The sequence below is a fragment of the Molothrus aeneus genome, chromosome 18, assembly GCF_037042795.1.
Source record: "Molothrus aeneus isolate 106 chromosome 18, BPBGC_Maene_1.0, whole genome shotgun sequence".
NCBI classification, from domain to species: Eukaryota; Metazoa; Chordata; class Aves; order Passeriformes; family Icteridae; genus Molothrus; species Molothrus aeneus.
The window spans coordinates 14,161,266-14,228,701 of NC_089663.1; the positions used below are offsets into that span (position 1 = coordinate 14,161,266).

Consider the following 67,436-nt stretch of genomic DNA (forward strand, 5'->3'; position numbering starts at 1 on the left):
GAGGGAGGACACGCTGTAGAGGCCATAGGATCCCATTATCCCATTATGGGGACAAGCCAGACATTTGTCTCGCTGAGACAGTATGAGACAGTATGGGTGATGCTAAAACCACGCGGTCTTTGCCATAGCCCCTTCAAAACTCGGAGATGAACCTGGTACTTACAGAAATGTTGATGTTTAGAAAAAAAACGTGTCGGAATCCTGAGGGATTTCAGCCAGACACAGATATTAAAACGGGAGGGGACTGAGCCCGCTCCAGCCCGCGCAACGCAGAGGGAGCGGGCAGGGATCGCTACCGGGGCTCGGCGCTGCGCCGCGGCCAGACCGCGCTTGCGAGCACCCCCCAACACCGGCGGAGCCCTGACACCGCCTCCCTCATTAGCATCCCTTCCTCCTCCGCCTCCTCCGCCGGCCGGCCGCAGAGGGGTGCATGGCAGCGGCGCCGGAGCCGCGGCGACTCCCGGCAGCAGCAGCTGCAGCTACTGAGCCGCGCTGTGCTCCGTGCCAGCGGCCGCAGCAACTTTGCCGCTCCGAAGGCTGCGGAAGCGGGGCGATGTAACGGCGCAGCCGGCAGCGCGAAGCAGCGCGGAGCGGAGTCCCTCCAGCCTCTCTTCCCGGTGGGGCGGAGCGGAGCCCCCCTCCTCCATCCTCGGCGGAGCAGCGCGGAACAGAGTGGAGCTCCCCGCCTCTCTTCCTCCTTCCCTGCCTCCTTCCCTCCCCGGCGGCGGCCGCAGCCCGGGGCGGGAGCGCGGATGCGGCGCGGAACCCGGCGGAGCCCATCGCGGGGCCGGGCGCCGCGAAGAGCGGGGGGATGCTGAGCCCCGCCGCCCGGCACCGCGCCCGCCTCCGGGAGATGCTCCTCGTGCTCGCTCTGTGGCTGGCGTGGCAAGAAGCGCCCGCGGCGCCGACCCCCGCGGCGGAGGACATCACCCGGGGAGTTGTGAGTTACCCGCGGCCCCCCGCTCCTCTCCGCTCCCCCCTCCCCCGCCACCCGACTCGTCGGGTACTCCCCCACCTTCGGGCATCGCGGGCCCACGCGGCGCGGGGCGAGCTTCGGCGGCTGGAAATGCTCCCTGGCGCACCCCGCTGCCCAGTACCCCCTTTGCGCCACTGCCCTCCGTCCTGCTCTCGCTGGTCGGGCCCTTTACACCCGGTGTCCCCTCCAGCATTATCTACGTGGTGCCGCTCGTTGCAGCTGGTCCCCCCCCGCCGAGCAGACGGAAGGGTCTGTTCCCCCCCCCCTCCGCGCCCCGCACCCAGCGCCTCCCACCCCATACCCACTGCACCGAGCCCTCTGGAAGCCAGAGTCCCCCTCCCTAGCACCCAATGCATGGTGCCTCTCCTGCCTGGTGACCCAACCTTCCCCCAGCCGAGCATCGTGGGGCGATGGCCTCACCAGCTTTCACACATGGATGGTGATTTCTCAGGCGCTGGGAAAGGGCTGGTCTATCTCGAGGGCTCCCTGCCCGCCGTGGAGCCACACAAACTCCAGCAGCAAGCAGGGTAAAATGGCACGTTTTGAGTCAGAGCGATCCCCTAGGACTGAGACATGCCTTGGGGATGTTAAGGGGCTGCTCGGTGCCGGCAGCAGGTGGAGGGTTGGCTGCACAGCGTGGGCATCCTTGTGGTCCTGCTTCTCCCCTCACAGGTGCATGCTTAGTCCGCAAGGATATAACAGGTTTCAGCAGGCATGGAGAGCTTAGGTCACGTCTCTGCCAGGTCACAGTGCCAGCAGGTCTGTACAGCTTCACCCCTCTGAGAGTGAAGAAATTAAGGGTTTTCTCCTGAAGGAGGAGAAGTTTCTTGTAGCTTATACCAGTTGTAGCTCAGAGATGCCCTGCGACTATATCAAACCTGTGTGTCAGAAAGCCATCTGTGGCTGGGTGTGGGCGGGCAGTCCTGGAGCTGGACCCTCCAGTTTAGAGAAATTCCCTGAAATTTAGTACATTTCGAAATGCTGCCAGTGCACTGCTGTGAAGGCGGGAGGAAGGAAGGGTTTGCGGCGCGGTAGGGTTATCTAATGAGCAGGGCTCGCTTAGAGCAGTGCGCCAGGACGCTGCCTCCGCCTCCCAGGCTCCGGCTCCAAGCTTGTGCGTTGGCTCACAGGCTCCGGCTCAGACACCTGCCAGGGAAGACAAAGCCTATCGTTCCCCATCTGTTCCTAAGAGAATAGAAAATGTGGTGAATATAAAGTATACCTGCATCATTATGGTGCATTCACGTTCCTCTGTAACCAGATGTTAAAGCTGGAATTAATATTTCATACAAACAGCACACAGATTGATGTATTCTGCCCCAGTCAATTTAACTCAAACTTTGTCTTTGACCTGCTTTTACCCTCGCTACCGAATAAGCTGCACTCAGCTTTTACAGGGTAAATGTTAATACTCGAGGGGCTTATTAGTTACTGATGACAACTTTCAGGCATTAATGTAAATTTTTTAGCCCTGGAGTAGATTTGAGCACTCTCTCCAAACCCTGCTGAAGAGCTGGGGCTGCCTGGCAAAGCAGAAGGTGGTGGGGATGGTGGTACTTGAGCAGAAATTAACTACGGGAGAAGGGGGTTACATTAAACCAAGACTTGTTTAGGCTGAGAATCTGACATTTAGGATGTATGATTGATGTCAGGGTGCTGTCTCCCTCCTGTTGATGTCCTTGCTGGGGCAAAGAATCTCTCCAGCTTGAGACAGCGTTGAGTGAGGGGGTTGAGTGTAAATCAAAGGGGTTGAATGTAATTAGGTTTAAGCTTACGCCCTCTACTGAGCAGTAGGGAGCACAGAAGCCAGATATTTTCAGAGGTTTTGTTAGAAAACTACCACTCTCAGGGAAGTGAGAGCCTCAAGAATGATTTGACATCCACTTTATGAAGCAACTACGAAATTAAAGATCTATGGGGCTTTTCAATCAAATATTTGAAATCTAGGAAACATGACACCATGCCAATAGAAAGCTCTGCTAACCGTGGAAAATTATATCCAGCAATTCTCTGCAGTAAACAGAGCACAATGTCAACAGCGCTTTTATAGCCCAAATGCTCACCCCTTCTAACCCAGAGGTTTTCAGTGCTGAACTGGACTGTGCCTCTGATCTCTATCTTCTGCTCCGCTCCTGCTTGGAGTTTGTTTTAAATGAAACAATGGTGGTGGGCCAAATTAAAGTTCAGCAGAATGAAAGAGGGCTAAAATTCAAAGGCAATTCTTGTTAGCATGCTGCCCAAAGCAATATAACATGGAACGATTCTCCAGATTTCATTACTAGTGGAATATCCTGCCCAGTTTATAAATCTAACTTGATTATTAATGTTTTTGTTTTTCTCCATTAGCTGCCCTGACAAAGAGAACATAAAATAGCTGATGGAACAGAGCTTGACTTGAGTGATTCCATTGAATTTTAGTACACTGCTTTTGAGATTTATGACTTTGCATTTTGCACTGCTGCCTTTACAGTAAACCTCCAAGCCCTCCCCGCCACAACATTCACAGATTGCATCTTTTTATGGCTGTTGAGCTCGGACGTCTCAGGAGTGCAAGCAGCAAAAACTTCCTATACACTAGCAGTAACTTAGTAATGAGAGCTCTCATTTCACTGGGCTTTGTACCAGGTCTGGCGGGAGGTCTACCTTCAAGCTGCGCTTTTCAGAATAGCTGGCGTGTGGAGCCTGGACACTGAAGGTGTTGACGTGGAGGCTGGCTGCTTTGTAAGGGAGCCGGCTGTTCCTGCAGGCAGCTCCCGCCTACTGGGCTGCATTGCTGCTGTTGTGGGGACATGGCTATGCAGGGCAAAACCTGTGGCTTGGCTAGCTTGGCCCCAAGGGAGACGTTTTGCCTTAGGGAGTTGCTTTGCCTGGCACAGAGGTTGCCAGAGAGGAGTTGACAGTGTGATGGTGGTGGTGGTGTTGGTGGCATCACTGAGATCATCCTTTGTGGACATGGGCTCTGGTGTCAGTGGCTGAAGGATGCAGGAGTGCCAGGAAAGTTTTAGTTTGGTTACTAGAGCATGGGTGAAAAAAAAGAAGACTGTGAGCTGCTTTTTCTTGACTTTGTGGCCAGGGGTGAGAGGGAAGGTCTATGCATGCCCCCGAGGCGTTTCTCCAGCTGGGGATTGCTGGGCATTCCTGGGGGCTTTCGTATGCACAGCATCCTGCTCACAAAGCCTTGTCTGTGTTGTTCCCAGAGAAGTTGCTTCCAGGGTTTGGAGGCATTTGCATTTGTCGGTGGAGACCACGACCCTCGGTCCCTCTCTGCCTTATCCCAAGTGGCTCTTTGTTTAGGGCTGGGCCCTCCTTTTATGGCCGCTTCTCATTTGAATGACAAGGATGCATTTGTGGGCCGAACATGGTGGCACAGAGCCCTTCGAGGCTGTGCCCCCCTTCCCCCCCCGCTTCCTCCCGCTGGCTGTGGTGGGCCAGGGGAGAGACAGAGGTTCCTCTGTGTCCCCATGTCAGGGAGCAGCGGGACAGGAGGAACAGCAGTTTCCTATGAGTGTGTGCCCTGCATCTCCCAAGTGCCAAATTTCAGAGTAGAAGCCAGCCCAAACTCATTCTTGCTGTTTTTGGGGTGCTTTCCCAGCCCTGAGTAGGGTAGGACCATCCCGCTGCCCACATGCCGCATCCTGGTCCAGCTGCCCTCGTGCTCCCATCTGCCCAGTTAGCCAAGATCTCCCCTAAACTCCTGCATTTAAGTACCCAGTGGGGCATGTCCCTGAGACATGGCTTAGCTCCTGGTTCAAGGCTTGGGTAATCAGCCTTTCAAAGTAAAATCCTTGTACAAATGTAGGCTGTTCCCTGTATCAGGAGCAAGTACTGTACTTCTTCTGTTTCTGCTAATGGGGAAATTAAAAATTGATAATTTCAGTTGGAGCTTCATTCAGCCTTCTAAAATGGCAAGTCTTTAAGGACAGAATACTTAATAGAGTCCCTAAACAGCCTTGGAGAGGGGAGTTTTGCTTGGTCCCTCTGCCATTAAAGCACTTCACGCCTTCCCATATGGAGCAGTGCCCATCCCAGGTCCATGAATTCCCTTCAAGAAAGCTAAGCTACCATATTAAAAAAAAAAAAAAAAAAAAAAAAAGCTGGTTACATTTTAAAGTACCTCTTGAAGCCAAAGTACAATGCAAACTAAATTGACAAAAGACTGTCTGGAAGCTTTCAAACACCCGGGCTGCTGTGAAAGCATTTAATCTGGTATTAAAGCCCTTGTTGGTGTGAGCTGCTCTTTCTCTTTCAGATTTGAGACCTCCATGTACAGTAATGCAATTTCCTCCTGGGCTTGGCTGCTATTGTGGTCCCAGCCGTGGGAACTAGCCAGGGTAGTCAGGCTAAATTACCCACTTTAATGAAATTCGGGAAGTGTTCAGAGCCAGTGGATGAAACCCTGCTGTCACCAGGGACTTCCCTACAGTTGGTGCTGGGGATGGAGCAGTGAGCTCTTGCACTGGCCTTGCTCTTCATCCTTGGTGCTGTGTTGGGGGTAGAAGTTCCTGGCTAGCAGGCACCCCCTTCCCTGGGGACAGCATGTAGTGTGACTGTACCTCCATCTTCTCCTTTTGCCCCTAAAATCTCCTGTGGCGAAGGGAGATCGCTGCCTATGTGACTCAGCTGGATATTTAGTTATTCTTTCTCATTAAAGTAAACACGCAAAGAGGCAACACCAAATGCAATGCGTCCCCCTCCCTGCCCAGCATTGGCCAGGGCTCTCCTGTTTTGGTGTTGGGTGTGACTCATCAGTGGGACCAGTGTGTGTTGGCTCTGTGGAGGACAAGGGGTGACATGGGTGATGTATCCATGAGATTGGAGGACAGGGCTGTCTGTGACACTCTGTTTGTCCTGGCAGGTTCATAACTGCCAGTCACGTCTCGCTGTGACTCATCATCAGGGCTGTGCACTAATTTCTCATTATTTACTCATTGTCAAAAGTGCGGCAGGAATGGGGTTCTGTGGCTCCGGGAAGGGTCATGCTGTGGTTGAGGGAACCTTTATTTCTGGAATTTCTAGACCCTGTGGGAGCAGCTGTATACCCTGTGTGGGTCTCCTGTCCTGGCTGGCCCTGTGGAGGTGACAACTTGGAGGGAAAAGCCATCACATCTTGGCTGATGATGAACACGGGCCACCACATTGTCACTTTTTAAAGGGTCTCGCTCAGACTAGAGCATGACTTAAAAGCCTAGGATTTGCTTTCAAAATAACCTGTGATCTGACAGCAACAGTTCTCAAAATTCTTTCTTTTATCAAGATCACTTTAAATGGGTAGATTTGGGAGTTTTGGAATCTCCTGCTGCTGCACACGTGCCAGCTGCATCTTCTTTGTCCCAGATTTTTATGAGGATTGTCTCTGTTTTCTGGGTCAGAGAATTAAGAGATTTGATGTTATATTAAAAAAAAACCCGCACCAAACCACATATGCAAAGTTAAATCCAATGCAAAACAAAGCAGACAAAGGGGCGAAGGGAAGGAGCTGCTGGAGGACCAGAGAATTTTAGATCAGAATGAGAAACTGCATTTGACAACAGGTTTGTTCTGAGGGAACACCTGACATGGATAATTGCCGACATTCAGCGAGGAGCGTGGTCTTCAGATGGGATTCCAACTTTTTAATTAGCCATGATGATTTAATAGAAAAGAACCCAATTAAATCTGAGGAACTTCCTGCATCAGAAGACACCACGTGCACAGAAAATTGTTCTTCCAGGAAATCTGGAGATGACCTACAGTTCCTAGTGACAACAGTCCAAATACAGTGACTTGGGAAGTAGCAGTATATTCAGGATTTTTTTTTCATATTGTTTTTACAAGAGGGAGTTTCTGCCTGTTTCTGACAGTCAGTGGTCAGGCAGAGTTCTTCACACCGGCTCACATTCTATTTCATCCTGACAATATTGATCTTTTGAGTGTACAAAAGCAATTTTACCTGTGTCACGGGGCCCTTGCTCCAAGGTGATGGACATGTTTAGATTATTTTGTCATATAACAAACCCCAGCTGGCATCTCTGTGGTTCAGCTCCCAGCTGCCAAAGAGCATCCAACAGTGTTGGTGCTGCTGTTACATCCTGGGTTTGCTCTGAAATCCATGAGTGTTCTACACAGTCCGCTATACACATCCTTCTTTAAGAGTACAGGACAAAAGTCTTCCTCATCCAAAACAGAAGTGGGAGATAAGTGGACTGCTCTACCCAAAGGTTTGTCTTCTTTTGCAGAGGTTGCCTGTCATGCACTGTGGTGGGGGCACTTAACCTCCATGCAGCTTCCCCAGGGCTTGCATCCAAAACCACCTGGCTCTAGATTTTTTCACTTTCTACCAAATGCCTCTGTCTGGAGATGGCAGACTACCAAGAGATCAAAAAGAAACTTCAGGGGCTGCTTGCAGACTTGGGGAGATTTCTCTGTCCAAAGGCTGAGGAAGCAGATCTGAGGATGTTGTTGGGACCAAGGGAGCAGCTGAACCCTGCAGGGGTCCCAAGTGGGATAAAAAGATGGAAAAGATCAGTGTGTGAGGAAAGGGTTCCCATGGGATCTCTTTTGAGAGGAAAACCTGGAAACACTCTTCTGAGGAAGCATCCACTTGACTGACAGCTGTAGACTTTACAAAATACTGCAAGTTCTTGGCTACAGTGCTTGCTCTTGACTGTCTACATATCAGTTAACCCTTCATGAAGATTTGCTTTTCTCAGTGAGATGCTGTCATGCAAAAGTGCTACTGCTGATAGTGTGGTTGAAGTACATCTCAGGAGACAGATTCTCCTGCTTTCCTCAGAATGGAAGCTGTGACTTCACTGAGCTGCTGGGTGACTCTGCTGGGCTCCTCCACAACTATAATTACCAAAAACTTGGATGACTGCTGGGATTAAAGGTGTAACACAAGAAAATGCTCCTTCAGTCTTTCTGTAGCTACTGAGAAGTTTAGTGATGGGACCCCAACAGAAGCACAAGAAGCAAAATGATACCATGACTGCTAGAGACAATCTCACCATGACTCCAGACCTCATTACCTGCAGCGCTGGAGTTGATGTAATTGGTCTTTGGGAAAGGGTGTTAGGTCTCATTTATCACCGAGCAAGAAAAAGCCAGCAGTCTCTCATGTTTTTCCTGAGTCCACCACATGCTATCTCCTCTGGAGATAGCACATCTATTCCACATTAATCATGTTCTGGCTGGTGCTTGGTCAGGGATGTGTCTTTGACGAGGCTTGTGGTGGGGAGCATGGGAGCTCCCACCCACCCTTTGACTTGTTCCCACCTTGTTATTTGTGTTTACTTTGTCATTTCTGTCCGGCTGTCATGTTCACAGTGTCCCTCTGGTGCATCTGTCGCAGCAGGATAATCAGTGATGATGCACAAAAAGTATTTTTCTCCTTTGATAAACTCTCTGCATTAAGCTGGCTTTTATTTTTCTTGTTTGTTCTCCATTTTGATGCTGCTTGGCAAATTCCCCATTGCTCTGTACTGAGCCATGCTTTCTCTACCTTTGCATCCTTCACGTCAGAGATGCATTTTTGTTCAAAAGTGAGAGGATATTGGATTCACAAATGGGACATTCCTCACAGACACACCTGTGAAATGACAACATGTTTTATATGAAGGCACAGCTAAAGAGAGATAGGTAGTTTGGGACTCTTGCCACATTTCTTTTATACTGCAGCAATGTATCCTCCAGGTCTGATCAATGAGACTCCGAAATGAGCAATCTTGCCAGGCCTCAGCTGGCTCTCAAGTGTACAGCAATCCAGTCCTTCCTCTCGGGCAGGATGCATGTCACATTTCATGACAGAATGACAGGCCTGTCAGACAATCTGTTGCTGTTTTGGCATTTCTGATACATCTTGTGCTTTGGTACACACTCAATGTCCAGAAAGATCAAGATAATCTAGAGGAAATCAACTGTCATGCCACAGAGTCCTGTATGGGCAGTGAAGAGGCCATCACTGATTTGAGCAGTCTTCTACCGGCTCACCTGGGTTAAAAACTTTCTTTCTCTGCTGAAAGTCCACAGCATCAAGTGCCTGATCTGCCAGACCAAGTGGTTTCATCACTCCCTGAAAGGTGACCTCAGCTCTGAGCTCCAGGTTTCCAAGCCAAAAGCTTCCTTTGTGAAGGGTATCCGCTCCAGACCGGAGTTGGGTGGCTTTTGTGTGTTTCTCATTCAGATTTTTATTACTGGGGGAGGGAACAGGGGGTTACTTTCGCTGGTTTATCTCTTGCCAGCAAAGTCTTTCCATGCATCAGGGTTTACCAGGAGCCCAGCACACCCTTCAGACAAAGCTCTTTCCCCAGAGGAACAGCTCCCGAGGGTTCATGCTCCCTGCCTGGTCTGTGCACGGGAATGTGGAGGTTGGAGAAAAGAGGTGCCAGTGGGAGCCCCTCCGCAGCCCCCGAGGAACGCCTGTTCCCTTCCCTGCAGCCCCTTCGTATTGGCACAGCTATTCAAGAAACGCGCCTTTTGGAGGAAAAGGAGTTTATTTCTGAAATAGCAAGCGTCGTGATGAGTCACGGCACCAGAGTCGAAATCTCCTGGGAGATGTGCATCAGCCGCTTTCCTTCTGCAGACGGAACCCTGGGGGAGACCCCGGCCCCGGCTCCCGCCGCCACGGGGACCGGAGCGGGCGGCGCCGCTCGGAGGGGACATAGGAGCGTCTCGTCGGTGTCGTGCCGATGCCCTCTTGTGGAAACTAGGAAAATAGCCGAGAAAATATGCTGGTGCTGGGCTGGGAGCGGTGGTTAGAAGCCCATCCGTGGGAGCAGGGAGAAGTGCCCGGTGGTTGGTCCCCTGGAGCTGCAGCCCGAGAGCCTTTGTCACTGATGTCAGTGGTATTGACGCTGTGGGAGATGCTATTAACTGAGCCTGGGGATAGGGGCTCCCAGGTCCTAAATCCTGCATCTTGTGTACACCTTTGGTGGCAGAATTCCTGTACGGTGACAGCTGTCTGTGCTTTTAATGGGTGAAGTTCCCCAAGTGCCTCTGCACCTCCTTGCTGTTGTTCTGCAGTAATTCCCATGTCCCTCATAGCAAACACCTTTATTGACAGCGGTACAAACTTTCTTCTTGAACAAGCACTGAGCCTGCCAACTGCAGCAGCTCTGCTGTTTTCTTGAGAAAACGCCACGCTACTTTGGTCATCTTCTGAAAACATCAGTGGCTGAATGTGTCCAGGAGCTCACAGGGCCGACCTGCTGGCTCTTGCCTTCACAAACCCCAGCCCCAAGTCATATGCAGCAGCTCTGGCTGCAAAGGGCGGTGATGAATAGCGGCTCTGGAGCAAACCTGCAGGTGCCAAGTGGCTTCTGACTCTGCCACCCACCTTGCTCCCAAGCCTCTTTGTAAGAGCTGGCAGAAATGGTACTGTGCTGGGTAGGAAACGCCAGCCCAGCACTGTCAGTGTTTTCCATCCTCTGTTCTGGTTTTCCAGCCCTGTGGGGCACTGGTGAGCCATGTGCTGGTCTCCCATTGCTGCTGCAGAACAGCCCTGGCAATAGATCTGGCTCTGCTGCCCTGGAGCCCCAGTCCCACAGCTCCCCTGAGTTCAAGTTCTCCTTATCTTCTCCATGTTTCTCTTCTATTTAATTTATTAATATCCTTAAAAAGCTGCCTATTTTAAATGTCTAAAGAATTTTAACCGTTAAAGCCAACTTGTCTCTTGCATTTTCCACACTCACCAGCTCCTCTCCCTTCCATGTTTTCCTGGAAAGCAGAGTCAATAAAAGCCCATCTGTGTCGGGTATGTCACCAGTACCAGCCCAGGAAGGGGCTGTGCATCATCAGAAGTGAAAGGAAGCCAGAGTTCTGGGAACTTTGTGTGGAATTCATCCAGAGTCCTTGCGGAGACTTGCCGTCCCTCCAGCATTGTGCCTGTCTGTGTGATCACAGATATTCAATTTGCTTGTGTGTTTAGAGGAATCAGTTCTTTGGGCAAGGACATCTGCTGGTTTTTTGTAGCTCTGCGATCATCTCTCAGCCTGTAGGTTATCTGGACCAATACTGTGTCTGAACCCTGACAGTCCTGAATTAATTTCCTTTTGTGGAGGAACAATAATATATTTCTGATGTTGTGTTGAGGGAATTCATTGTTGAGAGCCAGACTTGTTCAGAGCCAGGCTTGAATGGGGCCAAGGAGCTGAGCTCACATTCTCAGAGAGGCTCTGATCTTATTCAGAGCCAGGAGATACAACTGCAAAAATTTAATTAACATTGCAAACCCCTTCAAAACAGAGTTTCTGGCAAAATTGCCAGCTCTGCTCTGCAGCAGGTAGGATGCTTGAACGGCTTCCATAGGGATCTGTTACAGACATAATATAAATGTTTCTTTACCTGGATGGTTGCAACAACAGCAACCAAAGAAAATCAATATGTCTTACTCTCCTTCCCCAGGGTAGTCTAGAACCCTAAAGAGCAAACTAATTGGCAGCCAGGTCCCCAGCACATCACCTTGAGATGTTCCAAAGAACTGGAAAGCTGCTGGAAGCAGCTGGGAGTGGGGTGACGTGTTGGCTTGGACAACCTGGGGAAGGGTGCAGGGTCTCACTGCCATCTGTGGGTGATGAAGCTGGGCTGGTGGGGAGCCCTGAGTATGGGCTGGTGCGGAGGAGGACAGCTCAGTTTGCAAATTTGCCACAGATTTTGTTGTTGGTTTTTTTTTTTTTTTTTTTCTATAAACAAAGTGACTGAGCCTTGAGAAATTTTAATAATAAAGGCAGTGGCAGCTGGAGTAAAATATGACCCAGCTGGTTCCCCTATGAGGATGAGGTCAGGGGGAATTGCTCTGTTGAGAAAATCCCAATACCTGAATTTTTCAAGGGCTTCAGGTCTCCATCCACATTGTTCTGGAGAAGGAACTCATTCCTGGGGCACTCCACTGTGGGAGCAACAGCACTTTCTGCTGTCATTGTATTATCACAGTCCAGACAGGACGTGCTCAAACCATCCTAAAAGGAGGTGACCAGAACTGACCCATCTTTGGCGACTGTGCAGAAACAGAGCTGCTGAGCTGAGGAGCCACTGCTGGTTCTCAGCTTACCTTTTTTTCATGTGGCATAAGGGCCTATTGGCCAGTGAAAAGGATGATTCTGCTCCTAATTAAGAAGCCTAAGGGAAATTAGTTGTTTCCATAATGTCAGAACAGCAGAGGGGAAACTGGTGGACTCCAGTCGCCCCAAGCCTGACTTGCTGGTAATGCAGCAGGGCAGGCAGTAACCTCAGCATAAGCAGCAACTGAGGCAACAGCAAACAAATCCTTTAAGGACTCTCCTGACATAAATAAACATGGAAAATAAATTGTGTCCCCGGCACTCTGCCATTAACTGATGGGAAACAAGGTGCATTAACAAAGTAGTTCAATAACCTGGAAGAGCTTCAGGAGAAAACAGCTTGCCAGTCCTAGGAGAAGGGGGAGTGCTGCCTGCAAATGTGCAAAGGAGGCTAGGACATGCGGTAGAGCATGAAGCTGTACAGTGCGAAAATACTTGCAAATTGAATGATGAGTGATGATGGTTTTCCTGTGAGAAAGAGCAGAAAGGAGAGGTGGTGTCTGTTGCTGATGGTGGATGTGAAAGGGTGAGGGCAAGGGTGCCAGGTTTGTATCCTGAACTTTGGAGCTCTAACCTGGGGAAGTCACCTGTGCTTTTACTTTGTCATATGAGCACTGATCATTTTGTGTAGGGGAATATGCCGTGAATTATGATATAAAGTCTCCTGGGAGAGTTGGTGATGTAAATGCCACCCCCATAGGTGCAGCAGTAAGTGCGTGGGCAGAGGGGCTGCAGGGGGATGCTCCTGCCATTCATGGGCAGCTGTCCTGGCTCTTTGTGACACAGAAAACCTTGAACTTCGGCCCCAGCCCACCCTGCTCTTTCCTGCTTCCCGCTACTCCAGCTATCTCCTGCTTCATCTTTTAATTAGACAGGACTGGGCATTACCCAGTATCCAGAGCTCCCTGAAAGCGTCTCTCTTACGGCAATCTCTGGATACATCAGAGCAGTTAGTGTTTCTTTTATTCACTGTTGCGTTTCTCTGGCATCTCTAGAAAATTCCTTTTGGTCATTAAGTGACCTGGCTACTAGGGCCCAGGTGGCTGCTGCTTTTCTCTCAGCTTTAGGAATTGCCTGCTTAATTTCCCTGGTAATATGCCAGCCCTGCGCTGGGGTGGGGGAAGGAGGGTGCCCAGCATGGCATGCACAGACATGCTGTGGCTGAGAGGCTCTTGCAGGGCTTCCCTGCCACTGTCCTCTTGTCTGCAGGGACAGCTCTGAGCAGAGGGGAGGACCAAAAACGGCCACAGTTTGTGGAGTGAGGGCTGGAGGACACTTCTCACTCATGCAGGGTCTCCTGGTGAGCCCACTGAAGGAGACGATGCAGCAGTGGCCTGATGCTGCTGCACACCTCTAGTTCACCTCCACCATGGCTGCCCTTCCTGGGTGTACCACCTCATCTTCACGATTAAGAAATAATGCAGAAGATTATCTTATCTTGAATGCATCTTGATTCAGTCATGCTAAATTTAAAGCTCATCTTTGTGGGGTGGCCCAATGCATAAGTTCATTTTTTGTCTCAGCATCCCTTGGTGACACTTAGGTTTGGATTAGCCTCCTTCATTTCTCACTCTAGCCTTTTTGACAGATTCAGATATCTGTGCCATTTCTGTGCCTGACTGCTCCAAAAAGACCCTTGATGATAACATTCCATTGCCAGGTGATGAGTGCACTTATTTGCATTCCTTTATTCTAAGGCAATTGCAGGGCAAAAGCCTCTCAAGAGAGCGCTTGGCTGCAGCATGGGTGAGCTCTAACACCCTGCTGAGCCATGCCCCCTATGCTGCAGCTGCTAATTTGGGACCTTGGGGAGCTACTGGCAGCATTGGAAAATAATTGGTGCCCTGGTTTAGATGAGATGGAGTGTTATTTGCAAAGTATTAAATTGCATTGAGTGAATGCATATTTAACTATTTGTGTAAACCCATGCACATGCATTGATTGTTCATGGAGTTTAAGAAAGTTCTTTACCTGCTCAGGTCTTTGGTTTCCCACCCGTTGCAACAGGCTTTGCAGTAGCCTTCCACCTTTAGCAAAATCTTATGATTTTATAGAGGAATGAGCACTGGGAGTTACTTCAGGATCCAGTTAGTTTTTTTCTGGCATGGCTCAATTTGTTGTCCATCAGCTTAGGCCAGGGCAGAGTCAGGGGGGCCTGGACCAGTGGCTAAGCCTGTGTTGAGAAAAGATGGCTGTTGCCACCCAGAGCAGGAAGGTGACCTCGACCCCAGTAGAACCAGCCCTGTCAGGTCTGCATGAAGCAGCTGGTGACGTTCCCGCTAGGTGAGCATAGAAGCAGCTAATGACTTCTTCCATTTGAGAAATGTTTCCTGACACTGCTGGGGAGGTCATTGTACTTCCCTCAGAACCATTTGTCTTCTTATCCCAGCCTGTTTGCATTCCTGCCACATCCAGCCTTCCCTGGATTTGCACAGCCACTGGCACCTGGCAGATGCTGCCTGTCCCTGGAGCAAGGAAATGCTCAATCCAGCTCTGTGTGTGCTGTATTTGTCACAGTTGAAAATCCTCTCTGAGTGCAGGTACCTGAGAGCAGGTGTCCCTAGGAGAGAGGTTACTGTCTGCACCCTCAAAAACAATGCATCCAGATCCAGGGAGCAGCTTCTTCAGTAGCACCAGCACAACATGGCCTTGCTCTGCTGATGTCCCTGATCCAACTCAGTGATCTACACTGGAAGGCACATTCAGTGTGTGATGCCCTATCTTTAGCAAAAGATGGAAGCCACAGCCAGCTCCTGGCAGTTTTGCCTGGGAACAGATAATTTTTCCTCATTCTCTGTTAAAACAGATTTCAACCATTAAAAAAAAAAGGGGAAATGAAGCAATATACAGTCTCCAAATGACTGAATACAGGACCTCACAAACAAGATCAAGTAAGTCAGAGGAATCCGTAATTTTGATGTTGAAGGAAATGCCATTTCCTGTGTTTATTTCTCCTGTAAAGAGTGAAATTGTTTCCAAGCAGAACAGGGCCACCTTTCCTGGAGAGTGGAACCTGTGGTGCCAGTACCTGGGCGAGAGGCAACAGGGAAAGGCAAAAGGTAGCCAAAACATCTGGTAAGAAAGGGTTTGATCCAGCCCCACTGCAAAAGAGGCAGAAGTCAGTGGGTCCAGAGCTCAAAGACATCACTCCCAATTTCCTTGGGCTTCATTACTGGAAGATCAGAGTGTGGCAATGACAGAAAGCCAAGTTGAAGCAGAACTTATGAGACAGAGAAGCTCTGATAGGGAGAGCATCAGTGCTTGAGAAACCATTGTGTTGCAAACTGTTTGCTTTATTATATTATTATTGTTATTATATAATTATTATAATAATAATAATTTTCTCTCCTTGCTATTCCTTGATATGGTTGGGCATTTTCCAAATCATTCCCATGTGGGTGGAGAGCTCGGGGGCTGTATTTCACATTTCATAATCTGTGTGACTTGATTAATTTGGCCGTATATTCAAACCTCATGAAATTGGCCGATTTTGCTGAGGTTTATAATAGCTTATATCCATCTCCTACCATCAGTTTTGCAAATAACCGCTTGTTGGCTTCTTAAAGTGTTACAGATAGAGAACAGGGTGTGTGCTGCCAAGGAGAAATCTTATTTAAAAGAGATAATATGTCTTCTGTGTGAGCTCAAATGAGGAAATGGATGTTTGTGAAGCTCTTTAAAGCATAGTTATGTCAAGAGCAAGAAGATCACTTTTGTTTTTCATTTGTATGCAAGGTGAAGAAAGGACGAGACTTTTTTATTCTCCTCCTCTGAACTCTTACAATCTTCCACCATAGAAGCTGGTGATAATTGCTGCAAAATGACCCAACTAGGTCAAGGTGTAATTTGAATCTTGAGTATCTTTCACTCTGTGAGCAATTTGAATGATTTGACATTAACACCTTGGCAACCCATCGCTGGAACAAATAGAAATCTGGCGAGCAGATGCTAGTGCACAGCAGCATTGATCCAGGCTGTGGAAAAGGCCAGCTGCTGCCTTCCTTCACACCCAAGGGCCTTTTCCATTGATTCACCTCTGTTTTGGGTAATTGGCTTTTGCACATCAGACTGAGAAGTGCTCTACAAGCTGCTCCTTTTCTTCCCCCACTTCTTCTTTCTGGGAGATTTTCTTAGGTTTGAAGAAAGAAAGGGTGAGTTTTGAGTTGCAGGGTCAAGATGAACTTGGAAGAGCAGGGTGAGGGTCCTCAGACAGCACTGGTATGTAGGAGTGGGACAGGCTTAGCAGCCTGGTGACCCTGCTTCTGGCACCAGCCACAGCCCTGGGGGTGAGATGGTGTGCTGTGTAGTGGGTTGAGATTTCCTGTCGTATGCAAGTAGTCCCTAGAGTCCCTGCTCACAACTACGGCTCTGCCAACCACTTCCCCAGGACAGAAGAAACGTCTGTTTAATTACTGCAGCTTTGATTTTGACAGCACAGATTTCCCTTGCTGCCTTCTAACCTTCACGGTTTCCTGCCAGCAAAGATAAAGTCCCTTTGCAGAGGCTGTTTGTTCCTGTTTGCTCCCACACCAGATAAAAGCAGGGAGAGGAGCAGAGGGCAATGCCTGCCACAGCCATGGGACCTTTTGCCTGAAAGTCCTGCGGATTCCAAAACCAGGAATTAACCCTGCAGCAACGCCTCCTAGTTGTGTATAAATGGGGCTGGAAAGATGGGGGGGCTGTGATTTGGGATATCCTTGGCAAAACCAGCCAGCCCTTTGTCTTTCGGGGGGCAGGAAGTTTTCAGCAGGTAAGGGCGGAGCCTGCCCACAGCACCTAGAGCAGGATCCTGCCTGCAGGATGTAGAATTGGGTCATCATGGAGCAGGCTGGCACAGACAGTGCCAGGGTGATCCAGAGCATTCCCCCTTACCGACATTAGCAAATGCTCTGATTTGTCTGTGGGAGGGATTTGGAGGAAACTCATCATACAGGTGGTCATTCAGATGAAGTTTTGCCTGCAGCTCATTTGACACCACTAGCAGCAAATGTTTTGTCACCATGTTGCAGTACCAGTTTAGACTGTTTTCTGCACTCTTTTTAATGCCAGCTGTGGTTTCATTAGCATTCCTGGCAAAACCCAATGGTACTTTGGAATGTGTCCCAATTTCCCATCTTACTTTAGAGCAGAAGGCTTGCCCATGCTCCTTGCACCACACACATGGAAAAGCAGCAAATCCAGAGTGATCCCACCCACAGCAGGTGGATCCACTTACCTCCCATTTGCAGTGCTACAAAGCTGTCTCAGCAACTCCTTTTACATCTGCCCCTTACCTGAGCCCAAGACAGAGCACTGGGGTCTAGGGGAAGGGTTTGTGGAAGCAGGGGCTCATTCCACTGAGTAATGCAAAAATTATCAGTTCAAGAAAGTCTTGTCTCAGTGACAGAGAAGCAAAAAAGGTTCTTTGTGATGGTAATTGGGCTGATCCAATTTGGTAGCTTGATTCAGCAATCAGTAAAATATGCACTCTCTTTGATAACAGCTAATTTAGTCACATGCATAAAACTTAAGCACCTGCTTATTCCCATTGACCTCACTGGGCTTTATACACAAATGCTCACTGTAGCAGGACCAAGAGAGAGGAAAAGAACGCAAGAAAGCACAGCGCAGACTTCGATCTCCAGGTATGTGTTGTTTTAACTGATACATTTTTAATACAGCTTCACTGGGAGGAATAAATGCAATGAGAAAGTAAAATGTAAAAGCCCAGCTGTGTGGATACCTGTGGTGAAAATCTGGCTTCTACTGGGGTAGAGGCTGTATGGATGAATTTGTTTTTAATTTCATTCTATTGGAAGGAAAAACAAGGAGGCAGATACATGAAAAATTAAGGTGTTGTGCTTCATATCTTGTGTAATTAGCAAAGCTGACAAACATAATTAGAAAAATTTGTCTGTTAAGCAAACACTGATTGTGGGTGAGGATGACTAGCAGTGTTTCCTCCAAGAACAGCTGGAGGTGAGGGTCTCGCTTCAGTTCTCCTAGGCTTATTTAGCTGGTACTAAACAGCTGCTCTCAGTGCTGGAGAACTTCTTTTGTTGGTGTCGTTTGATGTGCTGTAACAATTGCTTCATCCTAAATATGGTGTTGTGGTGCCAAAGGGCTTTGATAGGGGAATGTTCCTGCCCAGCCCAATCTTTGTAGCTGGTTATGGGTCTCCAGGGCACAGAGGACTCTGCAGCTGGAGGTTTCTTTCCTTTCACTCTGTGAAGCTCACAGGCTGGTGTTACAAGCTCAGTGGTAGGCTCTCCTTGCCTTGGTGCATGCCAAAGACTTCTCTTCTATTTTGATGATCACCAAGAGGTGTTTTTCTTGCACAAGCTCCTCAGCTGCAGCTTCTAAATGAGCCTGTATAGCTTGGAGGAGCTGTGTATTGCTACCCTCTGGGTGCAATACTGATGGTATGACATTAAAGTATCAGATGCTGAGAGTTTTGAGTGGCCTCATTCCAGGACTGCTGCTTTTAGAAGAATTGGTGCCTTGTTGTGCATTAAATTATTTATATTCTTTTCTGTTGGTGACTGGATTTGAGAATAAAAATGTATATGTGAGAAAAGGTTTTCAATAATGAAATAAGGTAACAAAAATATAAAACCATTATATGCATAATTAAAATTTTACCTAACTATCTTCTTTATGTAGCTGCTTCAGCAACTCAGCTAACTTATTAGGCTGAGTAATCAGCCCCTGAATCTTCCCCCTTTCTGAGTTTGGCTCCTGCTGTTGCTAAGGATGCCGCAGAGCTGCCCTGAGTAGGGCCCTGGCTGATCGCTTGGGGACAGTGGTCCCATCCCATCTTGCCCCTTTTCCCCAGTTTCTGGGCTTGGAGAGTGGGACATCATATGGCAAGGCAGAGAGAGTCTACAGTTTGGTCAAGAAGCTGTTTTTGTCATTTCACTTTGCTAGTGTGTTCCTGTTTCAGGTGTCAAGATGCTCAGAGCCTTCTGAGGGTACACTAAGCAGTTCAGACATCCCCTTATGAGAAGCAGTAAATCTTTTCTCCTTGTCTATTTCTTGGCATAATGTAAAGCTCAGACACTGAACTGCAGGAGGCTAGACTGGGAGTAATTTTCTTAGGATAGGGTGCTCTCCCTGCAGGCATGGGTAGTTGATGGGCAGTGGCTGTTGGAAGAGGCTGGACCAAAAACCTCCCAAAACACTACCCTGGAGCATCCTGTACCTGTAATGGAAAAAGCAATTTCCTGCTCCTGTGGGGCAGGTTTTCTGTGAGTGGTGAGGGAGGGATCATGGCCCCACAGGTGTAAAGAGCCCCAGGGAGCATCTGGCCACACTGGACCTGCTCAGTCCCTCCTAACAAACCAGGGGGACAGGGAGGGGCAGTGCCTGAGAATGCTGCTTTGATTTGCCCCGGGTGCCTTGGAGACTCGTGGCCAGAAAAGCCACAAAATGAGCTTGAATAACAGCATAGTCAGCCAGCTTTTTAATTAAAAAAATGTGGTTTCACCACTGGCTCCCAGCTGAAGCCAGCACTGTGGTAAGTGTGCAAATACAAAGAAATATAATTGCCTGCAAACTTTCTATTTTCCCTCGAAACCCAAAGTCCTGCCAGTGCCAGACCCTATGCAGGGCTGTGCATCCAGCTTCCAGTACTTAAGATACATAAAAGACTTGTGAACCTTCGCGTTCACAGAGAATAATTTAAGCTTTAACCTTCCCTTACAAGATGTGTAAAGTTCACCCCTACGTAACATTAAAATGCACTTACTCACTGGGGCTCTCAGGAGGGCTCTTGTCCCTGGATGCTCCTCGTTTACGCACTGCCTCATTCCCTGCAGCTTCACCTGCTCAAGTAGTGAGGAATTTTTTGCTTTACCTCTGCTATCCTCAGGTCCCTGGTGTTGTGATGGCTGATGCATGCCCAGATCTTGCCTGCATTGGCCAAGAAGATGCTCAGTCCTGTTTGCTGGGGCTGTGTGCAGGGAGCGAGTGGATGCTCCAGCAGCAAAAGGAGGCTGAAGCCACACACTTAAATTATTTTTCTTGCTGTTCAGATCACATATGTCTTGAATTTACCCTGCCTAAAGTTGTTTGAACTTTTCTTGTCTGAAGGCTTTGCTTGTTTTCCCCTAATAGTTTCAGTTTGCTATAGTGGAGGATTTATGGCTGGAAATGCTTTGCTTGGGATGCTCAAGTTGGCAGGGGTCAATCTCTAGTGTTCTGGGCACAGGTGAGAGGATGGGTGTGGTGTGTACAAAGGCAAGGGAGCAAGAAGCCACATGCCTATGTGACAGTATCTGATATCTGATCCTCAGGGGGAATTGTTGGGGCTTTGTGGGCAGCATCGCCCTGGAGCGCTTGGCTAGCCAAGTGGGATGTGAATGCTGCACGTGGGCTGTTGCTGCTGGGGGGATAACTGCACCAGTTCAGTTGCAGCTGAGTAGCTTGTGCAAGAAAAACATGCTGGATGGCACAGCACACCATGGGAAGACCCCAGGCTCTTGCAATATGCCTGCCCCTGCCTGCTGAAGGTTTGGGGTGCTGGAGGACAGCAGGAGGTGGTGGGCTTACATAGCCTTGGTAGCATCCATGGGGGTGAGGCTTATCCCAGCACCATTTCCTTCTTGGACCTGTCTTGGCTTTAGTAATCCCCGGAATGCAGGTCACTGCTGCAGTTTTCTATTCAGTCAGATCTGTATTGAGGTCTCTTTGTTCTTGGCTGACACTTGCCTTCTCTTACCAAGTAGTCTGTGATGTCTTTATGAGGGTGAGGCATGCTTTCTTCCTGCCTTCTCCCTGCACTTCCTAACCCACCTTGCAGGCTGCCTTTCCACATGCCAGGCTTTGAGGGTGATCTGGTGGTGCCTGCTCACCCCAGCACCCCACTGCATGGCCCCCCAGGCTGTCATATGTGTTGTTCATGCCCTGAGAGCTGGGAAGCTGCTTTAATGCTTCTTGTTGTACAAGATGATGGCATACAATGTGCTCACTTAGACATAGAGCAAACAAAAAGTCCATTACAGTGGGCCCTGCTGGGGTTACTATGGGCATCTGCCTGCTGCTGCCTTTGTGGTTGTAGCTTTTAGTCAGATGCAATTGTGTCAGAGCAATCTGAATAGATTTTCTTCTGTTCCTCTCTCTTCATCCATCCATACATCAAAGGATGCCTTTTGCAAACATGTTTGGACTTGCACAGTGCAAGCTGGCCATGGTTGAAGCTGGGTGTGACTGGGATAACGGAAAAGGAAAGTGACTCCTCAGACCTGGGTGGTCACGTGCTGCTGTAAATGGGGAGTAAGCTAAGTCATGCTGGAAGTGCAACTCTAAAGGCTAGGATGGAGACTGAGAGCTCCGAACAAGGACACGAACAGGCCAATGCAAACTCTGGTGTTCCTGGTCATACTGCAGGGAGACAGGTCTGGAGTCTCTCCTGGAGAAGACACTGTCCTAACAAAGGATCTGGTAAGTGGAGTTAGCAAGGATTTGTTTTGATGTATAGCAGTCTGTTCAGTTTGCTGCCAGATATGCTTTGTTTAGTGACTGAAACTGAAGGAGTAGGAGCTCATCTCTGTGACACTGGGCGAGAGTATAGATTAACTCCATTGTGCTCTCTGTGTGACACTCACTTTCCCTACATACCATGAGCCATGTGCTCTTCAGGTCTGGTGAGATGGCCAGGCTCACTAAGCAAAATCAGAACCTCTCATGTCATCCCTTAAGAGAACCTCCATGTGTATTCTCATTTTGGTAAAGCGCAATTTGTACTTCTTTTAAAAGAACGCATCATCCTCTTGTTCATCTTGGTCTCAATCCAACAGGAAGATAGGAGTGTTCAGAACTTCTCTGCACAGTCTTTTTGGGTGATGTCAATAGCCCTGTGTCAGATACTTGGGAGGCTTTGAGATTTTAAGTAAAAATCCAAACATCGGTGTGCTGACAGAGCCTCCCCGCTATGTGCAGGGCAGGTGTCCCCACTCCAGTGATGGAGAGGATTCAGGGAGCCTCCTGATTCTGGGATTCCCTTGGACATGGGCCACAGCAGCTGCTCTCCCCAGTGTATGGATGAGACAGGGTGGAGAAGCATGGGGAGAGGAAGGTCAAGGCACGTTCTGTTCTCTCAGCCCCTCTTCAGCAGATGTTTCCTGAGGAGCACTGTCCAGCTGGCTCTGCTCACAGCAGCTCCCAGGCAGCTTTGGACTCTGATGATCCTTGCACAAAATTCTCCAGGAAACCACGGGTAGTCCTGTCCTGTGCCCAGAAAACCCCGAATTCACAAAGTTTTGGCTTTCCCTTTTTGTAATACAGAGAGGATGTGATTTCATGGATGAGGCAGTCACTCACTGTGATTTATTGTGCGGTGTCAGGCAGAGAAACCTCTTCTCTTCCCTGGCTGCGTGTGGATTGCAGCTGGGCACATGCGGAGAGGAATTCTGGGCTTACAAAATGCTGTCAGAACTGGATCTGGTAACATTTAATATAGCCCTGTCACAGCAGATCTGAGGTTAGTCATACCTGCTCAGAGCACAACAGTGGGTGATGCTGGTATAGAAGGGGAGTTGCCAGGGAAAAAGATTTCCCAGATCTGTGCACATGCTGGCTGCTGGTTTCCAGCACAGAAGGAGCCAGCATCCAGAACTGCCTGTCCTGGGGTTTGTGTGAGCTGTGAACATCACAGATCATCATCTGCAGCCGCTTCAAGAGTGGCAACTAACAGGTCTTGTGGATTCCTGTTGCTCCATCTCTTAACACTGGAGTTGAGTTTTCCTCTACTCTGCTTAGCCACTGGATTTGTCAGTCGAGACCATACTCATGGTTCATCCTGTGTAAATGGAGGTGGAGCAAGTCTGTGAATTAATCCAACAGCTACCACATTGAAGGATGCAAAGCCAGACACAACCTGGGTACCAGCCACACACATAATCTAATGTGGGTTTGAAAGCACATCCAAACTGATGCCAGTATTTATGAGCCATATGTTGCAGTGGTAGTTACTTATTGTGCTTCTCAATAGAATGGAGCACAGGGGTTGTTTAGCTCCCCTCCAGTGATGTTACTGGCCTCTGTGCCCACCAGAGGACTAGAACTCATTGTGGTTTTATTTTCCACTACATTTTCCTTTGTGGTGAGTAGTGCTGAGGGTACTTGGGGAAAGCCGAGGTCCCAAGGTTGCTGTTCAGCACAGGATCTGACCATAGGCATCTGTCACCAAGACATGGCATTGCCAGGTAAGAGCCTCCTGTGCCTGCCACCAGCAGCCTCCAACCGCACCTGCTCAATGTAGCAGGGCTATTTTCATAAACCAGCCATGAGTTATGTGATTTAGAGCTATTTCTGTAGCAAGATAAAAGGATGCTAATTCTGTCGCTTACCTAACTTCCCATCACAGTTCAAGAGACCATTATACACCGTTATACACCGTTATACTTCTTCTTTTCCTTTCTAGATAACTCAATGTTGACATGTTGACCACAACAGGCAGCATAGTGCAAAACTAGGACTGATGTAGAAACAGAAAACTATTACTGTTGAAACCGCTTTTTGATGTTCATGTGGGATTTCAGTTAGATGCAGTTTTTGGGGTTTTATGTTTGTGGTTTTTTGGGGTTTTTTTTGCTTTGTTTATTGACTTCAAGTGGAAATTTTTAGGATGTGCTGGAAAGCATTCAGTGATTGAAGGACTCCCTAAAGCCTTAGTGTATTAAATCTCCACCAAGAAAAATACACATTTATGTTGAAAATGCAGAATAAGCTGTATCTTGTTTATATGTTGGTACTCTGAAAAGAAATCTAAGCCATCTGTAGTAAATACTGTGTTGTGCTGCACTGCTCTGTCCCCCTTCTGTGGGTAGGAATTGGTTTTTTGATCTTCATTTCAAAAGGTTTGATAAGGCTGTTTCTGTGGTCTGCAGAGAATTTCCTTCTGCTTCTGCAACATCTCCTGATTAAGTCTGTGTTTCTTGGAAGGCTCTGGGTATGCATCCAACCAAAGAGATGCTTGCACCTTGTGTAACAGCTCTTGCATGGTGGATGAGGCTTGTCTCCAAGTCACCACAGCCCTCTTCTCTCCCCACCTTGCCAGGCAAAGGACATCCTCCCCCCAACACCCAGGAGAGTCGTAACATGAGCAGAACTGTTCTAATGAGCATTAAGTTACATTCTAGATCTGACCACGTCTGACAGGACCCACAGGCAGCCACGTTAGCATCCAGTTGCTGGCTGTTCCACTAACGGAACATTTAAAGCAAGGGTTAGGGAGAGGAAGTTATTAGCAGCTGCATTAACTTCCACCCTGGATTCTGTACACAACAGTTGCTCAAATTAAAGAGAGCTGTTTGGATTCAAGCAACTCCTCTGATGGCAGCTAATGAAACTAGTCCCGCAGTTCAGCAGTGGTATCAGCCAAAATCCTGGTTGTAATCCAAACTGCAATTTTTTTCTCCTAATGAATTAATCAGCTGATTGTGTGCGTGCGATTAGAGAGGTGTGTGGCAACGTTTGGAAGGGAAGTGCTGGCTCTGTGGGTCCCGGAGGCCGTTCCATTGCAGGAACATGCTCCTTTGAGTATTGCAGGACCATATGTGTTGCTCTAATTAACGGGTGTTGTTCCCGGGGTCTTTTGATCTCAGGAAAATGGCTGTAAAAATTGTAATACTGTAAACCTTCGATAACTTGGAATAAAACCTCAAACAGCTCAAAGCAATTTCCTTTAATCTAGCTTGTGGTGTTGGGATTTTATTATTATTATTATTATTATTTAAAAGCTTCCACCCTATTTAATGGTAGCTGCAGAGATAAAGCAAAGTGTAATTTGAAAATTAGTTCCAGATGTTTGAGTTGTAGCTTTGTTTTACTAATCTGGGTCATTAATTTTGTTGACTAGTATGTTTGGATTTTCTTCCCTTGCACGTGTGAAGCATGGTTGCAGGGTACAACAGGACTTCTGGCAGGAAAAGTCCTCTTGTCTCTGGGCAACTCCACTGAAACAAGGTCTGTTTCTCTGTGGTTATCCAGCATTGAAGGCAGGAGATGAGCTGTGGAGAAGAGTGGTGGGGTGGTTTGTGCTCTTGCTGCAGCCCAGGGCATGGGGCACAGTCGGTAGGGAGCGGGGTGCCCCTGCCAGAAAGCCAAGGGCCAGGTTCAGGTCAGGGTAAGGGTTTAACCTCCCAGCCATAACAACACCCTTTTTAAATGAATAAAACCAACTTGTCACTTGATTAATGAAAAAAAGGTGCAGTTTGGTAAGGCTTTTCAAAGACTGTTAATAAAAGAGATCTTTTCAATGGAAGAAAACTTGCTTCTGCTCAAGCCTTGGACTGCCCCAAAGATTTGGAAATTGTGACATACTGGGGTCTTCTCAGTGCATGTTGCACATCCAGATGGTCTCTGGGGGTGTGTTAGTCACTGGCTGCAAAGAGGTGCCTAGAGAAATGTTGGTGGCCGTGACACAGACCAGGGAGAAGAGCCCGTGGGTATTGCTACCAACACCTTCAGGCAGAGCACTGAGGGAGCTGCTTGTACCCCTGCCAGCAGTGTTCTAAATTTAACCCCAGTTACCCCAGTTTCTTCGTTCAGCTTTGATGGGATGGGTATGGAGACAGTGTGGGCTGGTGGTGCAAAGTTCAGGGTCCGTTTCATGAATCTGCCAAGGAGTGAGGGACTGTGGTAAAGCTCTGCTCTTCTCTCGGCTTGGCAACAGGCTGGGTACACTGAGGATAACAATCTCCATCCCTGAGCGAAGGGAATGTTACAACCTCTACGGGATTAAGGCTGTTTTTTTCCAAGAGAAAAAAATGTCCTGATTGTTTAGGGCTAAGCTTTAGATAGATGGTCATTTTAATACTACAAGAGCAGGCAGAATTGTGGAGCCAGCTTGAGTATAATTTTCCTGCTTATCCTGATTTCTGTTTTGCTGTTTATCCTGTTTATCCTCTCCTTGTTATCCTGAACTGGTTTGTCTTCTTGTAAATGCCAACCTACCACCCTTAAAAAGAAATGATCAGGAAGAAAACTTGCTGATCAAGTCTTTCCTTTGCCTGTGGCAGATCATCTTATATAATATTAATATTTGTAAAAGCAGAGCTCATAAATCTTTCATAAAAGAGGGGCAATATCTATGTCTGTTTTAAAATGGAGCAGGTAAGTAGGTTCTAGAACAAAAGGATATTGATACAAAGGAAGTGGAGAGATGAAAGAAATTAAATTGCCATTTTAATCTGAAAATCGTCTCTGCGTAAGTAATACCAGAGGCCTCACTACTGCGGGAGCTAACGCTTTGCTCTGGCTGATCACTTGACCCTGGAAAGCTCCAGTCCCTGACTGCTACCTGGTATTCCATTCAAGTGGCTTTAGGAGGAAAAAAAAAGTCCAAAATTGAAGCAGAGCTTGTTTGCAGAGGGGAGGACTGCATTACCATTTTTTCTTAACTTTGTGCTTCTCCAAATGGGAAAAATAAAAGTGAAAATATTTGTAGTTTTGAATTCTGTTAAACTTTTTTTTTAAGTCAAGAAGCAGGCTTTTCCCCATTACAGATGGGAACCCAGATGAGAAAAAAAATACAGTTTATTTTTAGCCAGCCGAGTGAGTAATCTGTCTCCAAACACACATGTGGAACTGCTCCACGAAGGAATGACACTGTGGCATTGCTAACAGGGTCCCTTTGCAAAGGCAGACTCTCATCTGGAGCAGTTGGTTTAAGACTGAGTAAATCTTTTATTGCATACCGCCCATGGTAGGATGGTAAAATGAAACCAGGAGGAAATGGGAAAATTTTTTTTTTCATTTTTTTCACTTTTCCAAGTACCACTGTCCTGAGACAGTTGCAGTGGCTTTTCCCAATGCTGAGGACATGGTGCAAGTCCCACAATCTGGAATGGGGCAAGGGGGCCCTCCAGCCCCCAGAAGGGACATTGTTTTGTCCATAAACATCCCAGCTGTGGTTTGTAGACAACGTGTTGCTGTTGCTATGCGCTGTGTAGCACCAGGGCTCTTGCTGACAGCTGTGTTTAGCTGGCAGAGAGGAGGGGCAGATGGGTGGGTGGTTTTGGACCTTTCTCCTCAGCATGCAGTTCTTCCTTTTTTTGCCTTTTTTGTTTTTTTTTCCTTTTCCTGGACAGGAGCCAGTGCAGTGTGGAGCCTTTAATTCTGTATTGCTCAGTGGTGGAGCTGGATCGGAAGATTCATTCTGGACTTGGCTCCCAGACCATCTTTGCTGGTGGTGATTCGTACAAAAATTGAGCTGGGATGATGTGAGCCTCAGACCAAGGTACCTACCCTGGGGCATGGCATGAGTCATGTAGCTCAGCCCCACTTTTTCCCAGCTTCTCTCAGAGCCAGAAGATTGTTAGACGTTGGGTTAAGCTCCTCATTTTTTTGATGAAGCAATTTTTTTTTTACTTTTGAAATAGTTATTGAAGCTGAATCTTCTCGTGGGAGTAGGTCAATTCATTTAGCACAGAACACTTTTAAGGAAAAATTTTTGTAGTGCCAGCTCAGGCAAGAAATATGTTCAAAGAATTTTAGCTTTCAGCTGAAATCACTATTTCCTTTAAACATTTTAAGCTAACGAGAGTTGGCAAAAAAAGTGCTTTTTTTATTAAGAAGGAAATAAGAAGGGGATGTGTTGAAGTTATCTCAATGGAAAATGTTTTCATAATTCTTATTTATGGAAGTATGTAAATTTAGCCATTGTCATTATTAAGGACAAGAAAATATCTGAGAAGCTTTCATGGGGCACACAGATAATTAGGCAGACAATTTCTGCTGTTCTTTCTCATCTCCAAGCCAGCTTCAGTCTCCCGCATGAAATTTTCTGCCACAGCAAAAGTAGAATGTTAAATGTTAAAGTTCAATTTTATGAATCGGCTTTGCTTACAAGGAGAGAGGAAACCAGTCAAAACCCCTACATGGAAAAGAGCTGAATAAGAGCAAGATCACAGATGTCTATAAAACTAAGGAGGATCTGAGTAAAGCAGGATAAACTGGATGGTCTAGATGAAAAATCACATGAAGGGAAATTGGTGCTTGCAAGGTAGATCAGGTGAAGGATTTGTGATCTCTGACCACTCATTCCATCTTTTGTGTAGAAAGCCCCCAATTTGCTTTGGGGTGTCGGTTCGTGTTTGTGCTTTCTCTATCCCTTGGGGTTAGGAAGGAAAGAAGACCTGCACAACTTTTGTTGGATATTCCTCTGCTGTTGCTTTCCCCAGCCTTTTGCTGCCACCTCCATCCCCAGGAGCCCCCAAGGACAGTAGAGTTGCGCCTGTCTCTGGTGTGGCAGTGTCTCCATTGTCATTAGAGGATAAATGGCACTGTCTCCGTGGTCAGGGAACAAACCAAATTAAACTCCACCATCCTCAGCAATTGATGGGCCAGCTGCTGACCTCCATGTCACAGCCAATTTCTCACAAAGAATCAAAGATTAATTGTATCTCTAATTTCTGTCACAAATGGCTTGGCTATGCAAAGGGAAAAATAGTAGCAGGGGAGCAGAGGGGACGGCACTGCGCCTGGCCATCAGCCCGATGGCAGGGAGCGGCTGTGATGATGCTTACGCATTCCCAGCAAGGTGGTGGCTAATGGAGTTGCATTAATCAACAAGAAGTGGCCAGATAAGCTGTTTCCTGAGCACAGTATCCCACTGAAATAAGGCAACTGTGAAGGAGGATTGGGAGGGAAGTTAAATGCTAGTGAGAAAACCAGCACAGCAGGCCCTGCTCCCCAATGGAGAGTCACACCAAGCCTGAGGAGATCACTCATAGAGCTCAGTAAGTGTGAATCTGTTTAACTGGACTTTGCAGAGAGGGGCTGGGGGTTCTGTGGCATTTAGGGCGGCAGCTGCAGGTGACACCAAACTGAGATGCTCAGAATGTAGCGATAAGTAGCTACTGGCTTCTGGCCCTAATCTGGCTACCATCAATTTGTGATGTATTGGCTGCAGTGGAAGTCTGGATCAATATCAGTCTACAAGAGGCTCAACAGATCAATGTTTGATACAGATAAAGAAAATAGAGAGCAGGTGTTTATGGCATCCCCTGTGTGCAGTTTTACTATTCCTTGTTCATTCTTCTGCCAAGGGAAGGGAAGGAGAGAGAAGGAAGGTAAGAAAGGATTTAGAAAGGTAAGAAAGGATTTAGGAAGGTATTTCACTTTAAAAAGCAGTTATAAGAAGGAGATTTATAGCATTTTTTCTCATCAATTTTAGCCTGAAGAGAGAAAGAGAAAAATCTTCATAAAGATATATTGTCCTTTGAGAGACAAATTCTGACTGAACAGTGGGTTTGGGTTTAATGAGAGGCCTGTGGCAAGGGGATCACTGGCACATGGCTGTGCTTGCCTAGGCTTTGGGAAAGAGGGACGTCCAGGGGTTCCACAGGTCCCTGCTGCTTTCTGGTGGTTGAGAGACCCACACCCGTCTGTAAATACTTTAGGTCAGCTGGCAGGAAGATGATTAAACCAGGGAGTGTGGAAATGCTGGAGAGAAGGGCTGTTTTGTGTCAATGCTGAGGTAATCTGCCTCAGGTCTTGGATAACTGTGTGGCACAAAGTGGGCTTGGAGACTTCATGGCTAAGTTTATTTCCAAACAAAATCCTGGTGTGAAAGTCAAGTGTCTTCTGTTGCAAATGCAAGATGTGGCTGGGGGTGTGTATTCTGTCGTTATCTGTTAAGAGGTAGGGCACTTATCTTCTCTTAATTAGGCTGCCTGTTAAAACCAGGTGGGGCAGTTTTCTTTATCTCTTCCACTAAAGGACCACTGAGTCTCACTGCATGACTGATAAAATTATGAGTCTTGTAAAGACTCATAATGTAAAGAGCATAATGTAAAGAGCATTGTGAGATGCTCTCCCCAGGGGGATGGGCCAAGCAAGGCAAAACAATCCACCCCCACAGAATCATTTAAGTTGGCAAAGACCCTTGAGATCATCAAGTCCAACCATTAAGCTAAGGCCGTCAAACTATCAGGGTGCAGTGGAGGGAGAGGACCTTCAGATCGTCATTCCCTGTATTTCCTTCCTTTCCTTTTCTCATTTCCCCTTCGCCTTGTTTCACAGGACTGGCTGACAAAATTTGGGTATCTGCCTCCTCCGGACCCTGTCACGGGGCAGCTGCAGACGCAGGAGGAGCTCACCAAGGCCATCACTGCCATGCAGAGGTTCGGGGGGCTTGAGGCCACAGGAGTCCTAGGTCAGTGGCTCATGACCCCTCCTCTCCTTGGTGCAGAGCGAGACAGGGATGGCTTCTTGCAGGTCCATGAGGGAGAAGGGACTCTCCCTCTCCTGTGTTCTGGAGCAGCAGCAGGAAAAGCTCCACCGTGGGTGGAGCATATGGCCCAGTTTGGAGCTATAAGAGTAATTACATGGCTCAGGTGTTCTGTTGCCTTGTGTTTTCAAGAACCTGAGGCAAGCAATTATTTCAACAGACCCACAGACCCTTGGGGTTCTCAGTGTGATTAAAATAGCTCTTGGTGTGTTAAAAAAAAAAAAAAACAACAAAAAATTTTAAAAGACGAAGGGAAAAAAAGGGAGAAAGTTGTCCTGTTCAGAGCTTTACTTGCAGCATCAAATTGAATTGAACAAAAATCCTGATTAAGCCCCCCAATTTGTATGCGAAGATATTTTGGGTTCCTTGCTGCTGGGGCACAGACAGGGAAGGGAGAGGCATGATGTTGCATCACCTCAACTTTGTTTGCAGGAGGCTCTTTGGGGCTCTCCTGGGATCTCACTGAGCCACAGCAGCTCCAGGTACTCCTCAGTCATGCCCAGCCAACTGGGAGCCCATCACCTGCTCCAGCAGCTCCATTGGCCAGCAGAGGCAGGCAGTGGCATCTGTGGGGCAGCCGCATCTGCCTGGGAGGGAGAAGTCCAAGGGGAGGCTGAAGCAGCACGAGTTCACTAGCGTGGCTGGGGTCATTCCTCTCAAAGCCTTCATTGAGGGAAGGAGAAAGCCAGCATTATCCCGGCCTGCAGAAGGGCACCTCTCTGCTCTCCTCCCCTCTGTGATCCTCCCACCATGGGGCCAGCATGCTTCTACTGCTCGGGACATAATTAAGGAGTAGCAGCTAATTAGCAGGCGAGTCTCTATCCATCCCAACATCCCAGCATCCCTCTGCTGGTCTCCTGAAAGCACAGCTGCATCCCAACATGAGGACTTCCTTTCTCTGGTCTTAATTGAGCATGTGCAATAATTTCTCTTCCACTGCATCACAAGCTGCAGGAGACCCTGGAACAGGAGTGGCCATTCAAATTGCATTTTCAGAGAGGGTGTTTGAAACAGTCTGGGGGTGGGAGGGATGGCTGCCCTGCACAGGTCATAGTTGTGGGTTTGTTCATGAAAACAGAGTTTAAGAGGTAAAGTCAGCAGGGAAATGAGTGAATGAAACAACTTTTTTGCATTTCAGCTGGTGAGAATAGACACTTCACGCTTTCATTTATTAAAAAAATTTAATAAGAAAGAACCTGGACATTCTTCAAATAAGCTCCTAGCTGAACAGAGATGGAGTTTATTTATATGTGATTGTCTCTCCTTGGAAATTCATCAAGAGAGAACAAGACAGAATATTTGAAAAAATATGTTTAAAAGCATGATCAAAGCTGGCCACAGGTGGGCTTCCAGCAGGAATTGCTGTCCAGTGGTGGGAGCAGCAGTGAGACATAGGGGGCTCAGTGTTCTGTGGGTGTCACCACAACATGCTGGGGCTGGTGCCATGTCCCAGTGGGCTCCTGAGTATTCACTTTTGCTCTTCTGGTTCATTCTTAGCACTTCATTTCATATCTCTTTGTCCCCCTGGGATTTCTTAACCCACCATTCCCATGATTTCTTGTTTTTTCTCTAACCCTAGATGAAGCCACCCTGGAGCTGATGAAGACCCCTCGCTGTTCTCTGCCCGACCTCACCATTGAAGAGACCAGGAGGAAGCGATTTGCCCAGGCTGTCACCAAGTGGAGCAAAAGGAACTTGTCCTGGAGGTAGGAATTCATCTATCCCTGCTGAAATCTTGCAGCAAAAGACCCATTCCACCATCACCTTTGTTAAATACGGCTTTGAGATGAGTTTTAGGGTGATGGTTAAAACATGTCCCAGTGGCCTCCCAAGACCCCATAGACTACTTACTTTAATTCTTCTCCTGACAGTCTCAGCAGTGAACTTCTTGGACCCACTTGGCAGTGCCTGAGAATGATACAGATTTGGCTGGTGAATTAGCTGGGAGCTTTTTGCTGGGTTGCAATTGTTGTTAGAGCATCTTTTTTCTTGAGTTCATTAGTTCTGTGCTTTCTCAGGCAGCTGCCAAGCCTGGAGCTTCTTCTCTTGCCCCACCCAAGTCCAAGGGAAGGACAATTTTCTGGATAATAAAGTCACTCTTTTTTCTCCTAATCCTTGCCACAGGCGAATATTTTTCCCTCAGTGTCAGGATCCCTCTGCACCTCTGACACGCAGAAGCTCAGGTCCAGCTTTCAGAAATATGCTGCAGGTCAGGGTTGGCAAGCAAACTGATCCCTGTCCCATTAAGATTTGTGCTTTTTGGGACTCATTTTTCCTCCCTCAAATACCGTGTGCTGCAGTGATCTTTCCTCTAAGAACAGTGTGCAGCATGAGGTGCTTGTACCATTCTGAAAACACATGTGGATCTTATGAAAAGTTCTCCTTATCAATAATAAGTTTTTCTTTGATCCTGGCATAGCCTCTAGAGAGAGTCCTGTTCCCACTGCAGTAACAAATCTCAACTTGGCTGTTGCTGTCAACACATGTTGAAACTTAGCAGAGATTTGGTCTCTGTTCCAGCAGATTCCTTTGAGACTTAATTTTGAGAGAAGATAAACATAATTCAGCTTCAGTAAGAAACAACTTTGGTTCATAGATGGCTTCATGTCGTGAAGTGACCCATGTTATAAAAACTCAAGCTGTCTCCCTGTTGCCCAGGCTTGACTTTATGGGGAAAGAGGAAGAACTTCACTTTTCAGAAAGGAGAAAATCCTTTTGGGGTAAAAAGAAAACCTGCCCTGGTGTTCTGGGAGCTGCCAGAGCCAGTGCAAGGGCACGGCTTGTGCGCAGCCTGACCCCAGCAGCTCCTGACAAACCTGAATGACATCCCGTGGCTGGGCAGCACGGTCAGGGAATTGGCACTGCAGGTGCCATCAGGACTTTGGATGTGCTGACACAGTATCCCCAGTTCCAGGCTGGAGAGAAATGTGGACGTGAAATGTGGTCTGGCTGTTCTGGTGGATGCAGCCCTGGGATATTCCCTGCCTCCTACCCCCTTGGAAACTGATGCTGCAGCAAGGATTGCCATAAAAACGGGTTGAGGTCTGAGACAATATTATATGTAAGGCATAAAAAAATCCATCTCCTGACAATGTAATTTCTGCTTTTTATTCTTTGATCCTTTCAAAAATCTTGTCTTTTGTCCAAGAAAGGGCTGTATTTTACAATGGTAAGTTGTAGCCAGCAGAGCACTGCAGCATTACAGAAACTCCGATGTAGTATTTATATCCAACATTTGAGACTAAACTGGCTTTTTGGAAACTGCCTGAAAGTCGGCCAATAGAGACATAAAAGTTTTACTCGCTTACCTTTTACACATTGTTTGAAGATTTTAAAAGGGGAAAACACAACTAAATGCTACTCAGACATGAATTTAAAAGTTGAAGAAAAACCTGAACAATTGCAAGGCTGAAATAAACAGGCAAGCAGAGCTGTAGGAAAGGAGGGCCTCAAAACAGGCAAATGCACTGATTGAGAAGGCAGTTTTGGGCAAACAGAATTGTATAGGTATACAGGTCATTCAGATTTCTTCCTTTTACCTTTGAGTACAACCAGCCTGTGGGACTGGAGGGCCCAAGGAGCAAAACGATACAGGTTGCATCTTGCACATGTCACAGTACAGTCTTGTAGCACCCAATTACTGCATCAGAAATAGATGGTTTTCTGTGCCTCATCTCCATGTAGAGTTTCCAGGATATTACAGCATATACATTTTCTTTTCACAGGATTGTTTTTGTTATTATTTTATTTTCCCTGTGCTCTCCCCAGGTGCCAAGGCAGCTGCTGAGAGAGTGGTGTGCTGTGGATGCCCTCTGCCAGCATCAGCGCCAGAGCTGCCCACAGCCACTTCCCCTCATGTTTGCAGCCTTGTTTTTCACTTGTTGATTTTGCTTTATTACTTCTGGTTACACCCCACAGAAGGGGAGTTCATAGCTGGCACATCTCCATTTCTTCCCAGTGCTTGCTGTTTCCCCGCAGTCCTGGGAAGTGCAGCAGCAGGGCCATGCCCCGTCTCCGCATGCTTCGAGCTCCCTGGGGAAAGGGGAGCCGTGGAAGCTCAGCTTTTAATATTGCCCACTTTTTTCCTTTCAGTGCTGAACTGAGCTGGCTTTCATCTGTCCATAGTTAAGGACTACTCCCTTGTGCCATCTCATCAGAGCTGCAGTCTTTGACACTGATGCTCAGGCCATGGACTGCCGGAGTGGGAGCAGAGCCCACTGCCAGAGAAGCAGTGACACCAGTCAGTCAGTGCCCACCATTGCTGTGAGTGCCATGGCCTGAGCCCAGATGTGGATTTACTCAGGTGTGGAGGGGTGGCAGTCAAGAGGAAGGTGGCATAACTCTCAGTTCTGTGCTCCCATCCCCACAACGGTCCTGATCCTTCTGCTTTCTTCCTTTAGTCAGTGGCATCCTGCCATGGGGACCTCCCATCCAAAGCCCAGACTGCTTTGTCCCCCATGTCTGGGGCTGACAGGTGTCCAGGGGGGCACGCTGTCACCTGTCAGTGTCAGGCTTCTTTAGGTTTTTGTAATGTCCCTGTCACAGGCAACTGGGACCCCCATAGGAAAATCCCTGAGCAGCTGAGTCAGAGAGCAGGTAGGTGTGTAGAGGCACAGTGGCTTGGAGGTGACTGGTGTTCTGTGTGTGATAAAGGGCAGGAGAATGAAAAAACTGAACATTTTTGGGTGATAGTCTAACTGCTGGGAGAGGGTTGATGGAGGGTTCCAACGTCCGCTGTTTTCCTCCTGCAGACAATGGCAGTGTTCCAGCAGTGTTCCTGGATCAGGGCTCCTGTGCCATGGATGGCTCTGGGCAGCTGGAAAAGCACCTTTGCCAAGGCAGCAAGCATCTACCTTTTCAACTATCCCCTCTTCCTTCCCCTTCCAAGAAAAATCAGTGTGGGTTTATCAAGCACTCCTTAGCTTGTTGTGTTTGGTAGTTCTCTGCATTTATTTTATTTGTCCATGGTTTCAGGGCTGGGAAAGTGAAAGAGTGCTTTCATTAACAAGCTATTGATTTCTCATCCATCACTGATACTCTCCCACTTTTGTCTTTTGGAGGACAAAACAAATAAGGAAATCAGAAATCAAAATAGGTGTGGGTGCCCCTCAACGGCAAACAGAGGCAGATCAGTCCTCTCTAGTCTCTATTTATTAACCATTCTAGATACAAAGTCTGTTTGGGATGGGTCAAGCAAAGGAGGTGACTCAGAGGACACATGAAGGACTGGCAGCGCTGTGTGAGAGTCAGCATTCATTTGTCTGCATGGCAATGCTGCTGCCTGGCTGAGCACTAAACGCAGAAAGGAGATTTTCTCCTTGGTATCCAGTTGTGTCCCTCAACACCACATCCTGCTCGGCAGGTGCCAGTTTCAGTATTGTGGCTGATGCTCCCTCCTGCAGCCCCATCTGCCACAGGGATAGACACTCCTCAGGATGTCCCAGAGTGTGATTTGCAGCAGGATGTGACTGAGCCTACAGCTTAGAGAAGTGTTGGTGGGGTGGCTGAAGGGACTGAGCAGTCCGGTTGTCATCACCGTCCCTCTGGCTGGCAGAGGCTGTCTGGAACAGAGAGCTTTCTCTCCAATTACTCACATCAGGCTTTTGCCAAAGTTCTGAGTTCTGTAAGAGGAATCTCGGAAGGGATTTACATCCAAGAAGGAGTGCTTCTCTTCACTGGAAACCTAAACACCATTTACTACTACTATTACTACTAATAATAATTTAAGGTAGGAGGAAGGTTTTTTATCTGCATGCTGTTAGAAATGTTCTTCCTTTTCAGTCGAATTGGGTGATGCAAGGCCAACAAACATCCTATCATCATAATAGTCTTTTCCTAATCTCATTGAAAACAATTAGCAGAGTTCTAGCAATCAAATCAGATGCTGAATTAAAAAACCCTGATGGGATTCTCTTAAAAATGACAATGATAATGAATCAAGGATAAGGGACTTTCCACTTACACTTGCAGCATATGAATAAAATGTGGATCAGCTCAGAGGTGTAGGACTTTTTGGAAGAAGTAAAATAGGTATTGATCCTGTTTCTGCCTTAATCTAATGCTTCTGGAGTCAGATCTTGGGATGAATATTAATAATATTTGTTTCTTTAGACAGGGCTTTTTATCCACTATCCTTTTACAAGGGAGATCTGATTTATTATCCTCATTCTACAGCTGGAAAGAAAAGGAAAGGAAAATAGCTCACATGGTGAGCAGGGCTTGGGAAGGAAAGAGCAGATAATGTCCCTAAATGTGACTCTGTGCCTTCGGCACTATGATCCTGGAGAAAGGTCATAATTCCTAGGCTAAACATGGTGTGTGTTATACGTATAATGACTTACTCAGTAGAAATTAAAGCAGCGAAGGGTTTACCTAAGTCCTGAGGAGTGTTATGAAAGATGGAGACAGCTAGTTAATGAATATCTGGAATCCAGGTGGCCTTTATCTCTGTACTGTAGAGGATTACATCTGGGCATAATCTCTTCTATAAATTAAAAATTGCCTTGAAAACTGTCTTTTCTAATCCCATGCTAATCCTGTTTGTACCTCTGTGCTGTCTCCTTTACAAATGTGTTTTCTTTGAAGTCCTACAATCATCTGGTGTTACATGCATGTAACTCATTTAGATTAGTCAATAAGGTTTTTCTTTGCCCAAAGAGTCAAGGGATAGCAAAGGCAAAGGTACAAATGATTTTTTCTCATTTAGTTATGATGTGTTTCTCCTGATTCATCCACTCATTCCCACTGTCTCAAGGATAAGCATCCCAAGTGCTTCAGAGGAACTGCTAGTGAGATTTCTGCTTATTTTCATAAGCCCTTTTTTCCTCAATCAGAGATTCAACCCTGACTAGTCTTGCCCTGGCCCAAAGGTGGTGCCTGCTTTGGGCTGCCTGTCTCTTGAGGGTGTGGTATGTGTTCACAACCTCAGCAAGCAAGTTGCTCCCTACTTTTCACACCCATGCTGTCTCCCAGCACTCAGATCACTATTCAAGAAGAGCTTGAGTGGTGTGACTTCCCCTTCTGGTGCTTGTAATTATCTCGTGAAGTGTAGTCAGGTCATCACTGCCCGTTGGTGATGGGAAGTGGTGCGGTACCAAGTGATGCTGTCACAGCCGTGTTATGTAGCAGGGTAAGTGATGTGGTCATAATTGTTGCTTCAGCCTTTAAAAATCTGTCAAATCATGAAAACACTTTGGATGGTGTGCTGGTGCACAAAAAAGAAAGTATCTGTTATTATAGGGGTAGACCTGGCCAGAAGGCATCCAAACAGGCTTTTGTCAATAATTACTCAATCGACAGCACATGTGCTTGGAAAGCGCGTATATTTTTGTCAAAATCGCCAATGAAAGATTATCTAAATGTACTCCTTTAGAAGCCAAGGTGCCTCGTTGCATCTTTGTCTTTTCATCTCCTCTATTAAATCAACAATATTAGGCATTCTTTTTCACAGTTGGGTTATACATTGACTTTTCAATGGGAAACATTGACTTTTATTCCATTCCAGCTCAGCCCAAAACCGCAAAAAGCTCTGAAGTCTTCACTGTGGCTCTGAGGCACCAGGCATCTGCAGAGCCAGTTCTGGTTGTTCTTGGAGATCTTTCATGCTACTGACCCATCCTCTTTTTTGCCCTCTTTGTTTCAGAGTTCGCACCTTCCCAAAAGAGTCCCACCTGGGCCACGACACTGTCCGAGCCCTGATGTACTATGCCCTGAAGGTCTGGAGTGACATCACTCCGCTGAATTTCCACGAAGTGGCCGGAAACAATGCTGACATCCAGATAGACTTCTCCAAAGCAGATCACAATGACGGCTATCCCTTTGACGGGCCTGGTGGGACGGTGGCACATGCTTTTTTCCCCGGAGACCATCACACAGCAGGGGACACTCATTTTGACGATGACGAATATTGGACCTTCCGATCATCAGGTAGGTCAGGGTGGGAGAGCTGCAGCCAAGCACAAGGGCTCACGATTTTCTCTTCTGCTCGGGTGGCTGGAGTGGTTTAGCCTCTGCCACACCTTCACCCTAGGCTTCAGGATCCCTGAAGTCATCTGATTCCTCTTGCTAGCAAAATCAACCCAGGCAGTGTTGAGGACACTCTTATGTTCCTGGAAGCCTCAATGGCATCTCCATATTTCTCCTTATCCTGCCAGCAATTGCAGAGCTCCCCATTGCCCAACCACAGTCCCCGTCTCTTCTGAGACCTGGAAGGTTGCGGGTTGGGTATGCGGCTACTGGAGCTCTTGAATGGGGACTGCATTCTCTGACTTTGACACCTTTTGGGTGCCTTCACTGCCACATGTCTCAGTTCCCTATTTTTAAAGTATACTGTTAGCTGACCTACATATAAAGGGCTCTGTATTGTGCTGGGAAAAAGGCCTAGTTTTTTCCTCACATCTCCTGTCTATTACCTAGCATCAGGATGGTTACAAGTTGCAGTTCTTTTCTTTTTTATCTTCATCTCATCTGGCCAAAGCAGATTTTAATTAGCAGAGGGAATATCAGAGGCAAGTGTTCCTCAGTTGCAAAACCATCTGTGGGGATCAGGTCCCGAGCCTTTGTGTCAGGCATGTTTTGACAGAATGTCTTCTCTGCAGCCACCAGCTGCTAATTTATTTCTCGTTCCACCTCCTCCACCAGCCTCCTAGTGGGATCCTGCTGCCTCAGCTTAATGACTTTGTTTAAACCTGTCTTCTCTGAAACAAGCTAATACAAGCCCACCAGCTGACCTGCATCCATCCCCCTGAGTGTTCATGGGCAGAAGGGCTCACCGAGAGTGCTGGAAGAGGTCTTGAGATGAAGGTTAAAGGTCTGGACAGGCTGATCCTTGAGAATTATACCTGCTTCTTGTTTCATGCTCCTTGTTTCATGTGTCTAGCCCCAGCTGATGGCTCTTATCAGGAAGGAAATAAAAAGCAGCAGTTTTGATCTGCAGACATACAGGGCAGCGACAAGCACTGTGGTCAGTAGATTGCCAGAGGGAATGTGTTAGTGATGGAGTCAGTTTTGCAGCTAGTGGTTGGGAGTGCTCATTGTGAAACAAACTCCAATGAAGGAGCGAGCTCAGAGCCAGCACTCCCACGGGGGTGCCCCTCCGAGCTCCACCAAGAGATGAGGGGATGAGCCTGCCAGCAAAAAGCTGCCCTCTATTTTGAAGATCTTAGAGCTATCTGAGCTTCATCTTTTATTTATTTTGTTCTCTCTACTGATTCAAAAACAACTTGGTAGGTGATATAAAAATATCCCCAAGGTTGTCAGTCTGGCATTAAAATGTCAGAGAGCATATGCCTTGTTCTCTTTTAGTGCCAGGGAAAACAGCACAGGTTATAAAAATCTCACCTGGTTGCAGACCCTGTAAATAATAGTCATGAAGGAAAAGGCAAAATTCTGCAAAGACTATCTCCTCCCTGCTCTGGCACCCTGAGCCTGGTGAGGAGCACTAAGGGCTAGGCAGGATCAGCTACTTTCGTGCAAAAAAGTAGCCATCGCAGATGGCAAAGAAGCCATCTCTTTTGTCTCCAGTCTTTCTCAGGGAATGTGACACTCCCCTGAGCTCCACAGGGATCTTTCCAACTCATTGCTTCTTTATTACAATACTTGACATCATGATCTTCATAAGAACCACACTTAAAATCATTGCTGCCCTCTGGTATCGCTCTGCAGGACATTGCTGTGCAGAGAGGGGCAGAAATTACATGGACATGCGGCCCAGCCTGTCTAGAGCTGGGTGGTGGGAGTGCACCAAGCAGTCTCAGTCCCCTACAGCTGGGAGCAGCTCCTCCTTTGCTTTGGTAGCAGTGGTGTATGTTTGGAAATGAGCATTTTGGGCAATGCAAAGGCTGTGTCAGCAGCTGCAGCAGGCATGAGATGTGGGGAGTGACTGCTCTGGCCCAGCTTCTGCAGTGCCACTCAGCAAATGGTTCTGATGTGGTTGCTGTCTCAGCCCTTTTTTTTCTCAGGTGCCGACAGTGATTTGGAAATTAGAGGGGTGATACCCAGGCTGATGTAGGCTGAAGTCTGGCTTGCTTTCCATTTTCATATGATCCACCCCATTCTCTAACTGGAAAAAAAAAAATTTTTTAAACTTTACCTATTCCAAAGCTCTTCTTTCCAGTTTATTCAAGATAAACCTACACTTTCTCTTACTGCCCCTGCAGCCCACCCAAATCCTCCAATTACTCTCAGCACTCAGTGACTATTATTTCAATTTTATCCTTATCTCCAGACACTCATGGGATGGACCTATTTGCTGTAGCTGTCCATGAGTTTGGCCATGCCATCGGCTTGACCCACATCTCTGCCATAGAATCTATCATGAGACCCTACTACCAAGGTCCAGTGGGAGATCCTCTGAAGTACGACCTGCCTTACGAGGACAAAGTCCGGATCTGGCAACTCTATGGTAAGTTTGTGTCCCTCAACTGGCTACAGCCTGTTCCTGCCATGGTAGGACACACTGGAATAGCTGCTCTCTGGGGTGAGTGGTGCTGGCAAGAAGGATGGTGTTCCCTCTTATTGCTTTTTTTCTACACAGGAGTCAGGGAATCTGTGTCCCCCACAGCCAAGCCTGAAGTAAGCAAAACAGATGATCATCCAATCCTGCCAGAGCTGCCAGAGAACCGCTCCACTGTCCCGTAAGTCAAATTCTTCCTTTCCTGCAAAGGATGTGTAGTAGTGAAGCTCTGCTTCATCCATATCTTTCCTGCTCACTCTGGCTTTGGTATGTCTCTCTGGATATTTTGCTAAAACTCAGTTTTTTTATTCATATTAGTGGAAAGTTGTCACCATCACCCTTAGGTAAATTCATCCTTGCTGGAATTTTAAGCAAACTTCCTCAGCAGTATCCTGAATTGCAGAAGTATAACTTACCTAAATTGTTCCACAGTGAGCAACTGCTTAATGTACCTGAGGGCGTGAGTATTGGAACAAGTGGACTGATAGCCTGACTCCAATGCAGGTTAACATTGGCAAAGGGCTGCTTACATGTGTCATCAAGCAACCAGCATGGCTTCATTAAGGGAAGTGCAGGACATAGCTCATTAATAAATGTTGACCAAGACAGCAGGACAGTTAAGAGAAGAAGGGACACTGAACAAAAAGGCAGGAGGTGATGGTCACGCATTTTTGCCAGACACCAAAAGCCCCCCAGTTGAGAGCGGCAGAGATGGGGCAGGTCACCTTCACCTCGTGCGCCTTTTGTTTGAACATGCTGAATGCCATTAGTTACATTTCTCCACACGTAGCTTCTAAAGGCGCTTGTCCACCAGGCTCCTTATGGCCATGTTTAGACCTAGATATAAGAGAGCCTTTCCCCCTGCTGTCGTAAGAGGCCACCATCTCATACCAGCAGCAAGAGCAGCAGGAAACTTGCTCATGTCATCCCCTTGTTCCTGCCTTGTATTCTGGGAGAGTAGATGGGGTTTGCCTCCACATCTGTCATTTTGTGGTCAAAGAGGAAAGAAACTGGTGCTGGCAGCCCAGCAAAATTTTTCTATCCGTAGAATAGATTCATGCCTCCTTGTCATCCACAGGAGCTTTTCCGTGCGTGTTCCCAGCATCCTCTCATTGTTCCTCCAACAGTCATCATTTCTTACGTGGGCTTTGTAGCTCTCTCAGTTCTTCATACTCTGTGCCTTCCCCACCCACCTTGTTAAAGCAGCTCAATATCTCAGCTGCCACTTGCCAGGTGGCTTTCACCAGGTAGATTTCACTGGACATCATATGTCTCCTCCAGGTCCCTCTGTTTAAGCTCAGCTGCTTTCTGCTTTGCAGCTCAGTCACCTCTCACTGGCAGTTTGGAGCTTAGCCCTGGAGCAGTGGCATCCTGAGCTGCTGGAGTGAGAGGCTGCTTGGCTGATTTCCATGTCCTGCTGCCCTGGGGTAGCTGGCCAAGCCACGCTGTGCCACTGGGAGCAGGAAGCTGGCTCTCACCAGCTACAGAGCTGGTGAATGTAGAGCATGTCCTCGCTCGACTCCCAGCAATGGCTTCCGGTGGCCCAGGGTTGTCAGCCCAAGCTGTCTTCAGGCTGAGGTTTGCCCGAGCTCGCCTTGGAAATCCTTGTGCACGTGGCTGGGCTTGAGCATGAGGTGTGACAGATGGGCACAGCCTCTAGTCTTCTCCAGGAGCAGGGGCGATTCAGTCTGTGGGGTAGGAGGCATCGGGGGGGACACAGCCCCTCACTGCCTGCCTGGGCCCTGCTCACCTGGGCATCTCTCCACAGGCTCAGGCGGGACGTGCCCAACAGGTGTAACACGCACTTCGATGCAGTGGCCCAGATCCGGGGAGAGGCTTTCTTCTTCAAAGGTGAGCACCAGGGGTCTGTGCCACCCTGCGGTGGCTTTGATGTGGCAGCACCAGAGGCAGGACAGTGTGGGATGGGAGTGGGTGGTGAGGATGAGCTGGCTGGGGTTTGTGGCCTGCTCCCACATACCCAGGGAGGCATCTCATACCTGAGTGTGTGGCCGGACTGGTGACAATCCAGCACAGCGGTTTTTACTCCGATTCATCATACTGGACTGCCCGGTGAAGGACTAAAATCTGATAATTGTGCTACCTAAAAGTCAAAATTGAGGTCGAACCAAGGATAAGCAGAGCAGCAACAACACTCCACTGCTTTCTTTCTGGATAGCTCGAGCCTTCCTTTCCTTTCCTCCCATGCTTCACCTTCCCTAATTTTGCTTGCCGTACATCTCTCAAAGACAGTATGTACATAAATGAGGACCATCTGGTTTTGTGCCAGCGAACGCTTGCTGGCACTGTGTTCCCAGGATGCCCAGCTGTTGATGAGGATCCCATCGGTACCTTCTCAGCTGAGCAGAGCCTGTGTAGGCTGGACTCTCTGGGCTTGCTTTCTCACATTTCCAAGATGTAAAAATGCCCATGGGTGTTTCTTTGCATCCCTAGCCACCATTTGGGCACCCCAAAGCCATCCACCAGGTAAGCAGAAGCATTTTCTCCAGGGATGAGCAGCAGCGTCCTGGCATCTGGGTATCACAGCATGAGCCTTGGGTCGCAGGCAAGAACAGCAAAAGGGCTCCAGAGAATTTGGTGTTGCCTGTGCCCTGAGGGAAGCACAATATGGGGACTGTTCCACAACATTATTTGTTCAGATGCCAGCTCCAAAAAGCCACAGCTAAGAAGGGAAACTCAAAGACATGAACTGCTGTCAGGATAAATGGCTGGCTGTCCCTCTGAGGGGAAAAACTGATGAAGTAAAGAGAAATCCATCTCGGTGTCTATTTTTGGATATATTTATTGCAGGCCAAAAAGCAGATGTAAAGAGCACAGGGTCAGTGGATACCAGCTGCGTGTCTGCCTCCAGCACTTTACTTGCAGCCTCCATTGTTGCCCCCCGAACCGTCCTGTGCGCCAAGGAGAGGGGATGTCACCTCTGGGGCAGAGTAAATAATCTCTAGTGCTGAGCTTTGTCCCTCGATAGACATTTTATTCTGAGCTGGTCCTGCTGGTTTCCTAGATGGAAAGAAGCCACTGCAAAGGCCCCAGGACTGGAGCTCCCCAGACCTCATAGGCTTGTCATTTTGAAGGCAACGATGCGTTCTCTGCTCTTTGGAATCACCGCTTGCTTTGATGTAGGTGCTTCACCACAGACTCCCGAAGTTTTTAACACCTTTGGCCTGTGTGTGCGTCTGCATGGTGTGTGCAGCAGTCTTGCCAAAGGCACCCAAAGTCTGGATAACGTGGAACACAGCTGGGTTCAAAATTAACTGAAATTAAAGAAAGCAATTGCCTCAACTTATCATGCATATCTTGGTGCAGCAGGACCTCACGCTTGGCTTTTATCGTGTTCAGTTTTTCAGCTCAGAGGAGGGTTTAAATTGAGCTTTTTAAACAAATACGGGGTTAGGATTTTGGTTTTTAAATTATTCCTGCATGCTAATGGCAGCAGTTCTCCCATGGATCTGGCTTCGGCTGAGGATCATCCATGCAACAGCAGCACTTTTGGTGAGCAGGCTGGGCTATGGCAGATCATGAGCCCAGGCAGACTGGGGCTGTCTCATTTAGCATTCCTTGCTACTTAAGTGCTTTATTTTCTTTCTTTTTCCTGATAGCTTATAAAAACCCAACCAAAGTCACCAACAGCTCAGGCTATTTATTCCTGACTTTTGGGGTAGATTTAAGGTTTTCCTGCTGCAGCAGCTCACATGCTGAGCCCATCCTTTCCAAAGGGACAAAATGTCACAAGTATCGAGGCTTCCTTTTGTGTCTCAAATGAGCCCAGGGAACTTGGAAGTTCAGATGTTGATCTGCTAAAGAGGGAATTAAGTTGCGCTGTATTTCTTGCTAAAAAGGTGGAAATCTGACCTTGTCTAGTGCCTTGCTAATTACAGATGCAGAGATCATCTTTATTTAATTACATATGTTTCCATTGATGTAAAATAGCCACCAAATTTGAATCCTCGGGATTTTTTATATTCTTAAAAGGATCTGTAATTATGGCAATTCCCACCATACTGGAATTTATTATTAATTTATGTTTCAGTAAGATAGAGTAAATATGCAAACTGGAGCAGAAGAACAAGAATGTTATATAAATCCTTATAATTAGAGTAAAATTCCCTCTCTGTGGATGTTAAAGTGTTAGAATTTTGTGTCCTGCATTATTACCCTAAGACCCGATTTCCATAGAATTTTAAAAGCTGGTGTCACAATCTGCCAGCTCTGGAGAAAAAACTGAGTGTGTGGGGCATAGAAATCTGAAGATGCGTCTTTGTTTTCTATTGCTTTCATGCAAGAAATTAATGCAAGACCAGATGCAAATAATGTGCAATAATTTCTAACGGGCAATAACAAATAGAAGACAAAGTTGAGAGTTGCCTCCTAAACATCTTGCTCTGGCTCACATCACTCCATGGAGCTCTCTGGAGAAAACACAGCATGAAATGTGCTGCAAAAAGGCTGAGAATCCCAGAGCCAACACAGAGTTGGGTTTGGAGTTGCCCTTGAAAACCATTAAGATTCCTCGGGAAATCCCATATAAGGCTCTTCCAGCAGGAAAAAGTTTGTCATCCTTCCCACAAAATATAAATCTGTTTTCTTTTACACCATCCAAAATATTTCAGAAATCCCCAAAATACTCTTTCCTAGCTGGGGCAGTGCTGCTGCAGGTGTTGAAGTGCATTTGCCGGTACCACCAGTACATTCATCCTGGAAGTTCCACAAGACTGCAGTCTCTGCTTAGTATCCTGCAGCTCTAGATGGTATCAAAGTCCTTAACTGCCTCCTTCCCCACCTAAAGCCTTCCAGATCTATTCAGATGTTTTCCTCCTCCTTTATTTTCTCACTTCTTTTCTTCATTACAAAACAACCCATCTGGTATTTCTGTGTTTCACTGTAACATACCAGACATTTCCAAACATAAAAGCAGCTGGACATCCTGTGTGCAGGAAGTTGTGGCTGCTCCAGGAGAGGAGGAATAGGGATGTGTTTTTGGAAGTTCTTGCTTAAGGCTGTCAGTGCCTGGTCCCACCAGCTTGCAGGAGGTCCTGAGCAGAGAGGGAGGGAGGAGACGAAAGGCTCCTCTCTCCTGCCCCGGCTCAGCGGCACAGCCTCACGCTGTGGCCAGGAGTATAACAGCTCCAGCGCAATGTCCAGAGGATTATTTTAATCCAAAAAAGAAAGGGATTTCTTCTAATGACTGCTAGAAATAGAAAGCAGTTGCAGCTGCTGCTGGAAAGCAGGATGGCTCTAAATCATGGCTCCCATCTCACACGCTTTGCTTCCTGCTGCTGCCGCCCACCTGACACTCACCCCCCTGGAAAGGTGGGTTGAGTGTGGTTCAGTAATGTCCAGTCTATCCCTCCAGGCAAGTACTTCTGGAGACTGACTCGCAATAAGCACTTGGTCTCCCTCCAGCCGGCTCAGATTCACCGTTTCTGGCGGGGCTTGCCGCTCAACCTGGAGAGCCTAGACGCAGTCTACGAGAGAACCAGCGACCACAAGATTGTCTTCTTCAAAGGTGAGAGCAAACATGGTGCTGGAGGTATAGAATGCGGTGGTAGGCAGGAGACACCAGTGCCACATGTTAAGCATCTCGACTGCCAGTCTGAATCCTGTTGTCCATGAGCAAGGCCAGAAGAAATGAGCTGGCAGGGAGGGCAAGCAAAAGGTAATGGTTGCGTTCCCCAGAAAATGAGGGAAATGTCATTGAAGATAAAGTTCAGCCAAATGTAACAAAAATCTTTTCAAGAGCTTTTCAAGAATTAAACACAAGCAGAAACCACCCCTGCACATGCTCAAAGGTGGTGTGTTCCTCCTTTGACCTTTTCTCTTTTCAGCATGTGTTGCTGAGAAAAAAAATAGAGAGGAAATAAAAATGGAACTGAAGGCCTTCGGTTTTAATAATTATATTTCTGTCACTGTAGTTTTTTTCTTAAAATTAGTAGTATAATTCTCTCTTTTAATTTAAAAAAACTTGCAAGCTTTTATTTCAGAAGAGCTGGAGGAACATTTTACCTCTTGGTTTCTATACAAATGTCTGAGTCCCCCACACACCATCTACCTGTGCTGGTTAGACGCCACCCATGCACTCAGGTGTCACCAAAGACCCTGGCAAGACTCTTGTTTCACCAAGGTTGTGCACTTGAAGTGCTAAACACATCCCAGCTCTCCATTCTTCCTGTTTGGAAACTACTTGTTGTCTCCCGACCGTTCTGCTTGAAACATGGTGCAATTATCGGTTTCAGAAGTGCTGAACGAAGTGCTTCTGGAAGCAATAATTTGCTCTCAGTTCCCCCAGCCAGGCCAGAGAGATGGCTCATGTCCCACACAAGCCCCTAGGCTTGCAGAAGGCCTTTCCAAATGCAGCTGACATCCTCCTGGATTGCCGCAGCTGAGAGCAGAGCCATGCTGAGCCCCACATCTCTTCATGGAACAGCATATGGAAGGCTCTGCCATGTGTGTCCAGCTGCCTCAGGCAGCCTGCCCTGCTCTGCTTTCCCAGAGGGAATGGGGCCAGCTTAAGGGGTGTGCCACCCCTTATGCCTGGCTCTAGACCCTCCCAGTCAGGTCTGCAGACCACAGCGGTCCTCAGTCACTTCCTTCTCTCTCTGCTGGGGATGAACAGACAACGAACCAAGAGCACAGGTCCAGGGGCTCCTCTCAGCTGCTAAGGAGGCTGAAATTCCGGATGTGCCACGGCTGGCATCTTGTTCCAAGACACGCGTTCTCTGTGTGTGTTAGTCCTGCCTAGTTCCCAACATAAACTCAGAATTTTCTTTCCAGCTATAAAATCTGACTCATTCTCTCCCTCCAGCTCTATTTCATTGATCCCTGGACTGAAACCAAAGAGCACAAATTACCTTGACCTCTAAGGTCCTGCTGCTGATACATGGGCATGCATTTAAGGGCCCCTTCAGATATTCTAGAAAACCAAGGGAGGAAAAACCTCTGATCCTTAAAATAGGCTATGCGATACCCAAAAGGGCACTGCGGGTTCCTAAATAGGTGTTGTAAAAGAAGAAAGACCATTCCAGTGGTTAGAGAACTATGAAGAAATTGAGACATCTGAGTTAATTTGCTTGTTCTATCCTTCCCAAGGTCAGGCCGAGGGGGCAGCTGTGTAAGACCCTTGAAGAGCACTGAGCTGCTTGTATGGGATGTATCAGGTCCCTGTGCATCCTCATAATGCACAGGTCTTTCGGCCCATCTGGCCCTAGAAAGTGGTGATTTCTCTTCCAAAGTGGACCACACTTGGCTTCTCAGGAACCAAATAGTCTGCAGAAAGTGCCCAGTTTGCCCACAAAAGCTGCTTTGTTTCTTTGGATATCAGGCAGAAATCCAAGGGGCAGAAAACCAAATGCCTCCATCAAATACATAAAAGTGACAGCTCTACTGATGCTGTGTGTTCATATCCTGCGACAGTCATGCTTTCAGCAGCGGGGCTATGTGGACAGCCTGAAACAAAGAAGCAGCTATTCAAAGCCAGAGGTTCCCCCATGGGCTGACCCCTTCTTACTCCCATCCTTAAATGCCCAGAGCTCAGCCCCGAGACTTTGTCACCACAGTAGATAACAAAACATTAGCTCAGCTCATCTGTGGGGAAATGCTGGTTTAGGCTATGAAACACATGTCATTTTATTCTGTGCTTGTTTCCTTTCCACAGGAGACAGATACTGGGTCTTCAAAGATAACAATGTGGAAGAAGGGTACCCACGGCCCATTTCGGACTTTGGCCTGCCCCTGGGAGGAATCGATGCTGCTTTCTCCTGGGCTCACAGTGACAAGACTTATTTCTTTAAGGACAGTCTCTACTGGTGCTACGATGACCACGAGCGGAGGATGGATCCCGGCTATCCTTCAGAGGCCATCCCGTGGAAGGGAATACCCAACCCTTTAGATGATGCCATGAGGTGGTCAGATGGTGAGTCCATATGCCAGTTTAAAAAAGCACAGCAAAGAAAATCAGTGCTCTATTGAGCTGTAGCCCCTTCTACCCTGCCTGCCAACACAAACACTGAGCCCCTCACAGGATGTTCCTGGTGACTGGAAGCTGAAGAGAGAGGTGTGATTCCAGCCAGAACTCCCCATACTGCTCACTAGAGGACTTTGTAATTTTAAACAGGCATCAAAAATAAGGTGGGGGGATAATTGTTGCACTTCGTTAAAAGAACACAGTTGACATGCGATGTCACTGTTTTGCAGTGATTTTTATCCTATTACGGGCTGATTTGGTCCTCCCCGGTCTTGTTGTCATTGGATTTTTAGGTGCTTATATGAGGATGCAGACAGAAAATACTTTTAAAGATGTTTTCCCAGAGTTACAACTTATTTTCTGATGAGATTTCTCAGTGGTTTTTTCCCCTGAAAAGACCACAAAATTTTGTCACAATCAGCTATTCACTCACAACAAAGTGGTACTTCCAGGGTTTATTTACTGGTGACCTAACAGTGTATTAGCAATCATTAAACCAGGCAGAGAGGAAGGCTACTTCTAGAGACTTTTCAAGCTGAATTTCCAAAGCTATTGAGAGTGACATTCCCATAGGTAGAAGTCCTCCTGAGCATGGAGCCTGCTTAGAGAATTCACAGCCTCCCAGTTCAGAGTGGAAAAAGTGCACGTGAAAGCAGAAGGTTCCCAGGGTCCTGTCAGGCTCAGGTTATTTTTCTGAGCCCAGGGTCAGCAGCACACACCTCAAGTCATTAATGAATAGTGGGCTCTCCAGCTTTACCATGCCCGATTACAAGAAGGAGAGTAGTGCATGATGTGTCCAGCTGTGGGTTCACAGGGCCTCGACCCTACACACCCACAAGTACTGGGAGGCATAGCTGCTCCAGGACTCAGCACAGAAGAGGCAACAGCTCACCATCCACCTCCAACTGCTGGTGGCTCCTGGCTGAGGTGAGAGATCCTGCGCGGGCACAGAGTTACCTTCCCTTCTGGAGCATCCCTCCTGCAGCCAGAGGGGATATTGACAACAAGCAGTGATATCTCATGTGCCTCTGCTCCCAGGCCTCAGCTGGGGTGTTTGACCTTTCTCTGGGACGCCAACCACCGCCACTCACCTCGCGCTTGGGTTTTGGTCTCTTTGCAGGTGCAAGTTACTTCTTCAAGGGCAAGGAGTACTGGAAGGTGCTGGACAGTGATCTGGAGGTGCAGCCCGGGTACCCACAGTCCATCGCCAAGGACTGGCTGGTGTGCAATGACATGCAGGCTGACGCCCCCGAGGCAGCCGGGAGCAGCAGGACTGGGGCGCGCTCCAGGCCGGGACAGCATGACGAGAGCCGCTCGAAGAACCGTTACGAGGTCTGCTCCTGCACCTCGGGCACCCCATCCCTGCACCCTCACCCCATACCGAGACTGACTGCCAGCCTCGTGCTGGCTGTGTGGACAGCAGCACTGGTCTGTGTGGCCCTCTGACGGCTCATCTCACCAGCAGATCAACACCATGGTGCTCCGGGATACAGCTCCGTGATTGCTAATTGTTGCAAGCAGAAAAAAAACATTCCTAAGAACATGCCAGTGAAGGGTTTGAATTCTCCATGAGAAATGAACAGTGATTTTGTTTTGGGATTTTCTTTCTTCTTGATTTTAGTTTAAAGGTCTAATAACAGAGTTGAGTTCTGCATCTTCTTATTCCCCCATCCAGTTAAAGATAAGAGCAGCCTTATGTTGAATTTAGAAATGCTTCATAGAGATGTGTTGCTCTGGATGTTTAAACACAGCAAACTAGGGAGGGGAGAGCTCCCGGGATGGAGTGGGGACAGAAGAGTTGCTGCTGAGATAGATGGCGACAGAAAGGCAGCCAGCAGGAGGTAGTAGTTGTGTGCTGAGACAATGTACACATCCCATTGGATGTACTAGGTAGAAGAAACCGTGACTCCACTAAGATTAACTGCAAGGTGATCATTATTTACTGTCAAGCCTGCTGTAGTCACTGGTGTCTGGGTAACCTGTATCAGTTTCTATGGGTCAGAAACACCTTTGCCTTTCAGAAGGCGCTGCAGCTTATCTTTGTATACGAGTCATTGTAATTTAACAATTTCTCTAATAAACCTTGGCCGCCTACATGGAGATCTCCCGGTCCTGTGCCACATCAAGCCTGATACCTGCAGCAAGGTACTGTCGGCTGAGGCTCGTAGCAGCCTTGCCTCTGGATGAGGGCAGTGCAGCCAAATGAGATGCAGTTACAACCACTGCCCCAGACTAATCTGTGCACACAAACTCCTGCTCTCACAGAAATCTTGTGTCAGGTTGGCCTTATGTTTTGGGAGGAATCAAGATTGCATTTGTTTGTGGCTCTGCCATACCTGGCCGTGCTGCACACGATGGGCTGGAGCAGGGAAGACACTGTGTAGTCAGCTCAAATTCCTTTTGATGCCTCTGACAGGAGTTTGGAATGGCAGAAGCCAGGGTCAAGTGCTGCCTTAGGATGCTCCTGTTTGTATTTATTCCTCACCGTTTATCAATTTTCTGTGGTATGATTTGGGCATTTGAGAGTCCTTGAAAATAGTGAGTGAAAACTTGGATGAGATGTCAAAGAAGCCAGGGTCCTCGAGTCTGCTGTTGTCAAGGTGCTGTTGTCATGGGCGGAGACCACTGGGACACAGTCTTCTCTGCCCTGCTTCTGCAAAGCTCCCGCACAAATGTCTTTTGCTGCCGTGCCGAGGCCAGCTTCTCGGGGAGACACGGAGCAGACAGTGTCACTGCGGGACCCAAGGCTGCTCCAGTGGCCCTGGTGCTAGGTGTAAGACAAAGCCCTCTGTGGCACAGCAGGAAAGGCAGGAAAAGTGCACAGTTGCATCCTGACAAAAAGAGGGGGGTCACCTTGAGTTTCCCTCTGCTATTTGCATTTTTGAATAGTCCCAAGCACTCACAGGTGTGCTATAATGTGATTTTATGGGTCATGACTCAATGAAACATCCCATTAAACCACTAAATAGCCTTTAAAAACATACAAGCAAAAAAATCTCTGGCATACAGCTCCCTCTGCTGAGTGAAGCTGCCTCTGTGGTTCAGAGCAGCTCCCCATCCCACCTCTGCCAGTCGAGCCAAGCAGAGGTTGCTGGGGCTGTGGGAGATGTGAAGTTCCTTTGATTGATTCCCATTGCATTTCTTTCTCTTCAGTCATGAAGACACAGCTTTTAGTCCTTGAGTCTAAACGTCAGCATGTTACAGATTCCTCTTGGAGCTGTAGCCAAGTAGCAGAAGACACCCTCTTTCCAGTCCTGGAGTACTTGATTGTTCATCTGTTGAGCTTGGAAGAGACATGCTGGACATGAAATTGCAGAGAAGCTACACTTGCAGTAGCAATTGGAACGAAAAGCAGTGGAAGCTGTTCACTGTCTGCTCGTTCCCCATGTTTCCCTCAATCCTCTGGAGCTCCAGGTCACCAGACATCAGCTTTGCTTTTCCAGCAACGTTTTTGCTGAAGGGTTTCTAAATGGGGTGGTGGGCTTTGCCCCCTCCCTTTTCCTGGGAATGAGAGGCAGGCACAGTCAGGGGTATATTAGCCCCAGCCTTTGCTAAGGGGCTTCATTCCCTCTCTGGGATCAGCTGGGATAAGAGCTCCTCTCATTTCAGTGCAGAAGCTCTTTCAGCTTATCTCAGCTTGTTTTCAGTAGGTGCTTTTGGGTATCTAAAGCAACAGAGGTTTGGAAAACACTGTAAAGCATTGAACTCAGGGAGTATTTAAGTTCGTGATTTAGGGTTGTGTGTTTAGGGGTGTTAAGGTGCTTTTATAATTTCTGGTTTTGTTCTTGTTTGGGTTTTTTTTGTTTTGTTTTTTTAGGTTTTGTTTAGGAAGAGCACAACTTCCTGAAAATACAGGTTGTGTCAACTACAACACTTCAGAGTTTTTCAGCAGATTCATCGTGTCACAAAAGAGATCTACCCTGTGTCGAAGATGATGTTTGAGATTGAGGCTTCAGATGAGGTGAGGATTGTGACTAGGAGAAAGAGGGGGTGAACGGGGTACCCAGTTAAGGGATATTGTGGGGTGTTTTGAAGGCAGCAGGGTGAGAAATAGCGTTGATTTGAGTTCTGCATCTTTTTACAAGGCTTTTCACAGGCATAGCAGAGGCATTCACTTGTCTCACAGCACAGAGACTCATCTACTGCACTTACAGAAATGTCATGTAGTTTTGCCTCTCTCTAACCCAGGTGCCACTCATAATAACATCCTGAGTCTTGAACTCAGGATGAAGCTGGAGACTTGAGGATCCCAGCACACTTAGGAGAGGATAAGTAGCTGACTGGATGGGATTTGGCCCTAGGAGGGAGAGCCAGGCTGTAGCCATGATATTTTCTGAAAAATCCTTTCCTTAGCATTTTTTCTCCTGAGAAGCTGAGAGGCCTCAGGAACAAAATGTAAACAATGATTATCTGCTGCTGTGGAATGCAACAGGCGCATCTGTGATTGGTCTCATGCGGTTGTTTCTAATTAACGGCCAATCACAGTCCAGCTGGCTTGGACTCTCTGTCCGAGACACAAGCCTTTGTTATTATTCTTTCTTTTTCTATTCTTAGCTAGCCTTCTGATGAAATCCTTTCTTTTATTCTTTTAGTTTAGTTTTAATATAATACATATAATAAAATAATAAATCAAGCTTTCTGAAGCATGGAGTCAACTCCTCGTCTCTTCCCTCATCCTAAGACTCCTGTGAACACCGTCACACCAGGCTGTGATGGAGGAGCAGGTGAGTGGGGAATGAGGGGGGGGTCATGCTGGATTACTCTCCCCCAAGAGGGACCAAAAGCTGCCAGAAAATTCACACGGAGGAGTGGGTGTAGAACACCAAAACCTGTCAAGTTTTTCGTTTTTATAGGTATTGGCAAAGAATTGGAATTTATCTCTAAAACCATTTGGAAAGAATCTATCCGTTCTATTGTATACAGGAATGTAGGAAATTCTGACTAGAGACGCGTAGTCGTTTTGAAACCAATGTTATAATGTTTTTACCTAGGAATGAACCAATCAAGTGCCCTTAAACCGTAGGAACAGCTGCTGAGGCTGAAGGGAATAAATACAAAAGGCTCTCCGGCAGCTTCGGCCTCCGTTCCCTGCCTGCCCCAAAGCGCGTCCAGCCCGGCCCGGGCGGGGGACGGTGCTGCCACCTTGTGGGCACAGAGCGGTGCTGTGCACAGAGGGGAGCGGCGAAGCACAGTTAGGGGTGCAAAGGGGCGTGACCGGGCTCGAGCGGCCGCCGTGCGGGGCGGTGGCTGGGAAGAACGACAGCGGCGGGGCCGGTTTCGGCGGGCGGCGGAGGCGCGGAGGGGACAGAGCTGCCATTTCAAGGCGGAGAAGCGCCCGCGTACCAGGACCCTGCATGAGCTGGGTCGGGCTCCAGCCACACTCGAGATGGCGCCGCGGGAGGACTCCGGCAGAGGCGTCGCCGCCGCTCCCTGCCGCGGCTCGCGGGGCTCCGGTGCCGCTGACCCCGCCACCCGTTTTCTCCCGCCGGGAAAAGCAGCAGAAAATGGCGCTGAGAGCGCGGGATCCGCGTCGGGACCGGGTTGAGGCAGCCGGCAAGAGAAACGCCTGTGTGAGGAGCGGGGGATGCTTAAGGGTACCACAACAAAGATGGTGGCTTGGCCGGGAGTGGCTTCTGCCAGTACCAAAGATTGCGGAGAGGAAATCCAGGAGAAATGGCTGCTGGCATCCTGGGCTTGCCAGGCAGGTTTTGTACTTGATTGCAAGGCAGTTTTCCTGCCTCTGCAGGGGGTGAAAAAGGGAAAGGGGTGACAAAAAAAGGTCACTTTTTACGCCACATCCAAGATGGCGGCTCAGGGCGGCGCTCACTTGCCCTTGCAATGATTGCGGCAGTGTGCTCATGCGCCTTGGGTAGGGAGAAGAGAGGGTGGTACAGGAAATACCCCGCTCCGTCTGATGGGAAAAGTGCTTTCTCCTGGGTGTGGGCGGCATTGAGGTCACAACGAGTTCCAAATTATCCTTGTGCCTCTCCTGTTGTGACTAAGTCGGTGTTCCCTGAGTGGCTGCAGCTCCCTGCGTGTGGAGGAAAGAAGCCTGTGCTGGAGAATGGGAGGAAGGTCCCTGCTGGTTGCTGTGTCCTCGGTGGGCACAGAACTCTGGCCAGGTGGCTTGGTGAGTATTGAAAATGTGAAAAAATGCGTATTTTGTGATTGTCTTTTCTCAAATATTAAAATGAATATTATATGTGTTTTGTTAGAAAGTAATGCTGTATTAATTCTCTTAAGTAGTGTGTTAAATATAGTTTTAGGTTATAACAAAATGTTAAAGTAGAAACTATGCTATGTAGGAGACTTTTTGTAAAGAAAGGACTCGCAGCAAGATAGCAGTCACAGGACACCTAAATCTTTCAGAGAAAAAGAATTTATTGCCCTCTTATCAGAAGAAACAAACTTCTTCCTGCCTCGAAGGCGCTGTTAGGATTCAGAGGAAGAAGTTGATGATGACCAGACAGAATCCTGTGTTTGAATGGAGTTTATGCATCATGTATGAAGTGTATGACTATGCAACAGGCTATTGCTTTTAAGGGTTAATCCTTTGTTAATGGGGGTACTTTTTCAGGCTCGTGCTGCCCGGAAAAAGGTACCCGGACGTCCGTAACTCTTTGTCTCTATTGTCTCATATTTAATTTAATTTGTCCAAATTATTATTACTCTAATTGTATTACTATTTTTATAACCATTTAATTACTGTTAAATGTTTAGAATTTTAAAAACAAATGATTGGCGTTTTTCACAGGATCAATCCTGCTTCCTTTTCACTGAATTGTTGTAATGAGTCATCAGCTTTTAGCCAGCCTCAGTTCAGCTTCTTTTTCACGAATTTTTTTTGGTTGTTTTGATCCTGAACTTGCCAAACCCTTAAGTTTGCTAAATTAACCCTGAGAAGGTTCTACAAGCCAATGCTGAGGGGATTGGGGATTGGATAGTTAGGATCTTATGGCCCTTCAAGGGTTGGGTTCACCCCCTGATTTTGGTGCCAAGGGAAACTCCAAGTTAACACGGATCAAAATAGGAAACGGTTCCCTCATCAAAGTCAGCTTTCCAAACCTCTGTTCAGGATCCAAAAGAAATGGGAATGCCCTTGGCAAAAAAGGTGCTTTTGAGACAAAGCAAGCTTAAAATGCCTGTAAGCGGGAAATCCAGGAGAAATGGCTGCTCTGCTGGCATCCTGGGCTTGCCAGGCAGGTTTTGTACTTGATTGCAAGGCAGTTTTCCTGCCTCTGTATGGGGTGGCACCTGCATCCCACTGGAAAGGGGAGAGAAATAATTCCCCTCCTTCCCTGGCCCAGCCCTGGAGTGGGAGCAGCTTGCCCTTATCCTGGAGTTATCCTGCTCCTGCCCAGCATCCCTCTGGTACCCTCATGTGCTTCCCAAGCTCCCAGCACTGATGGATCTAAACAAGGAGAACAATCCCTGTTCCTTCTCTTCTCCATCCTTGATGTTCCTGGGCCCTGCATCTCCCTGGCTATTCCCTGTCTGGCTCTTCATCTCCATCCCACCTTCTCCTGGTCACATCTGAGCCTGAGATGTGTTTAGCAGCAAATCCATTCCTTTAAAGGAAGCCCAGTGCAAAGAGCAACCAGCTGCAGGTAAGTCTTCCTGCATTTAATTTTTCTCTGTCTGCAGGCTCTGTCTTCCCGCATCTCATTTTTCTCTGTCCAGTTTTGGAGGGTTTCTCTCCGTGCTTTCCCATGACCCAGATGTGTCCCTTCCTTTGTCCAGATCCAGTGCCAAAGGATTGATCAACTGATGAGTGGGGTCTGGGATGAGAATGGTTCTGCTAAAATTAGGGAAAGAATGCTAGAGGAAAAATGAGCTTCCTTTGAATGTCTGGAATAAAAACACTGGGAAAGGGCACTTTTTAATCCAATTTGGTGCCACCTCCCCTTTTTTTATGGCTAAAACTCCATGGTGAGCAATCCAAGCCAAAAGATGAAATGCAGGAGTCTTTGATTCTGCAGTGAGCTTAACTTCCCTTTTCTCCTCTCTTTCAGGACAGGGAGAACCACTGAACTTGTCCTGGCCTTGCCAAGGTGTTTGAGCTGCCAAAACCAAACTGGAATTTACTTGGAATAAGATTCTTCCCCAAGAGGGATTTCAATCTCATGCACAAAGAGGAGAAGACATTAATGCAGCGTTGAGACAGCTCCTTGCTGAGAGCAGTGGTTTTAAGGTTAAGGCCCTTGTTTATCTGGGAGGGTGAAACCTCTGTGTTCAACCCTCTGGGATCATCACCTTGGGCTTCCTGTGCTTCTCAAGCTCTCAAAGTAAAATTGACCTACCAAACTCATCTTTATCTCAATCCTAATCCCTGCATCATCCTTCAGGTGTATTTCCTCACAATGAAATTTGAGTAGAAAATGCTTTAGGAAATGCTTTTCAGCCCCTTCTTCCCCAAAGGCCCAATCTGCTTTAATTAGGAATGCTCTTCAAGCACAAGGTTTGGATGCAGCCAGTGACTCACATTTCAGAGGGACCATCAATGGTCTGATAAAGACACAGCACTTTCAAGCAGGCTGCTGGACTGAGGAGGATATTTGAAACATGTTGACATGCAGTTCTAGCAGAAGTGCAAAATGAAATGCAATGTAGAAGCACTGGAAAATGAAATGCTGTTAGACAAGGCTGCTCCCCAAATTTGCTCTGCCTGGATCCACCTGCCCTGCAGCACAGCCTTCTCCCTTTCTCCTCACTGCCCTCTGCTCAGCACCAACCCAAACCTGGGCTATTCCAATTCCTGTCAGACACAGAGCAGCTGATGGGCAGCAAATGCAGCCTTCTCAAAGTGGCTGCCCATGACCCGGCCTGCAGGGCAGAGCTCAGGGAGGAGGTGGCAGCTTCCTCAGTGGCTTTTCATGTCCTCTCTCTCCCGTGCAGACACTGGCATGCATGGCACGGCTCTCTTTTGGCAGCCGGTCCCCTGGCAGGACTGTGTGAGCACAGGGTGAGCACCGGGTGAACTCTCTCCTCCTTGCTGTGACATGTGGGCTGGCAGGGATGACACAGTGACCTCAGCCAGCCGATGCTGCCTGTGCCATCACCTGGCACTGACGTGTTTGATGAAAATCCTTTCGCTGGGATTTTTCTCCTGAGAAGCCTCAGAACAGAAATGGAACTAATAACAATCTGCTGGCTGTGGAGTGTGGGCTGGAGATGGTTTAGCAACACGGGCATCTTGGGTTGGTCTCCTGTGCATTGTTTCTACTTGATGACCAATCATGGTCCAGCGGTGTCGGGGCTGTGAGCAGTCTCAGGTTTTTATTATTCGTTCCTTTCCAGCTTTCTGATGTCTCCTTGCTCTTTTAGTGTAGTTCTAATATCTAATTTTCTTTTAATATAATAGAGATCATAAAATAATATTTCAGCCTTCTGAATGGTGGAGTCAAGATTCTCGTCTCTTCCCTTGTCCTGGGGACCCTCAAACACCACCACAATCAGCGGCCGAGCGGGTTTGTGCGAGCCTCTCAGTAACCCTCAGCCGGTCCCGAGTCGGCAGACACCGGGGGGGCAGCCCCGACAGGGCCGACAGTGGGGAGACACTCTCTGTGCCCCGAGGGTACTGAGGGCACCTGGGCTGGCCGGGAGACACTCTCTGTGCCCTGAGGGTACTGAGGGCACCTGGGCTGGTCGCCTTTGCAGCAGAAGAGACACCAGAGACAGCGGTAGAAGATAAAGGGCCGACTCTTAGCAGGGGTTAATCCAAGGCTTTATTAGGAGTCCCAAAGGAGCTCCTGCACCTCAGGGGGCCTCCTGCTGAGAGCCCCAGGGAGATGTGCCAAGGTTACATTTAAAGGGAGGTGGAAACCGACAGTAGATAACATCCTACCAACCATTAAGTGACCCTAAGGGATGGATGCTGGGTGATAGACATATAGGAGAGCGTATGGGGTAAGGCTTGGGGGGCTGACCCCTAGCCTCTGGCTAATCACTGGACAACTTGGACCTAAACTTCTGCATGGAGGGGATGGGAGGCTGAGTGATTGACAGAGAGCCAGGGTGGGGGTTTGGGGATGCTCTCATCCCTGGAGAGGGATAACACAGGTAGAAGTTTGGGATAAACCATTTGGGAGAAATATGGGGATACAAAACAAAATTACTTCAAAGTATTACAAAATATAAAAATGCACTACAGCAGGTTTGGGCAGCACCAAATGAAATGTAATAAAATGCTTTAAAAATAGAAAAATTAAAAATAAAAATTAAATAAAATTTTAAAAAAATTAATTTAAAATAAATGAAAAACAAAATAAAAACTGTAAAGTGCAGTAAAGTGCTGTAAGAGTTCCATATAAGGTAGTGCCATAAAGCAAGACCCTCAAACACCACCACAATCACCAGCTTGAGATGGTCTGGGCAGCACCAAATTAAAAAAAATAAAAAGCTTTAAAAATAGAAAAATTAAAAATAAAAAATAAAAATTAAATAAAAAATAAAAAAAATAAAATAAGTGCTTTAAAAAAAGAAAAATTAAATATAAAAATTAAATAAAAAATAAAATAAATGCTTTAAAAATAGGAAAATTTAAAATAAAATTAGAAAAATAAAATGAAAAGCTTTAAAAATCAAAAAACTAAAAATAAAAATTAAATAAAATAAAACTAAAAAAAAATAAAATAAATGCTTTAAAAATAGAAAAATTAAAAATTAAATAAAAAATAAAATTAGAAAAAAAAGAATAGCTTCTTAAATAGAAAAATGAAAAATAAAAATTAAATAAAAAATAAAATTAGAAAAATATAATGAAAAGCTTTAAAAATAGAAAAACTAAAAATAAAATTAAAAAAATAAAATTAGAAAAATGAAATGAAAAGCTTTAAAAATAGAAAAATTAAAAATAATAAATAAATAAAAAATGAAATTAGAAAAATAAAATGAAAAGCTTTAAAAATAGAAAAATTAAAAATAAAAATTAAATAAAAAATAAAATTAGAAAAATACAATGAAATGCTTTAAACATAGAAAAATTAAAAATAAAAATTAAATAAAAATAAAATTAAAAAATATAATAAAAAGCTTTAAAAATAGAAAAAAATAGAAAAATAAAATAAATGCTTTAAAAATAGAAAAATTAAAATTAAAAAAAATTTCAAAAAACTTATAAAATAAAAAAATTAAAACCAAAAATTAAATAAAAAATAAAATTAGAATAAAATAAAAGCTTTAAAAATAGAAAAATTAAGAATTAGAAAAATAAAATTAGAAAAATAAAAGCTTTAAAAATAGAAAAGTTTTAAATAAAAATTAAAAAAAATATAATTAAAAAATAAATGCATTAAAAATGGAAAAATTAAAATTAAAATTAAATAAAAATAAAATAAATGCTTTAAAAATGGAAAAATTAAAAATAAAAATAAAAATAAAATTAAAAAATAAAATAAAAAGCTGAAAAATGAAAAATTAAAAATAAAAATTAAATAAAAAATAAAATTTTTAAAAAATGCTTTAAAAATGGAAAAATTAACAATAAAAATTAAAAAAATAAAAATATAAAAATAAAATAAAAAGCTTTAAAAATAGCAAAATTTTAAATAAAAATTAACTAAAAAATAAAATTAAAAAATAAATGCATTAAAAATGGAAACATTAATATTAAAATTAAATTTTAAAAAATGCTTTAAAATGAAAAAAATTAAAAGTAAAAAATAAATAAAAAATAAAATTAAAAAAATAAAATAAGCTTTAAAAATAGAAAAAAAAATTAAATAAAAAATAAAATTAAAAAATAAAATAAATGCTTTAAAAATGGAAAAATTAAAAATTAAAATTAAATAAAAAAATTTTAAAAATGGAAAAATTAAAAATGAATTAAGAAAGAAAAGAAAAACAAAATAAAAACCGTAAAGTGCTGGAAACTGCCATAAAGCGCGACTGTCGCAAAAGGAGCCGTAAAGCGCGACTGTCGTAAAAGGGGCCGTAAAGCGCGACCGTCGTAAAAGGTGCCGTAAAGCGCGACTGTCGCAAAAGGTGCCGTAAAGCGCGACTGTCGTAAAAGGGGCCGTAAAGCGCGACCGTCGTAAAAGGGGCCGTAAAGCGCGACTGTCGTAAAAGGTGCCGTAAAGCGCGACTGTCGTAAAAGGTGCCGTAAAGCGCGACTGTCGTAAAACGTGTCGTAATGCGCGAGTGTCGTAAATTACACTTTTTACGACAGTCGTGCTTTACGACACTACCTTTTATGGAACTTTTACGGTACTTTACAGCACTTTATGGATTTTATTTTGTTTTTTATTAATCTTTGATTAATTTTATTTTTTAAATTTAATTTTTATTTTATTTTTATTTTTAATTTTTCTGTTTTTAAAGCTTTTTATTTTATTGTTTTAATTTTATTTTTTATTTAATTTTTAGTTTTAATTTTTCTATTTTTAAAGTATTTATTTTATTTTTAAATTTTTTTTAACTTAATTTTTAGTTTTATATTTTCTATTTTTAAAGCATTTATTTTTTAATTTTTTTATTTTTAGTTTTATATTTATCTTAATTTTTAGTTTTGATTTTTTTATTTTTAAAGCAATTATTTTGGTTTTTTAATTTTATTTTTTACTTAATTTTTAGTTTTCATTTTTTATTTATAAACTATTTATTTTATTTTTTAAATATTATTTTTTATTTAATTTTTAGTTTTAATTTTTCTATTTTTAAAGCATTTATTTTATTTTATTATTTTTTATCTAATTTTCAGTTTTGATTTTTTTATTTTTAAAGCATTTATTTTATTTTTTAATTTTATTTTGATCTTAATTTTTAGTTTTGATTTTTTATTTTTAAAGCAATTATTTTATTTTTTTAATTTTATTTAATTTTTTTTTGATTTTTCTATTTTTCAAGCTTTTTATTTTATTTTTTAATCTAATTTTTTATTTAATTTTTATTTTTAATTTTTTTATTTTTAAAGCATTTATATTATTTTTTTAATTTTATTTTTTATTTCATTTTTAGTTTTAATTTTTTATTTTAAACTATTGATTTTATTTTTTTAATTTTATTTTTATTTCATTTTTATTTTTTGCTTTTTCTATTTTTAAAGCATTTATTTTATTTTTTAATTTTATTTTTATTTTTTTGTTTAAATTTTTTTATTTTTAAATCATTTATTTTATTTTTTTAATTTTATTTTTTATTTCATTTTTATTTTTTGCTTTTTCTATTTTTAATGCTTTAAAAAAATTTTTATTTAATTTTTTATTTCATTTTTAGTTTTAATTTTTTATTTTTGAACTATTTATTTTATTTTTCAAATATTATATTTTATTTCATTTTTATTTTTTGCTTTTTCTATTTTTAAAGCATTTGTTTTATTTTTTTACTTTTATTTTTTATTTAATTTTTAGTTTTGATTTTTTTTATTTTTAAAGCATTTTTTAAAGTTTTTTTAATTTAATTTTTATCTTTGATCTTTCTATTTTTAAAGCTTTTTTAATTTTTTGTAATTTTCAGTTTTAATTTTTTTTATTTTTAAACATTTATTTTATTTTTTAATTTCATTTTTATTTCATTTTTAGTTTTAATTTTTCTATTTTTAAAGCATTTCTTTTATTTTTTTCATTTTTTTTAATTTTTAGTTTTAATTTTTCTGTTTTTAAAGCTTTTTATTTTTTTAATTTTCTTTTTTTTTATTTTCCCATTTTTAAAGCATTTATTTTATTTTTCTTATTTTATTTTTTATTTAATTTTTATTTTTATTTTTTCTATTTTTAAAGCTTTTAATTTTATTTTATTTGGTGCTGCCCAGACCAACTCAAGCTGGTGATTGTGGTGGTGTTTGAGGGTCTTGCAGTTACCCCGATTAATAGGTAGAGATGATGTTTGGAGGCCACAGTGTTACAGGTAGGGGTTAAACTGTTTTTTAGGGTCTTTCAGGTGATTTTTCAGGGATTTTTAGGGATATTTTAGGGGTTTTTTTACAGGAGTTTTTTAGGAATTCTCTGGAAATGTTTAGGATACCTTTAGGGCTTTTTCAGGGCTTTAAAAATAATTTTTAGGGTGTTTTAATGACTGTCTTACCGGGGCGCCCCTGCCACCCAAGGCACCCCGTGCTGGCGCCGCGGCGCTCCAGCCCAGGCTCCCGTCAGCGCCGCCCGTGGTCGCTTCCCCTCTCCTGCCGCCGCCGCTGCATGGCGGGCCGAGCCGTGCCTTCCCCACCGCACCCTCCCGCTTCAGAGCTGCTGGATGGCGTGGCTCCGCCGCCTCCTGCAACCACGGGTGTCCCGGCGTTCCCTTCCACGGCCGCAGCCGCGGCCCCGTTCCCGTTCCTGCAGCTCCGCCGCCTCCCGCACGCCCCGGCCCGCCCGGCGCCATGATGACTGCCCACCCCGCCGTAGTGATGGAACCCACGCATGCGCAGTTGCTACAACCTCCGCACCAGCGATATCACTCCACGCCGACTCATCGAACCACAGCGCTGCCTCCGGGATCAGCCGCTCGCATGCGCAGTTCTATCTCCACGGCCCCGCCGCCAACCCCCACTGCGTTTGCCGCAGCTTTGGCACAGCCCGGTCCCGGTTCCGAGCCGCTGCGTGCCGCTGTCCAGCCACAGCCGGCATCCCTGTGCCCTGTCACGCCACTTCTGCCGCCACTGCATCTATACACGGCACCACAGCAGGTGAAAACTGCAGCGCCTTGCGTGTATCCTTCCGCGTCTCTCCTTCTGCCGGGCACCGAGAGATCCCTCTGCAGCGCGTAACCCTGAGCAACCGATACCTGGTGTGCCTCCGCATTTTTGCCTTCCACACTCCTAGCACCCAGTGGGACTACTTTGTGTCACGATTCGTCTGCACAGCCACATCCATGCACACAAATCGTGCGACGAGGAGGAGGAGGAGGAGGAGGAGGAGGTTGGAATATGACAGCTGCTTTAATAAATACAGGACAGACAGAGAATTATTTTGCCCCTGCAAATGCCAGCTCTTTGATCCCAACACAAAAGAATTTTGAAAAAGAACTGTTCCCAAATAGCTCCAGAGTCCCCTCAGTGTTTGGGACAGATTTCTCGACCCACAAATAGACAGTAAACCCTGAAAATTTGCCAGCATTAATGCCAAAATTAGAAAACTCACAAAAATCTTTTGATAATTTTCACCTAACAGACTGGTGTGAAAAACATCAATCACTTGCTTTTCAAATTTTTGAAAGTTTAATAGTAATAAAATGGTTATAAAAATAGTCATACAATTAGAGTAATAATAATTTGGACAATTTGAATTAGGACAATATGAGACAACAGAAACAAAGAGTTACGGACGTCCGGGTACCTTTTTCTGGGCAGCACGGGCCTGAAAAAGGACCCCGTTAACAAAGGATTAACCCTTAAAAGCAATAGCCTGTTGCATAGTCATACACTTCGTACATGGTGCATAAATTCCATTCAAACACAGGATTCTGTCTGCTCATCATCCACTTCTTCCTTCTAATCCTAACAGCGCCTTGGAGGCAGGAAGAAGTTTGTTTCTTCTGATAAGAGGGCAATATATATAAATTCTTTTTCCCTGAAAGATCCAGGTGTCCTGTGGCCGCTATCTCGCTGCAAGTCCTTTCTTTAAAAAAAGTATCTTACATAGCATCGTTTCTATTTTAACAGTTTTTATAACCTAAAACTATATTTAACACACTACTTAAGAGAATTAATACAGCATTCCTTTCTAACACAACACATATAATATTCATTTTAATATTTCAAAAAAGCCAATCATAAAATACCTGCATTTGTCACAATCCCCACTCTTATTCTTTGTAAATCCTTTGGCTTGAGCAATATTTCTTATCTACTTGCATCTTCTGGACTATGCGGGCAAAATAAAACAGGGGATTACACAAGGAAGAAATATAAAAATAGTTGCAACACATAAAATGGAAGATCTTAATTTCTTCTAATACATTACCCTACCAGCTAGGTTTTAACATTGTTTTCTAATTTTTGGACCGGTACCTCGGTTATTATATGCGTATATATTTTTTTCTTCTTTGATTTCTTTTGCTTTTTCTAGAATGACTTTTCTGTGGTCATCAATTTTCAACAATTTGATATATTAAACTTTCCACAAACACCCCCTTCTTTGGCCAATAAATAGTGTAAAGCCAACCTATTCTGATACCCTACAGTTTTTGTTTGGCTTAGCTGACTTTATATTAACTCCAATGCCTGGGCAGCTCCATTTGCTATCATTTCTATAACTGCTTGGAGTCTTGTAATACGACTCAATAGATAATTTGGGGTCAATACAGAGTTAAGTTGCTGTGCTGGTTTTACCTTTTCCTTTATTATTTGTTTTTTTACCAAATCTCGAACCGTCAGGATTAAATGTAAAACAAATCCCTCTCTCTCCTTTTGGACATTCAATTCCAAATCTATTACCACTTTTTCCTAAGTTTCTTGTAATCCAATAATTTACTCCATTTTGCCTACAGGTTCTTAATTTGGATGGGTTATAACAGTGGCTGTTGACATAGGTGTGTGTAATTAAAGAGGAACTTTGGTTTCTTTCCACGTGATGCTTTCTGCAGCATTTGTGACACGATCTTGCTGGTATCCCGAAAGGGAAAAGAGAACAAATGAGTGCCAGAAACAGGAATAACAGAGGTCCAGTATGCCTTATACTCCCACCTCCCAGGCCTGTGAGGTTGCAACCCACAGCAGGTGTATTTGATCTTCTCGGTGGCAAAAAACAGAGGCCAATCTGGTCATGGCCTCTATTTCCTTGTCACTTTCTCTTAAATAATTTCCAGGCAAATTGGTTTGGACACCCTTTAACTGTGGACTCTTACCGTTCTTCAGGTATCTCTCATTCACCAGGCACTAGTAATTCCCATCCACAAAACTAAGTTATTACTTTAACACTTTTTGCAATAAGAGCATAAATGTTGTGAACTACAATACTAATTATTCTCACAATCCAAGCATTTACTTATAACCCAGCTAGCATGTCCAGTCTTGGAATGAATCAAATAAAGTTTACTGATGGAAATGGTAATTCCCCTTCTCCCCTGTACAATTCTCAGGCTAAGGTCAGAACACAAAAACAGTCTTGATCCTTCTATCTGGAGTATTCCTCCCCTAAGGAGATGTTTTATTCAGGCAAGACCAGAATAAAACCAGGCAGTGTTTGAAATCAGTGGTACAAGCGTTGTCTTAATTCTTAATTCTGTGTTGTTCTTTGTACATTTCTTGGATCATTTGCCTTTTTTGAAACTATTACCACTCAGTCCCCTTTGAGAAAATGCCAAGGGAAGAGCCCTTTTGCCAAGGGGCAGCATCTGAGCAGGCCAGGCAGCATGTGGGGTTCCAGGAGAGGGCTTTCAACTTTCCCCTTTTACTGTGCCAGTCCCTCCCCAGAGCCCCCAGACCCTCCACAGCACTCCCAGAAAGGAGAGGGGTTATTAGGAGAAAAAGGGTTTAGAAAAAAGGGAAAAAGCTTCCTTTTCCTTTATTTTTTGTGTTCAAACTGGGAGGGACTCTGCTTCCCCTGCAATTTTAGTGGTCTCAGTTGAAAGAATCCCTGCCTTTTCTATGCTGTTCGGGGTGTTAATTGACAGGGAGTCCTCATTTTCTATTATTTTCCAGTTTAAATAGAAGGGGAAAATCTTGACAATGTTTCTTATGGGTTTGAATTAAGGGTAGCCGCCCCCTTTTTGTTGTCCTGAGGCCTAAATTGAGGGAGAAGCCCAGCTGTCCCTCCATCTTAAGAGTAGAACTGAGGGAAAAATCCCTCTTTTTTCATCCCTGGAGAGATTTAAAGAGAGAAGAAAACCCTTCTTTTCCCAATAATTAAGGAGAGTAAATTAAAGGGCAGAAGCTATTTATTTGCTATTGTATTAGTTTCAGTAGAGGTAACTGCCCCATTTCCTCTTTTTAAGGGGTGCACTGGAAGGAAGCTCTGCCTTTTTCAGCATTTTAAGGGTTTAAAAATACATTTCAGGGCCCTTCTTTCTGTGCCATAGGACCAAGTATCTCAGAGCAGGGTGAGCCTGGCATGCACTTAACCCTTACACTGCCTGGGAAGCTTTTATTTTTCTTATTTTTACTTATAATGTAGATAGGCCTAATTAGAGGTCCCAAGGAGACTTAGACGATTCATATCATAAGCATTCTTCTCCACCGGGCTCAGTCACACATGAAGTACTACTTCATAGCCACTAAGGAATAATTATGTAAGGTCACAGCAAATTAGCCAATTTATCTAGTTATGCTGCCTAAACAAAAAATTTTATTTCATACCAGTTTCCTGCCCATTTACTCCAAGTTGTTGCTGCAAAAAAGAAAGCGCTGTTATTTTTCAGAAGAGTTTTCTTCTATAACAAGCCCTTTTCTCCCCTTGAATTTGAGTCAGAGGAGCCAAACAGCTGCAACTGCTCTGAGGGCTTTCATACCCGGTGGGATTCGCTCCCTCCCTTTTCCCGGGTGCCATGGGAACGAGAGGCGGGCACCATCAGGGGTATATTAACCCCAGCCTTTGCTCAGGGCCTTCATTCCCTCTCTGGGATGTGCTGGGATCAGAGCTCTCCTCTCATTTCACTCTCATTTCACTCTCATTTCAGGTAAGAGGCTCTTTCAGCTTATCTCAGCTTGTTTTCAGCAGGTGTTTCTGGGCATCTAAAGCAACAGAGGCTTTGAAGATACTGTGAAAAAAACAGCATAGAATACAGGGAGTATTTAAGTTCACAATTTTGGGTTTTGTGTTTAGGGGTGGTAAAGTGCATTTGTAATTTCCTGTTTTGTTCTTATTTTGTTTTGTATTTTTTTTAGGAGGAGCGTAGCTTCCAGAGGCTCC

At 45.7% G+C, this 67,436-nt stretch overlaps 1 protein-coding gene and 1 long non-coding RNA gene across 4 annotated transcripts; both read left to right on the top strand.

Moving 5' to 3' along the window:
• Positions 1 to 420: 420 nt before the first annotated feature.
• On the top strand, positions 421 to 50,757 carry MMP17 (matrix metallopeptidase 17). 3 transcript variants are annotated; one of them, XM_066562409.1, is made up of 10 exons: positions 421 to 940; positions 30,019 to 30,151; positions 31,806 to 31,932; positions 37,869 to 38,152; positions 40,452 to 40,628; positions 40,761 to 40,860; positions 42,448 to 42,530; positions 46,051 to 46,203; positions 48,349 to 48,606; positions 49,778 to 50,757. In XM_066562409.1, the coding sequence occupies exons 1-10, from the start codon at positions 812 to 814 to the stop codon at positions 50,101 to 50,103; spliced, it is 1,770 nt and encodes a 589-aa protein (XP_066418506.1). In that variant the 5' UTR covers positions 421 to 811; the 3' UTR covers positions 50,104 to 50,757. The 3 variants fall into 3 exon arrangements, with proteins under 3 accessions (XP_066418506.1, XP_066418508.1, XP_066418507.1); XM_066562410.1 differs by lacking the exon at positions 421 to 940 and adding an exon at positions 25,820 to 27,232; XM_066562411.1 differs by lacking the exons at positions 421 to 940; positions 30,019 to 30,151 and adding an exon at positions 25,819 to 27,232.
• Positions 50,758 to 54,097: 3,340 nt separating this feature from the next.
• LOC136564282 (uncharacterized) lies at positions 54,098 to 58,032 on the top strand. Its single transcript, XR_010784700.1, has 2 exons — positions 54,098 to 54,787; positions 56,670 to 58,032. It is a non-coding gene; the product is annotated as an uncharacterized lncRNA (long non-coding RNA).
• Positions 58,033 to 67,436: the final 9,404 nt, after the last annotated feature.

Coding starts and splice junctions, on each gene's coding strand:
- MMP17 (XM_066562409.1), top strand. CDS start 812: ATGCTGAGCCCCGCCGCCCGGCACCGCGCCCGCCTCCGGGAGATGCTC. Junction 31,933..37,868: donor AAAAGGAACTTGTCCTGGAG/GTAGGAATTCAT, acceptor TCTTTGTTTCAG/AGTTCGCACCTTCCCAAAAG. Junction 40,629..40,760: donor CCGGATCTGGCAACTCTATG/GTAAGTTTGTGT, acceptor TTTTCTACACAG/GAGTCAGGGAATCTGTGTCC.